General features: G+C 44.3%; 1 protein-coding gene across 1 annotated transcript; it reads right to left on the bottom strand.

The window, feature by feature from the left end:
- Positions 1 to 27,915: 27,915 nt before the first annotated feature.
- On the bottom strand, positions 27,916 to 57,066 carry SMOX (spermine oxidase). Its single transcript, XM_044295333.1, has 7 exons — positions 56,958 to 57,066; positions 47,544 to 47,778; positions 46,920 to 47,146; positions 37,242 to 37,415; positions 33,725 to 34,421; positions 28,893 to 29,053; positions 27,916 to 28,405 (listed from the first exon to the last, which is right to left on the bottom strand). Exons 2-7 carry the CDS (start codon positions 47,749 to 47,751, stop codon positions 28,268 to 28,270), a joined length of 1,605 nt encoding a protein of 534 aa, XP_044151268.1. The 5' UTR covers positions 47,752 to 47,778; positions 56,958 to 57,066; the 3' UTR covers positions 27,916 to 28,267.
- Between the last annotated feature and the right edge of the window lie 15,023 nt (positions 57,067 to 72,089).

Here is a 72,089-nt window from a genome sequence, read left to right on the forward strand (position 1 = left end):
ATGGGCACTGCCCATCAATCCAAAGAAAACCAACATCATGGTGTTCCAGAAAAGAAATCGAAAAGCAGCCGGGCGTCCTCCCTTCCTGCTAAACAACTGTCCAATTTCAGAAACAGACAGCTACACCTACCTGGGCCTAGAAATCAGCCAATCAGGGAGTTTTAAGAAAGCCATGGAAATACTGAAAGACAAGGCGAGCAAAACCTTCTATGCCATCAGAAGGCGTCTGTATCACCTTAAAGCACCAGTGACCGTCTGGCTTAAAATCCTTGACACCATCATCGCCCCAATCCTCCTGTATGGCAGCGAAGTCTGGGGCCCAGACACATACCCAGACCGGGCAAAGTGGGACTCTGGGCCAACAGAACTATTCCACCTAGAACTCTGCAAACACTTTCTCCAGGTCCACAGGAGCACCTCAAACAGCGCCTGTCGAGCAGAACTGGGCAGATTCCCACTCTACTTTGCTGTACAGAAGAGGGCGCTATCATTCAGAGCCCATCTGCATAGCAGCAGTCCCAGCTCCTACCATCACAAAGCCTTGCTACACCAAGAAGCCCCAGAAAAACAAAGCACCCCGCAACAAGTCACCCAAACCCAGCCTGCCCAATCCACCAACCAATATAGCCTGACAAAGGGCGGAATCCAGAGGACGATACACAAGTACAAAGAGGAGTATATTAGCGTCTGGAAAAACGACATAAGAACATCCCAGAAGCTGACAGTATACCAGAGCCTGCAGAGGGAGTACAAACTGGCTCCATATCTGGAGAAACTCCCCAATCCAAAAGACAGACAGATCCTGAGCCGGTACAGACTGAGCGCCCACAGCCTGCTCATTGAATCTGGGCGTCATCGACAGAGGTACATGCCCAGGGAGAGCAGACTGTGCCAGCAGTGCGACCAGGAGACCGTGGAGGATGAGGCTCATTTCCTGCTGCGGTGCCCCAAATACTCAGCAGTGAGAGAGACTCACTTCAGGAGACTGTCTGATCTCTGCCCTGACTTCACCTCCATGGAGGAGGAAGAGAGACTCTCCATACTGCTGGGGGAAGAGGAGAACACAACGGCCATAGCAGCACAATATATTACTGCCTGCCATGGACTGAGAGGAGCCTGATATACTATGGACTCCTATACCCCCACCCTGGACCTGTCCCCACCCCCCAACCCTACCCAATTATTTACCACTTGCTTTGGCAATGCTAAAATGTATTTAGTCCTGCCAATAAAGCTGATTTGATTTGATTTAATTTGATTTAGATAGATAGATAGATAGATAGATAGATAGATAGATGGATATTGGATAGATAGATAGATAGATAGATAGGAGATAGATAGATAGATAGATAGATAGATAGGAGATAGATAGATAGATATGAGATAGATAGATAGATAGATAGATAGGAGATAGATAGATATGAGATGGATAGATAGATAGATAGATAGATAGGAGATAGATAGATAGATAGATAGATAGATAGATAGATAGATAGATAGATAGGAGATAGATAGATAGATAGATAGATAGATATTGGATAGATAGATAGATAGATAATAGATAGATATGAGATAGATAGATAGATAGATAATAGATAGATATGAGATAGATATGAGACAGATAGATAATAGTGTTTCCGTGGGCTTCCTTTCGTGCCTCCGCACCGCTCTGTAGCTTGCCGATTGCAGACTTATTCAAGTGAATGGGTCTGAATCCGCAAATGGCAGCCACATGACGGACCCTGTGCATTGCGGACCCTGTGCTTGCGGTCTGAGCACAGGCACGGGGCGCACATGTTCGTGTACATGAGCCCTACGCCTGAGTTCACTGTTATTTGATCAGTTATTGTGAGCCAAAACCAGCAGTGAAGCCTCCTCAGAGATCAGGTGTGATAAAGATCTGCTCCTGTTCTGTGTTTTTGACCCAAACCTGGTCATAAGTGATGGAAATAAGTGTGAACTCAGCCGTAAAATGCAGTTTTTATATGATGATTTTCAGATTTTTTTTTTTAAAGTTTACGTTACACCTGCAGCTAATGGTGAAGATCATCTCTAACAAGCATTTGTATATACTGGCAGTGTAATACTGCCGCCGATTACCCGATAAACAAGCAAACGCTTGTTAATCAGCCAATTGTGATTTCTAAGCATGCATGAAAATCATCGCTTGCCAGCGGCAGATTGTGCTGTGTAATCCCAATCTGCTGCCGGCAGACAACGAGTCAGTATGGGGAAGAGCGATGGCATTAGTGATCGCTCCACTTTATACTCTGGAGGAGATCGCTGCATGTAATAGCAGCATTACTGATGACCTATCTTGGGGTAGGTCCGACACCCAGGACCCCCGCCGATCGGCTGTTTGAGAAGGCACCGGCGTACATTGCGTACATGCGCCGTACATTGTATAGTGCCTTTGCTTGGTATTGCAGTTCAGCCACATTCACTTCTTGGTTTCTGCACCTAGGCCATGTGACCAATGAAGGTGACATCCCTCTTCTTACCGTCTTCTATCTACACTGGTATGTAACTAATCATTCCTATCCTCCTACTCTCCACAGTCCTTCTTCCGCCCACTACACAACCTTCACAGAGGACACAAAATATCTTATCTCCACTAGGCTTAGGAGGACAGTACTCTCTTATTTCTTCAGTGTCATGGTTGAATTCTGTGCCAGTCACCGTCCCACTAACCGGGACAGGCACGGGCATCACGTCACTCACCTACCTTCGGCCCAGCAGTCAGACTTTTGTGTCCCACACTGCAGGCCGCAGAGAGCCCCTGTGGAGCCAGAGCAGAGGATAGGAGTGGTAGTGGCTCTGATGTAGCATGTTTGCAGTAGTCACGGTGTCCTACCTCAAGCCGTCGCTCCCAGAGGTTCGATGCAGTGAAAAAAGGTGATGATGAAAGAAACCAGACAGGTTGAACAAATAACGTCTTCCTTTACTGAGTGCAAAACCAGATCCCAGCATGTTCTTCAGCAGCTCGTACAAAGTTCATTTTCTCTCCTTCCAATGATGGCGTATGGTGGCTGGCAATGGGGCAAAGATGACACTCAGAAACTTGCAAGCTCACAATGTCTCTCTCTCTATCTCTGTATTCCGTTCCCTACGGCTTTACTGTGGCACCTGCGACTGTAGGTGTCCACTATCTGATGCAGGCTTCCAGCCATGTCTGTCCTGAACTCTCGTGATGGTGTTTTAACATGTTTCCCACCACTTGCAGTGGAGTCTTGAGAGCTTGTGCAGTACGCAGCCCTGAAGGGTGAGCGATGGTGAGGTCACAGGGGTAGTTACTAACTGAGGGTGTTTCTGGTACTCACAGTTTTTCATATACCCTGGGCAGGCGTACAGCAGTGATGGAGAGGCTGGCACATGGATCCTCTGGGGCACTCTCTGTGTATAGGGACCAGGCCGGGTGGTAGGTGAGGTGCCCTGGATGTTGCAGGTTTTTAATGTGCCGGTGGCAAGATCCCTTTAAGTTCGTGACGCCAGTGCCGGTAACTGGTGGCACACCGATTTATTGTAGTAATAATTGAGGAACACAAGTTGCAGTAAACCAGAACTTTCTTTTACTGAAACAGTTCAACTATTTACAGGCTGTAGTTGGTTCCATATGTCAAAAGGTGGAATACAGGCAGGCTTGATACAAAACGGCAGGCAAAGTCTTTGCAAGATACTCAGAGGGCGTAAACACTTACAGATCAGGCTGCACTTTTCCTCAGGTCCTGTCTGGGTTACTCCAAGGCCCGTATGCCCTATTGCTGACTTTATCCTTGGGTTGGGAAAACCTTCCTATGGTATATGTCTCCTTGCTATAGAATATCCTTCTGCCCTTCAGCTCTCTGTTTGGCTGGAATTAAACTTGGCTCTGCACTGTACTTTTCATAGGAACTTGGTTTCTCAAGAGGCAAACTCTTCCCCTGGATGGCAGCTTCTGAGCTTCTTTGCTCAGCAAACTCAGGCAGGCTAGACTGCACTAACTAGCCTCCTGGACTATACTGCACTCACTCTTTCCTGTCTGGGCCTAACTATATATACTAGGGGTTCCCTAGCTCCCTCTACTGTCTAGGAGGAGGAACTGCCCCTAAGAGGCCTGATACAGGAGATAACAGGAAAAACACATAAAAACATCATATAAAATACAATGACCATGTTCCACAGGAGGTGGAGAATAACGTGGCCATATTGACCCTTGTGTAGTGCCCACAATTACCTAGTGGGACACTACACTTGGTCGCTATGATATATCACTGTGTTTACTCTAATATGTCATAGCTTACAATTCTTCCTTGGCCTAGGATCATGCAGTCTCCCTGGGGCAACTATGTCCTTCTAGTTGAGACACCTCTGTTCTCTGTTGTCCACCTGGCCTGGAGGAGCTAGAGATGGATCGCATTCTCCCTAACTCCTCACTTTCTTCTTTCCAACTCTAAACTGAGTCTCCCTAGCTCAGTCCCACCCTTGGCAGGAAGTCAGAACAGCCCACTCCTACCAAGGAGTTCCATTCATGTTACCAAACACTGCCAACCAAACCACATCTGGTGGCTAGTGAACAAGATGTATTGCATGAAAGATGACATATTACAAAGCATACTACAAGAAAATTTAGACTAGCACATTCATATACATAGTCAAAGGTGCATATCCATCAATCAAACATGGTTGATAATAAAATGGCTGCACAACATTACACATACAAACAATAGAGCTGAGAAATGGGGATCATTCTAAATTAAAGTGGTATTATACCTACTATAAATGGAAAAATTGAAGCTCTTAGTGCACATTTTTGATCAAACGTGTGTTGGGCCCATCTACCAGGCGTCAAGGTGGCTTCCGCAGATGGGTACCTAACACTAATCACAGTACTGATCCTGTGCCACCTGCCCTTTCCTTTGGATTGTTTCACGGATTTACACAAACTCTGCCAGCCCTGACCTCTGCCTGTTTCCTGACTTAAGTGTTTTACCCGATGCCTCAGTGTCATGTACTGATGTCTGTGACAGCCGTGGGTCAGTAGCCAACCACACCAAGACTTTTACAAGAGGAAGCAGCTTGGTGGCTCCCCTGCAGTGAAGGCCAGATCCCTATATAGGGGTTAAAGATTGAGAACCAGGAGACCACTAGGATAACTCCCTATGGACTAGCCAGAGGTTGGCACATTGGGTCCACACTCACTGCCCGTAATTTTCAGCTACAACATAGCCAAATATAAACTACTTTGCTCTCAATTCCTTGAGAATAGGTCATCAGTATTAAACACTCAGACTTTATTAATACGGAAATCTCCAGAATTAGCTGTATTTTTTATTTGTACTATGTTGTACATATGACCTTCTGATCACTTTTTATTCCACCCTCATGAGGTGTTCGGGCCAAAAATAGCAATTCTGGCAATGATTTTTAAGATTGTTTTAACATTTAGCATATAATTAAAATTTTCATTTTACAGTGTGGGTTGTTATGGTTGCAACAATGTCAAATATGTGTATTTTTTATTATTTTATATTTTGGATGTAATAAAGAGGACCTTTCATGGGTCCAGACATTATAAAATAACTAGCAGGTTATGTAGGGCACTGTGCACAGATGTAATATTGCTTACTAGTTTGTCTGGGAGCCGTTCCGTTCGCCCACTGTGCCCCCCTGCAGTTTTCCCGGCTGGTATGCTAAGGAATAGCATCGGTACAGGGAGGAGGAGACTGCCCTGCTTCTCAATGGGCATCTCCTTCTCCCTGGCTGTAGCGCGGTCTAATCGCGGAGCGTCACAGCAAGGGAGAATCATTTTTGAACAGAATAAAATCTTGTTTTTGTGTTGTCATTTTCTGAGAGCCCTATTTTTTTTTTTTGGGGGGGGGGGGCAATTGTCTTAGGTAGGGGGTCATTTTTGGCGGGATGAGATGAAGGTTTGAATGGTACCATTTTGGGATACATAAGACTTTTTGATCACTTGGTATTACACTTTTTGTGAGGCAAGGTGACCAGAAAATAGTTTTTTGACACTTTTTATGGCGTTCACCTTTCGGGGTGAATCATGTGATATTTTTATAGAGCCAGTCGATACGAACGCAGCGATACCTAATATGTCTACTTTTCTTTTTTTCACAATTTTTTTAACTTTATTTTTATTTTTACTCGAAACTTTTTTTTGTAAAACTTTATTTTTTTCACTTCTTTCTATACTTTATTTTTTGTCCCACTTTGGGACTTCAACTTTTGGGGGTCTGATCCCCTTTACAATGGACGACAATACTTCTGTATTGTGATGCATTGGCTGTAAGTGTATTACCAGTGTAATACAGGGCGCTGGATCTCACAGGCTCACACGAAAGGCAGCCACGATGCCTAAGGAAGGCATAGGGCTGCCTTCCCTGCCATGGGGTCCCCTCCAGAGCACCGGGGAGACCCAATGGACACCCCGCACCCGGTAGGATACCACACGTGCTGCTGTTGGCGCTGACCGCAGCAGTGCAAGGGTTAATGCGCCAGCATCAGTGTTTTCACCGATGCCGGCGCATACAGCAGTGGTCCGGCTAACTGTGACTGCCGGAACACTGCAGCTGATCGGGCGCCTGATCAGAGCGCCGTAGCTGTACGGCGCTGGGATTTCTGTCCCAGTTTCCAGCGCCGTACATGTACGGCGCTGGTATCCTATGGGTTAAAAGCTACGCCTAGTTTGCTCTTTTCTGAAATAAAGATTAATATAAATAAAAGGATTATGTGGACCAAAAATGGAAAAAGTTATGAGCACTGGAATGGAAAGAGGAAAAAATAAAAAAAATTGTTCTGTTCTCCACTCTGACCAAAATTAACCAGTTCTCTGGTTCCCAAGTCCAAAATTGGCCAGATTATTAGGGGTTAAATTGAATGGTGCAATGGGTTCTCCACCACAGAAACTTTGATGCAAAACTTTGAAGGACATTTCCTAAAAAATTGAAGCTATTATATGACTTTGGTTTTGGGCAGAGGACGATGATTATTCTACGCTTCGCTCGTGACGATTGTGTCTTCAGTTTCTTCTGGTGGACAATGCATGAAAGGAGATTTTAATAGCATCGTCTGGTGTCAGCGCGCACAGTCTGTTCTGCTTTCTGTCTGAATCAAAGGATCTCTTTCAAGTCTTTCCATTTGATGCTGCGAGTTGCTGGTGGAGAATTTAATGGTTGCTCGCAACATTAATGGTTTGGAAATCTTTCGTCTAAAGCGTCCAGTGTTATTGGATGGACACAGATCGGGGGAAATGAGTTTTAATATCATCAAGTTTAAAAAAAACGTAGAGATCTTGGAGAATCTGGTCTTTACAGAGACCTAGAGGCTGGAGGCAATACTCACCATGATGTTCTTTAGGGCCCATTCAGGGATATCTGCTAACTAGTATGAACTTGCCCGATCCTTTTGATCTTAAAGAAGATAAGTAACTACCAGTAACCACCAGAGAAGTTTGGCCCCTCTCCTTGTTCAGGACACATACACGCTGGGCCGAGTATACCTTGTTGGGAGGCCCAGCAGTGGGTCAAATGGACAATAGCTGTCTAATGTATATGGCCAGTCTAAGTCTTCCCTAAACCATGTGAGTCTACATATTGTCTAGTTTTATTGGTAAAGATGAATGGCACTTTTAGATACTTGACATGTCCAAGGGCCAGGACCCCTAGGATCACTAAAATTAATGATCGCATGCAGGGGCGCACTGGCCCTGGAAAAAAAATCTAAAAGTGGCCCCATTTTGTAGGCAGGTCTAAATTAACAGAAGACTGAGCAACACAAGTAGGTGGGGTCAACAATACCATGGTGCAAAATACTATCCCAGCAGAACCCACAGCGTAGCAAAATATACTGCCCAAAAAGCTGTCCCTCTGTGGTGGCCATCAATAGCTACCATCTTCTGTCCTTCTCCTCCAGTTGTCTATGGAGCAGGGGGCTTAGGGGGTGAGGTGCGGGCCAGAGCAGTTGAATTCAGGAGGGCATGTGTGGTCGCTGGCTGGGTGATTCTCACAGCGTTAATTACTGTTGAGAGCTCATTATATACCCGGTCAGCGGCAGATAGGAGGACCTGGGTGTCCCCCCTGGGGCATCGGCCCACAAGGAAATTTTCCTGTAGGATCTATGGCCAATCCGCCCTTGATCCCATGGCTCTCTACTGGGTTCTCTAGCTCTTTAGGTCTTGATCTCAAGCTCTCTTTTGCAGGTCTTCCATCAAAATCAATAGGACTGAAGTGCCCATTGTAGAGATGAGCGAAACTCTGTGGCAAAATCCAGACATGAATTTTGAAACACAAAATAATGGAAGAGATTTACTAACCAAAAAACTGATGCCCCACATTTATGGACATTTTTTGAGACTGGCTCGATAAGGAGGAGAAGCTTAGTAAGAGGGAGTCATTACTTAAAATGTCCCAACTTGAGCCAAAATTACACCACATTTTTTGTATTAAATGTTATTGCATAGTAAGCCAACCAATAAATGGTACAGAAAAGGGACTGAAGATGCACCACATTTCTCATCCAGCGAGTTGTATTTCTGAATCTGTATAGAGTAAATGGCACGGCCCATCCCCATGTCCTGATGCTGAGCTGTAAAGGCAGACATTTCCAAATGGTTGTAGTTTTGGCATCAGTTGTAAAGACGATGTAACACAGAGTACAATGTGCCCGTCTGTACAAGATGTAAATCACCAGGGAGGATGTTCTGTGCCTCGTACTTTGTATTACCACACTGAACTGATCCTATTTTCCTTCTATTGAAAATGTCAATAGAAAAGATTTTCATAATTGGCAAAAAGGATAATGAAAGAAGTTACAATGTGACAATTAAAAAGGCAAACACATCTTTTAACAAAATGTCCTAATTTACATATTCATATCATCTACATAGAAAGTTAAGTTACTTTGTACATACCTTGCTTACCTAAATTGTACTGATCCTGAGTTACATCCTGTATTATACTCCAGAGCTGCACTCACTATTCAGCTGGTGCAGTCACTGTGTACATACATTACATTACTTATCCTGTACTGATCCTGAGTTACATCCTGTATTATACTCCAGAGCTGCACTCACTATTCAGCTGGTGGTGTCACTGTGTACATACATTACTTATCCTGTACTGATCCTGAGTTACATCCTGTATTATACTCCAGAGCTGCACTCACTGTTCTGCTGGTGCAGTCACTGTGTACATACATTACATTACTTATCCGGTACTGATCCTGAGTTACATCCTGTATTATACTCCAGAGCTGCACTCACTATTCTGCTGGTGCAGTCACTGTGTACATACATTACTTATCCTGTACTGTTCCTGAGTTACATCCTGTATTATACTCCAGAGCTGTACTCACTATTCTGCTGGTGCAGTCACTGTGTACATACATTACATTACTTATCCTGTACTGATCCTGAGTTACATCCTGTATTATACTCCAGAGCTGCACTCACTGTTCTGCTGGTGCAGTCACTGTGTACATACATTACATTACTTATCCTGTACTGATCCTGAGTTACATCCTGTATTATACTCCAGAGCTGCACTCACTATTCTGCTGGTGCAGTCACTGTGTACATATATTACTTATCCTGTACTGACCCTGATTACATCCTGTATTATACTTCAGAGCTGCACTCACTATTCTGCTGGTGCAGTCACTGTGTACATACATTACATTACTTATCCTGTACTGATCCTGAGTTACATCCTGTATTATACTCCAGAGCTGCACTCACTATTCTGCTGGTGCAGTCACTGTGTACATACATTACATTACTTATCCTGTACTGATCCTGAGTTACATCCTGTATTATACTCCAGAGCTGCACTCACTGTTCTGCTGGTGCAGTCACTGTGTATATACATTACATTACTTATCCTGTACTGATCCTGAGTTACATCCTGTATTATACTCCAGAGCTGCACTCACTATTCTGCTGGTGGAGTCACTGTGTACATACATTACATTACTTATCCGGTACTGATCCTGAGTTACATCCTGTATTATACTCCAGAGCTGTACTCACTATTCTACTGGTGCCAGTGGCGTAGGGATCGCCATAGCAACCATAGCAGTGGCTATGGGGCCCTACGCCACTGGGGGCCCGTCCGGGCCGCCTTCTGTTGATTTTTTATTTTTTTATTTACACACAGACACTACACACAGGCAGCCAGGCCCGAGCCGCGGACCGCCCGCCCACTACACTAGACTAGTGGCTCAGGCCTGGCTGGGGAGAAGGAGTCAGGACTGGAGCAGGGCGCACGCAGGGCCGGGCCGACACAGAGGCTGGGGAGGCTCCAGCCTCTGGGCAGCAGGCAGGCCACTGAGTAACTCAGAAGATCCGATGGTATATTCTAACCCCCAGGCATCCCCATGGTGACAGGGACGCTTGCCTGGGGGTTAGAATATACAGGGCCCCGCCGCTCACAGGAGTACATTTATAAACTAATCAGTAACTTTAACTTTAATCATTGACATTGTTGATCTCTTTACTTGGATACCTTACTCTGTCTCAGCTCCGGTAACAGCAGGCAGTGCAGGCGGGCGGCGCTCACTCACTGACGTCACGCGCCTGCTCCTCCCACTAGGCGGCGCAGGCGCGTGACGTCAGTGAGTGAGCGCCGCCTGCCCGCACTGCCTGCTGTTACCGGAGCTAAGACAGAGTAAGGTATCCAGTAAAGAGATCAGCAATGATTAAAGTTACTGATTAGTTTATAATTGTACTCCTGTGAGCGTCGGGGAGGGGGATCTGTGAAAAGCACTATTTAGGGGAGGGAGATCTGTGGATGGCACTATTTAGGAGAGGGGGATCTGTGGATGGCACTATTTAGGGGAGGGGGATCTGTGGTTGGCACTGTTTAGGGGAGGGGGATCTGTGGATGGCACTGTTTAGGGGAGGCGGATCTGTGGATGGCACTATTTAGGGGAGGGTGATCTGTGGATGGCACTGTTTAGGGGAGGGTGATCTGTGGATGGCACTATTTAGGGGAGGGTGATCTGTGGATGGCACTGTTTAGGGGAGGGTGATCTGTGGATGGCACATAGGAAGGGGTGAGATTTAGAGAGAAAGGGGTTGGCCTTGACAGGAAGGGGTGGGTCAAGTTTATATTAGGGGGGTGCCTCGCCCAGGGCAGCACAAACCAAGATACACCACTGCACTGACCACGTCGCTGCTGCTGCCGCGCCTGCCGGGCTGCTGGCCGCGCTGGAGGATGGAGAGAGTAGTGAGCACTTGGTACTGACTTACGTGCTCCCTCTCCGCTCCGCCTCCTGGCTCGGCCGCTCCGCTGCTCTGGTCTCTGCTCAGTCGCTTGCCTGACTGGGTGGGAGCTCCGGAAGGGGTGGTGGGAGGCACGATAGATATGTGGTGGGGGGCCCATAATTTTTTTTTGCTATGGGGCCCATACATTTCTAGCTATGCCCCTGGCTGGTACAGTCACTGTGTACATACATTACTTATCCTGCACTGCAGCCGAGTTATATCCTGTATTATACTCCAGAGCTGCACTCACTATTATGCTGGTGGAGTCACTGTGTGGATACATTGCATTACTTATCCTGTACTGATCCTGAGTTACATCCTGTATTATACTCCAGAGCTGCACTCACTATTCTGCTGGTGCAGTCCCTGTGTACACACATTACATTACTTATCCTGTACTGATCCTGGGTTACATCCTGTATTATACTCCAGAGCTGCACTCACTATTCTGCTGGTGGGGTCACTGTGTACATACATTACATCACTTATCCTGTACTGATCCTGAGTTACTTCCTGTATTATACTCCAGAGCTGTACTCACTATTCTGCTGGTACAGTCACTGTGTACATACATTACATTACTTATCCTGTACTGATCCTGAGTTACCTCCTGTATTATACTCCAGAGCTGCACTCGCTATTCTGCTGGTGGAGTCACAGTGTACATACATTACTTATCCTGTACTGCAGCCGAGTTATATCCTGTATTATACTCCAGAGCTGCACTCACTATTCTGATGGTGGAGTCACTGTGTACATACATTATATTACTTATCCTGTACTGATCCTGAGTTACATCCTGTATTATACTCCAGAGCTGTACTCAATATTCTGCTGGTGGAGTCACTGTGTGCATACATTACATTACTTATCCTGTACTGATCCTGGGTTACATCCTGTATTAGACTCCAGAGCTGCACTCACTATTCTGCTGGTGGAGTCACTGTGTGCATACATTACATTACTTATCCTGTACTGATCCTGGGTTACATCCTGTATTATACTCCAGAGCTGTACTCACTATTCTGCTGGTGGGGTCACTGTGTATATACATTATATTACTTATCCTGTACTGATCCTGGGTTACATCCTGTATTATACTCCAGAGCTGTACTCACTATTCTGCTGGTGGGGTCACTGTGTATATACATTATATTACTTATCCTGTACTGATCCTGAGTTACATCCTGTATTATACTCCAGAGCTGTACTCAATATTCTGCTGGTGGGGTCACTGTGTACATACATTACTTATCCTGTACTGCAGCCGAGTTATATCCTGTATTATACTCCAGAGCTGCACTCACTATTCTGCTGGAGGAGTCACTGTGTGCATACATTACATTACTTATCCTGTACTGATCCTGGGTTACATCCTGTATTAGACTCCAGAGCTGCACTCACTATTCTGCTGGTGGAGTCACTGTGTGCATACATTACATTACTTATCCTGTACTGATCCTGGGTTACATCCTGTATTATACTCCAGAGCTGTACTCACTATTCTGCTGGTGGGGTCACTGTGTATATACATTATATTACTTATCCTGTACTGATCCTGGGTTACATCCTGTATTATACTCCAGAGCTGTACTCACTATTCTGCTGGTGGGGTCACTGTGTATATACATTATATTACTTATCCTGTACTGATCCTGAGTTACTTCCTGTATTATACTCCAGAGCTGTACTCACTATTCTGCTGGTGGGGTCACTGTGTACATACATTACATCACTTATCCTGAGTTACATCCTGTATTATACTCCAGAGCTGCACTCACTATTCTACTGGTGCAGTCACTGTGTACATACATTACATTACTTAACCTGTACTGATCCTGAGTTACATCCTGTATTATACTCCAGAGCTGCACTCACTATTCTCCTGGTGGAGTCACTGTGTACATACATTACATTACTTAACCTGTACTGATCCTGAGTTACTTCCTATATTATACTCCAGAGCTGCAATCACTATTCTGCTGGTGCAGTCACTGTGTACATACATTACATTACTTATCCTGTACTGATCCTGAGTTACATCCTGTATTATACTCCAGAGCTGCACTCACTATTCTGCTGGTGGGGTCACTGTGTACATACATTACATTACTTATCCTGTACTGATCCTGAGTTACATCCTGTATTATACTCCAGAGCTGCACTCACTATTCTGCTGGTGCAGTCACTGTGTACATACATTACATTACTTATCCTATACTGACCCTGAGTTACATCCTGTATTATACTCCAGAGCTGCACTCACTATTCTGCTGGTGGAGTCACTGTGTACATACATTACATTACTTATCCTGTACTGATCCTGAGTTACATCCTGTATTATACTCCAGAGCTGCACTCACTATTCTGCTGGTGGGGTCAGTGTGCACATGCACATACGATTTTGCCCCTTTTCTAACCACTTCTTTTCCCCCCCTGGATTATTCTCTTTGTTTACTTGCTTCATAGAAATGTGTGAAATGAGACACAATTAATTATCTTGACGTCAGAGGAACTCAATGTTCTGGAATTTTTGATTGATGGTTGATTGGTTGGCACTGCTAACTTGCTGGGTGTGAATCCATCCCGAGGCATTGTCTGCAGGGAGGTTGCTTGTTCTCTTTATGCTTGCACTGAAGGCACTTGTTATAGTCGTCGGCTGTTTGTGATATGGTTATGGTATGTGTGATATAAATGTAACCTTCCGACCCAGTGCCGTGCCGTTCATTCCCTGCTACAAGGAGTCTTCCAGCAGGTTGGGTCGGGATGCCAGGAGGTAGATGAGCAGGGTGTCCAGCTTTCTGAGCAGTCATAATCAGGGGCGCACTATTTAACCCTTTAGATTATTAAAGCGCAAGCTATATCACTATGCCGATCTGGGCAAGAGTAAAACGGGGCCTCCTTCTGATACTGGTTAAAGGGAACAAGTCGTCAGAAAATTACCTACGGTTTATATCAACATTTTATGTTAAATATGTAATTCTCGGTAATTTTTTAAAATTTTCCATGTTACTACCTATAGTTTAATTTAAAAAAATCTTAAAATCGTGCAGTGGCCACTAAGCCTAAAAATGTCTCATCAGTCATAACATTATCATCACAGACAAGATTACACTGACAGGTAACACCTATTCATAGATAATGCAGGATCCTCCACTCACAAAAGGCATAGATCATCTTATATACTCTCCCTCCCTGCACAATGACCTCGCATAGGTCACAGAGCATGCCCACAACACTCTCCTCAATGAACCCCCACCAGCCGATTGCGCCTATGGCTGCTGTATACAATATATAAAATGCTATAAAAAAAAAACGGCTCAGACAAGATGTCATCCTCCATAATGATGAACACATCACAGAACTGAAATATCTAAAATCTAGAGAAAAAACTGATTAAAGAGGAAGAATATCTGATTTAATTAGAATATAAAACATAGAGGTGATACATTCGCTGAAACATCAGAATGCTTCCCGGACATTGTCACAGAAAGCATTGTGACTGGCATGGGGCATTTCAGATGGCATGGAGGGTATTGTGGATATCATGCGGCATTATGGCCATCCCAGAGTCCTGGTAACTGCCATGAGAGCTTTGTGTATGATATGGAGGGCATTAAAGGGGTTGCTCAGGATTAGGAATCGCCACTTTATTCCAGAAAGGCAGATGTGAACCCGACCTAAGACGCCACCGCATTTACCGGGCCGGTATAGGCCGGTATTATTCATATTTTGAGGTATGCTAAACATACTAAAGAGGTAACCTACCGTATATATTTTGAGGGGAAGATGTTACCGATTATCCCATTCTCATGTTAGCAGCATCAGCTCCTATTTGCCCCTTTCATGCCACAATGTGCCCCGGGTGCTATTCAGTCCCTCATGGTTTTGAATTATTAGGCCCTGATTTATCATGTCTTCACTGCAGAATTTTGACTTCAAAAAGTCTCAAAATTAGAGCTTTTGTACGTTTTTGGATTTGCACAAAAATTTTGCTACTTTTTGCGTTTTTACACCCCCACTTGAGTTTTGAAATATGGGTGGGAAAGCAGCTGTGGTTAGCTACGTTTATGAGTTTCACTCAAGATTTACCACTGAGACTTTATTTTTTTTCACTCCAGTAGGGGGGAGGAGTAGGAAAACTGAAATAGCTTTTCTAGACAAAAGTGTTAGGTTTGAAGGGGTTGTCCCACGAAAAATATTCTACAGTTTCCAAACCAGCACCTGGACCTGAATACTTTTGTAATTGCATGTGATTACAAATTTTGTATAGCCAATGAGTTATTCAATAAAATGTATCTGTATAGCGCCACCTGCTGTTTGCGCTTGTTCTTATTTCTTTGTCCGGCTCACTGAGATGGTCGCACATGCTCAGTTTCATCCTTCAACTGCCTCCTGAGCTGTGATAGGGAGAGAGCTGCAACAGAAAGGACCTCCCTCCTGAGCTGTGATAGTGACAGAGCGGCAGCAGAATGGACACGCCTCCTGAGCTGTGATAGGGAGAGAGCTGCAACAGAAAGGACCTCCCTCCTGAGCTGCAGCAGAAAAGACACTCCAATTGACAAGGGTGCACCTAGCCTTTCTGCTGCCTGAGGCAAAAATCTAAATGACACCCCCTCCCCTTTCCATGGGGCCACTTCTCGATCTAACTCCTCTCCCTAGACCTACTGTTTAACCCCTTAGGGACACAGCCTTATTTCACCTTAAGGACCAGGCCATTTTTTGCAAATCTGACCAGTGTCACTTTAAATGCTGATAACTTTAAAACGCTTTGACTTACCCAGGCCGTTCTGAGATTGTTTTTTTTGTCACATATTGTACTTCATGACACTGCTAAAATTGGGTCAAAAAATTTAATCTTTTTGCATAAAAAAATACCTAATTTACCAAAAATTTGGAAAAATGTGAAGATTTCAAAGTTTCAGTTTCTTTACTTCTGTAATACATAGTAATACCCCCAAAAATTGTGATGACTTTACATTCCCTATATGTCTACTTCATGTTTGTATCATTTTGGGAATGATATTGTATTTTTTGAGGCTTAGAAGTTTAGAAGCAAATCTTGAAATTTTTCAGAAATGTTCAAAAACCCAATTTTTAGGGACCAGTTCAGGTCTGAAGTCACTTTGCGAGGCTTACATAATATAAACCACCCAAAAATGACCCCATTCTATAAACTACACCCCTCAAGGTATTCAAAACTGATTTTACAAACTTTGTTAACCCTTTAGGTGTTGCACAAGAGTTATTGGCAAATAGGGATGAAATTTGAGATTTTCATTTTTTTGCCAAATTTTACATTTTAACCAATTTATTTCACTAACAAAGCAAGGGTTAACAGCCAAACAAGACTGTATCTTTATTGCCCTGACTCTGTCGTTTACAGAAACACCCCATATGTGGCCGCAAACTGCTGTACGGCCACACAGCGGGGCGTAGAGTGAAAGGTGCGCCATTTGGTTTTTAAAAGGCAGATTTTGCTGGACTGGTTTATTTACACCATGTCCCATTTGAAGCCCCCCTGATGCACCCCTACAGTAGAAGCTCCCTAAATTGACCCCATCTAAGAAACTACACCCCTCAAGGTATTCAAAACTGATTTTACATACATCGTTAGCTCTTTAGGTGTTGCACAAGAGTTATTGGCAAATGGGGATGAAATTTGAGAATTTAATTTTTTTGCAAAATTTTCCCTTTTAACCCATTTTTTCCACTAACAAAGCAAGAGTTAACAGCCAAACAAGACTGTATCTTTATTGCCCCGACTCTGCCGTTTACAGAAACACCCCATATGTGGTCGTACACTACTGTACGGCCACACGGCGGGGCGTAGAGGGAACAGAGCGCCGTGTGGTTTTTGGAGGGCTGATTTTTATGGACCGGTTTATTTACACCGTGTCATGTTTCAATCCCCCTGATGCACCCCTAGAGTAGAAACTCCCTAAAAGTGACCCCATTTTGGAAACTACAGGATAAGGCCTCTTTCACACTTGCGTTGTCCGGATCCGGCGTGTACTCCACTTGCCGGAATTACACGCCGGATCCGGATAAACGCAAGTGAACTGAAAGCATTTGAAGACGGATCCGTCTTCAAAATGCGTTCAGTGTTACTATGGCACCCAGGACGCTATTAAAGTCCTGGTTGCCATAGTAGGAGCGGGGAGCGGGGGAGCAGCATACTTACCGTCCGCGCGGCTCCCGGGGCGCTCCAGAGTGACGTCAGAGCGCCCCATGCGCATGGATGACGTGCCATGTGATCACGTGATCCATGCGCCTGGGGCGCCCTGACGTCACTCTGGAGCGCCCCGGGAGCCGCACGGACGGTAAGTATGCTGCTCCCCCGCTCCCCGCTACACTTTACCATGGCTGCCTGGACTTTAGCATCCCGGCAGCCATGGCAACCATTCAGAAAAGGCTAAACTTCGGATCCGGCAATGCGCCGAAACGACGTTTAGCTTAAGGCCGGATCCGGATCAATGTCTTTCAATGGGCATTAATTCCGGATCCGGCCTTGCGGCAAGTGTTCAGGATTTTTGGCCGGAGCAAAAAGCGCAGCATGCTGCGGTATTTTCTCCGGCAAAAAAACGTTCCGTTCCGGAACTGAAGACATCCTGATGCATCCTGAACGGATTTCTCTCCATTCAGAATGCATTAGGATAAAACTGATCAGGATTCTTCCGGCATAGAGCCCCGACGACGGAACTCTATGCTGCATTATCGGGGACATGCTGCATTATCGGAATAATGCAGAGATTTCCGGATGGCCTCAAACCGGGAGCGTGTCATAGCCGTACTGTAAAGTGGGGTCTGGAATAGGATGTCCCCACTCCAGTACAGCCTGATACTGGGTTTCTTGACTAGGCCCATATGCAGCACGAGGCCCCAAAATGTCCTCATTTCAGCTGCACTCATCGACGTCCAGCCACCGGGCCTGGCCAAAAATGAGCCCGGGTGTTGAGCAACAAACTGTTGGGCGTACAGGTTCGTCTGCTCCACCATCAGATTTACCAGTGGGTCACTGAAAAAATTACAAAAAAAGTCATATTCAGTGTAGCCCACTGTGGAAATCTGGATTCCTGATTGGCCTACAAAATCAGGAATCATGGGCTCGTATCGCTCTGGGCTACACCAGACTAGTTCACCAGCAGGGTGCTCCGGTGGATTTAACTGGTGGGCCGGAAAACTAGTACGAGCCCCAGAGCTGCTGGTACTAGGCTGGGCCACAGGGTCCCTAACATGGCGATCCCCTTGCCCCGCCTGGCGGCGTCATGATCATCGCTAGATGATGAGGAGGACGAGGATGACAAACAGGAAAGTGGGGTCATCCTCGTCCTCACTGGGACTCTCGGAGTCGGAGGCAAGCTGGGTGTATGCCTCCTCGGCCGAGAACGTCCGGCGGGCCATAGCGGAGTGTGTGTCTGCGTGTGTATGTGCGTGTGTGTAAATCTTTATTTGGTGTGCGTGTGTGTGGGGGCACGGGTGTTCACGATAGCACCCTAAAACTAACAAAAATAAAAATAAATAACAAAAAAAAGGGCAATTTTTTTTTTTCTAAACCGCTGATCAACCATTGATCAGCAGCGGTGTGTGCAAATCGCTAACAGTGGCCGGAAGCTAAGAGTGCCGGCCACAGTCAGCGTACACAAAAATAAATAAAAATCCTGCACCCCAAAAATGTTGGGGGGGGGGGGCAAGCGGCAGCACCCCTGGGGGGGTCTCGGGTCAGTCACACAGCTGTGAGGGTGATGCAATCAAAGTTTGTCAAACTAACTTTCCCTTTATTTTCCCTGCCTAACCCAAACTTTCCCTATACTTTCCCTATGTAGCTGCTGTATAGATGGGGGTTGCTGGGGCACAGATTGGGTCCTGGGGGGCACAGATCGGGCGATGCTGGCACAGACTGACGACGTGCAGGCAGCTCCTCTCTCCTCCGGCTCCGGAACACAAAAGGAGGAGGAGAGGAGCGCTTACAACTTTTGAATCTGCCGCTGTCCCGCCCACCAATCAATCAGAGGCGATCCTGAGAGGTGATGTCACCATCACCTCTCAGGATCGCAGTATGGTGATTGGTGGGGTAAAATCACACCACCGATCACCATCCTGTTCCGGGTTATCGGGTCTTCAGAGACCCGAATAACCCGGAAACGCAGAAAACCGCAGGTCTAAATTGACCTGCGGTTTTCTGCGATCGCCGACATGGGGGGGTTTGAGCAGGCACCGGGTTCCGATCACCGCCCGCCGGGCGGCGGTGATCGGAACCATAAATGACGTACCGGTACGTCATGTGTCCTTAAGTACCAGGACATCATGACGTAACGGTACGTCATGTTTCCTGAAGAGGTTAAGACATTTATGGACATTACATACAGCACTACAAAAATACAGGAGAATACAGCGCTACATACCTTTTACATCCAGTGAGGTTCTCTTTCCTCATCTTCTCCACTCAGACCAGACCGCCATGATGATTTCTTTCAGCCGCGTCTCATCTTTACACAGAGTTTTTCACACAGACATCTTAGTTTAATCATTTTTCTATCATCCTCCCTAACCTGGTTCCCCAACCATGTCATCCTGTTCCTACCCCCACCACTGTGCCCCCCATTGCCCCTTAATATTACAGTGCAGAAATAACAGTGCTCTCAATAGCAATAGTGCCTACATTAACCCCCAATAGCGATAATACTCCCCAAGCAATGCCCTCCATAATAAGTGTGTATATACTCATGTGTTATGCAGTATATAACAGTGTATAGTAGTATACAGCAGTATATAACATTGTATAGTAGTATACAGCAGTATATAACAGTGTATATGTCACGGCCTATGTTGTACGCTGTGACACTGTTGCCACACTTGTGGTTGCCCGTGGCAATGTGTTGCTGTGAGAGCATGCGGTGGCAGAGTCTCGGCCTTCTGGGTGATTGCCCTGACATGGTTGCCACGCATGCTGTTGCCGAAGGTTACGTGTTTGGTATGCTTGTGTGTGCACTTCCCCTTTAAATTGTAGCCTCCCTCTGTCTGGTGCTGTAAGGGTTAACTCCCTGACTGGGTGTGGTCACTTGGCTTATATCGTCTGTGGTTTCCTGGCTGGAGTCAGTTGTACTTCAGCTGTGGTTGGTGCTGGAGCTTTGCTCCAGTCCAGGGTGTTCCAGCTGTCCAGTGAGGGCCACCCTTGTGGTCATCAATGTTATCCTGGTGTCTCCTTCCCTTCCTGTCCCTATTTGTATGGAGTGGGTTATGTTCAGGGTGTTTGTATGTCTAGTTTGGTGTTACATGTCTGGTGGTGTTTCGTGTCATGTTTACTAGACATTCCCGTCTCATATTATAGCAGCTATGGGTGTCCTGGGTTCCTGTGTGGTTTGTGGTGTGTGCGGTGTCCTTTAATGTTGGTGTGGACAGCAGCACTAGTGTACAGGTTCCAGTCAGTGTATCTGTGGAAGGTAAGTGTCTTATTGGTGTCGCTTACCTGCCATCTCCATATGCTGTATGTGTTCCCCTCTCCTTGCAGCCTTGCCTCAGAGATTCCTGTTCCTCCATGACTGGGATGAACAGGTCGTCTCTTCCCTGCTCCTTGGTGAGGGATTAGGGTCTCTAGGAATCCTGAGCATGAGTCATCCTACCATCGGGGTCCGCTCATGCGGTGAGGAGTCAGGGAGAGGATTAGGAATGTTGTAGGAGGTGACCTGCTCCCTTATTGCTCCTTTTGGCCAGGCTGATCCCCTTTTACCCTTTGACACCGCACTGTGGGGGTTTACCCCACTCCCCGCCGTGACAGTATAGTAGTATACAGCAGTATATAACAGTGTATAGCAGTATACAAACTGCATAGTGCTCATTGAGTGTAATGCCACCTATCTGAGGAGAAGGCAGAAGTGCTAATAAACCGCTTCTGCTGTCTCCTCGGCTCCCTGCTGTCACTGACAGGAGTGCAGGAGCTGTAAAAAAACTAAGCCGCGCGGCGCTCCGGGCAGAAACGCAGCTGATCGCAGGATCATTTCTGCCCAGAAGAACGGGGGGCGCAAACCTTGGCTGTGAGGGCTGAATGCAGCCCGCGGGCTGAGATCACAGATAGATAGAGCCGCCTGAGGTGGCAGCCTCACCTCACCTCATTAAAGGTGAGCCTCCAGCTTGATATAAATCCAGCAGAGCAATAAATGGTGAGATCTCTGGATCCATGTGAGGTACAGGGCTGGTTCTAACTTTGTTAGAAAGAGATTGTCATGTACTATATGATGTATGGTCGTCATTTCTTACATTAATCATGGCCGAACCCCTTTAAGGATAAGACAATTTTATCAAACAAAATTTGATAAATATGGCATAAAGTAGGCCAACACAGACTGCAAAAAAAACTAAAACTCACTTCAGATATTCCCCTGATGATAGATCCCCCCTTAGAGTTTATAGCACTCCCGGTATTCAGTATAAAAGGTTCAGACCGCCGGGACAGTTTAATGCAGGGATGCTCAACCTGCGGCCCTCCAGCTGTTGCAAAACTACAACTCCCATTATTCCCGGACAGCCTACAGAAGGGCATGGTGGGAGTTGTAGTTTTACAACAGCTGGAGGGCCGCAGGTTGAGCATGCCTGGTTTAATGCATGCTCTCAGCCAATCTATTTTAAGCATCTACAAATCACCACGATTATAAAAGGCAGCAAATAACGTAATAGCTCTATAATCTGCTGCTTGCCGAAACACAAAATAAACTTAAAACCGGGCCAGGACTGGATCTAAAACTAAAACTGAAAGCTTTTAATGAACATGAATAGCTGTCAGACTCCGGGGTGCAGGAATAAGACACTCGCCATTAAGGCTCGCAGCGTAAGCACAGCACTTTGTGGGGTCATTAATTTAAATTGCACCATTTAAGTGAAAAACAAACTCAATGTGTCATCGTCAGCGCACTACGCCGTCTCTCTAATGGAAGTCTCAGAGCATCAGAAATTGTCAAATTGTAGGTTATCTGCTAGGAAATACAGTGTTTGTGCCAAGTGCAAATCAAGCTGCAAGAGGTTCTTAAAGAGACAATAATAGACTATTTTTAATATATATATATTTATTTTACTAATTGGAAACACAATAAAAAAAAAAGATCAGAAACTTTTTATTTCATCCTTAGGTTTACGAAGGTGTCTTTAACCACTTCAGCCCTGCTAGCTGAAACCCCCTTAATGACCAGGCCACTTTTTACACTTCGGCACTACACTCCTTTCACCGTTTATCGCTCGGTCATGCAACTTACCACCCAAATGAATTTTACCTCCTTTTCTTCTCACTAATAGAGCTTTCATTTGGTGGTATTTCATTGCTGCTGACATTTTTACTTTTTTTGTTATTAATCAAAATTTAACTATTTTTTTGCAAAAAAATGACATTTTTCACTTTCAGTTGTAAAATTTTGCAAAAAAAACGACATCCATATATAAATTTTTCGCTAAATTTATTGTTCTACATGTCTTTGATAAAAAAAAAAATGGTTTGGGTAAAAGTTATAGCGTTTACAAACTATGGTACAAAAATGTGAATTTCCTCTTTTTGAAGCAGCTCTGACCGTCTGAGCACCTGTCATGTTTCCTGAGGTTCTACAATGCCCAGGCAGTAGAAAAACCCCACAAATGACCCCATTTCGGAAAGTAGACATCCTAAGGTATTCACTGATGGGCATAGTGAGTTCATAGAACTTTTTATTTTTTGTCACAAGTTAGCGGAAAATTATGATTTATTTTTTTTCTTACAAAGTCTCATATTCCACTAACTTGCGACAAAAAATAAAAACTTCCATGAACTCACTATGCCCATCACAAAATACCTTGGGGTGTCTTCTTTCCAAAATGGGGTCACTTGTGGGGTAGTTATACTGCCCTGGCATTCTAGGGGCCCAGATGTGTGAGAAGAAGTTTGCAATCAAAATCTGGGTATATGTAAAATGACACCCCAAAACACATTCCCCAACTTCTCCTGAGTACGACTATACCAGATGTGTGAGACTTTTTTGCAGCCTAGATGCGCAAAGCAGCCCAAATTCCTTTTAGGAGGGCATTTTTAGACATTTGGATCCCAGACTTCTTCTCACGCCTTCGGGCCCCTAAAATGCCAGGGCAGTATAAATACCCCACATGTGACCCCATTTTGGAAAGAAGACACCCCAAGGTATTCCGTGAGGGGCATGGCGAGTTCCTAGAATATTTTTTTTTTTGGCACAAGTTAGCGGAAATTGATTTTTTTTGTATTTTCTCACAAAGTCTCCCTTTCCGCTAACTTGGGACAAAAATTTCAATCTTTCATGGACTCAATATGCCCCTCACGGAATACCTTGGGGTGTCTTCTTTCCGAAATGGGGTCACATGTGGGGTATTTATACTGCCCTGGCATTTTAGGGGCCCTAGGCGTGAGAAGTCTGGAATATAAATGTCTAAAAATTTTTACGCATTTGGATTCCGTGAGGGGTATGGTGAGTTCATGTGAGATTTTCTTTTTTGACACAAGTTAGTGGAATATGAGACTTAGTAAGAAAAAACAAAAAAAATAACAATTTCCGCTAACTTGGGCCCAAAAAAATGTCTGAATGGAGCTTTACAGGGGGTGATCACCCCCCTGTCATTGATCATCCCCCTGTAAGGCTCCATTCAGACGTCCATATGCGTTTTGCGGATCCGATCCATGTATCCGTAAAAATCATACGGACGTCTGAATGGAGCCTTACAGGGGGGTGATCAATGACAGGGGGGTGATCAGGAAGTGTATATGAAGTGATCAGGGGTTCATAAGTGACGGGGGGGGTGTAGTGTAGTGATGTTTGGTGCTACTTTACACAGCTACCCGTGTCCTCTGGTGGTCAATCCAAACAAAAGGGACCACCAGAGAACCAGGTATATTAGACGCTGTTATCAAAACAGCGTCTAATATACCTGTTAGGGGTTTAAAAAAAAAATAATCACATCTCCAGCTTGCCAGCGAGCGATCGCCGCTGGCAGGCTGGAGATCCACTCGCTTACCTTCCGTTCCTGTGAACGCGTGCGCCCGCGTTCACAGGAAGTCTCACGAGATGACGCGTATATGCGTCGTTGAGCGCACAGCTGCCACCTCCGGACCGCAGATCTGCGTTAGGCGGTCCGGAAGTGGTTAAAGGGTAATCAATTTCAGCATGTTACTGCTGCAGCAGCATTATGCACAAAGCGATGTTTAGTTTCTTCACTGTTTTCCTTGAGTTTTCCCCCTTAGTTACGGTTGTTTTGAATCCTACAATATGAGGATCTTCTCAAGATGGCTCCTCTGCCAGTTCTGTGAGGTCAAAACTGCTTTCCCTCAGACCACATACACACTTGCTGTAGCCAGCTGCTTCCTGCCAGCCAATCAGATTGGATTACTGAGAGACACGCCTCCTCACTCTGAAGCCTAATGCAGGCATGCAGTGTGAAGGACCGCCCCTCTGTCTTCCTAAGCGGAGACAGATGAGCCCTAGCAATGGTCAGGAGACATTAATGAAAGCTGTGATTATAAGGTAATTACAGATCTTTTGACAATAATTGATAGACTAACTCAGGTATACAACTCAGGTAATTACAATATTAGAGCCTACAATAACCCAAAACCAGTACCTCACTCCCCAACCTACTGCAACTTGTACAAAAAAAAAAAAAGAGCAAGGATTTTTTCAAGGTAAAAAAATCTCATTTTATTCAATATAAATCACATGATCATTACAGGTATTGCTCAAATGGGACAGGACATGGAGACTGAGCCACAAGGGGCTATACAATGTGGAGAATCACAATGGGGGATAATGTGACCATACCCAGCAGAGAACAACAATATACCAGAGGCCGTGAGCAAAAGTGTAGTTGCGGGTGCGAATGCTGATCCCCTAGTATAAAACAACTACTGACTATTGCTCACAACCTCTGTCCGGGGATGCTGTGAGGTGTCAATGGACGGTGCAGTACTACTAATAAAGATGGCATATAACAATGAACTGCAAACCTCTCGTCCCACCCTGATCCAGCTACCAAGTTACCTACCCATGTTGCTGCTGTAGAATGGTAACACGACTCCCCCACTGCTTCAACCGCGACACGTGTTTCGCCACGTAGGCTTCGTCAGGAGGTATATGCCATCTTTATTAGTAGTACTGCACCGTCCATTGACACCTCACAGCATCCCCGGACAGAGGTTGTGAGCAATAGTCAGTAGTTGTTTTATACTAGGGGATCAGCATTCGCACCCGCAACTACACTTTTGCTCACGGCCTCTGGTATATTGTTGTTCTCTGCTGGGTATGGTCACATTATCCCCCATTGTGATTCTCCACATTGTATAGCCCCTTGTGGCTCAGTCTCCATGTCCTGTCCCATTTGAGCAATACCTGTAATGATCATGTGATTTATATTGAATAAAATGAGATTTTTTTTTACCTTGAAAAAATCCTTGCTTTTTTTTGTACTAGCTCTAATAAACTAGCAAATAAAAAATATATGACAGTTATCCTTTAAAATAAAAAAATTACAGGGCCAGCCATCTTGCCATCTCAGTGGCTGCAGAGATTTGCTTTACAGGAGACACCGAGCCTGAAAGGGGTTGTTCACTTTGGAGTTTCTTTTCAGGAGGGCCTAGTACGCTGATCATGTGTAGTCAATACCAAGCACAGCCACTATATGATGTGCAGCGCTGTGATTTGTAAGTGCCCAGGAGGGTGCACCTTCCCAAAACAGCTGATCGGTGGGAGCGCCGAGACTCAGACCCCTCGCCGAGGTGATATTGACGACCCATCCTGTGGAAAGGTCATCAATATTAGTTCCCGGATAAGGCCACGTGCAGACATTGCATAATACACATGTTTTTTCCCCAGGCGGAAAAAACTGTGTATTACAGGACTAGCAAAGTGGATGAGATTACGCTAATATCACCTACACTTTGCCAATTTTTTTTTGACCGCGTTGCGGATTTCCAATCCCCAGCATATCAATTACGTTTGCGTTTTTAGCTGTGGATTTCATCCTTTTCAATGGAAGGGCGATGTCTGCAGCAAAACCGCATCTAACTTGGGTGCAGAAACGCACGGAAACTCGCACACCTGTGCAGGCGACCTAACCCCTTTAGGATTGCTGCTGTGGATTTAGCCTTGTACAAAGAAGATAACCCCATGGTTGTCAATAGAGATGAGCGAATTTCATATTTTGAAATTCGTTCACACTTCGTTTCTTGGTTAAAGGTGAATTGCGTTATCACGGACCATAACGCAATTCTATGACAGAATGCTTTTAGAGGCATTCCGTCATAATACAAGTCTATGGCCTGCATAACTGATCCGTCCCGTTTCCATTATGCAGGAGAGGACTATCTTGGTACTATCTTTTTGCGGAACGGCCGGATCGTGGACCCAATAAAGTGAATGGGTCCGCGATCCACTGTGTTCGTGCATTTTGCAGGGTGCAAAGGGGGCCTAATACTGTATGAACATCATACAGATTATTATTATTATTATTATTGTTAATAAGAATTTGAAATTTTTCATTTAAAAAATGTTAGGTTCTGAAGCAGAAGGTACAACCCCAACAAGCTGCTATAGGTGCCTTATTTCTGGTCTGTACAACTGAGGACTCGCTCACACGAACATGTGCTGCCCATTTCCGTATTGTGGATCCGCAATACACTGGCACCGTTCCATGGCCATTCCGCATCACGGATGCGGACTCATTCATTTCAATGGGTCCGCAAATCCAGATATGTGGAACGGTGCAGAACAGAACGGAACACTACGGAGTGCTATCTGGGGTTCCGTTCCATGCTTCTGCACCACAAAAAGATAGAACTTGCTCTATCTTTTGGCGTAACGGAAGGATCGCGGACTCATTCAAGTAAATAGGTCTGCAATCCCCATTCGCCTGCCCCACAGTCGGTGCCCATGCATTGCGGACCGCAATTTGCGGTCCACAGCACGGGCTTCACGCGTTCACGTGAACGAGCCCTAAGGGAGGGCGAAATTCCTTACCTCACATATGAAAGCAAAATAAACATCTACTTTTCCCAATCTGGCATGTATCATTAGTGAATAACAAGATTTCTGGCAGTCAAAGCCCTTGTGACGAGGTTTCCCATTAAAATCAATTGCACAAGATTAAGGGCTCACGCACACGACCGTATTTATCTGCAGTCTGCAAAACATGGACCCGCAAATTTTTTTTATAAAATACATTTTAAAACAAGGGTGACGTCCGTGTTATATCTTTATTTTTGACAACCATATATTTGTGTCCGCATAGTACATGTCCTATTCTTGTCTGGGAATAGGCATTTCTATCATAGGGCTGGACGTTCCGTAAAAAACAGAACGCACACACCAGTTATCCGTGGATTGCGGACCGGAAAACAGATCCGTTCATCTGAATGAGCCCTTATTGTGAGCCAAAATCAGTAGTGAAGCTACTCCGAGATGAGGTGTAATGTTCAACCTGCGGCTCTCCAGCTGTTGTAAAACGACAACTCCCACCATTCCCTGCTGTAGGCAGACTGGGAATACTGGGAGTTGTAGTTTTGCAACAGCTGGAGAGCCGCAGGTTGGCCATCCCTGTACTACACGAAGTCCAATTTTCACATCATGGGATAAAACCTTTAAGGGCTTATGCACATGGAGGTTTTCTTTTTGCTCGGTCCGAAAAAAATAAATAAAAAAAACACACGCATTTTTTTTAAAAAGGCAGAAGAACCTTCCACCCTGATGTTCTTTTATTGATTTTTCTAGAATTTATTAATAGAAGGCACTTACAATACAGAAAAAGAAATCCAAAAAAGGCACCAGGTGTGCAAGATTCAAATCACAAAAAATAAAAATAAAATGCGCTCTTCCCAGTTACCCATACAGTACATGATTTTGCTACAGACTTTTTTTGTTTTTCATTTAAATATTTCGAATTTTCTTAAAAAGGATAAAAATGTTTATATTTTCAATGTTAAAAAAAGATGGACACACACTGGTAGTCACTGGCTGAGAGTCCACGATTACGGGGTGGAGACTCTCAGTTGTTGCATTGTAAGAAGTCTTGGTACATATCGGCTAGGTGGATCGCTTCCCTCTGGCCGGACAGCAAAGCACCATGGGTTGTGGAATAATACTTTCTGTGGGTGGCCTCACCGGAGAACATCACCTGCATGGGCTACAAGGAAAGAGACTGGTAAAAATAAGATAGAGAGCAAAGTACCACCACTCCAGGTCCTCCATTCCTGCCAGTCGGTCAGTGCATTATCAGAGGGCCATGAAGAGGCTCAAAGTCATGCTTCACATCAACCTCCAATGGCATTAGCTTGTGGGCACTGATGTAGACCATGAGTTTGATTCACATGGTGGTCTTCAAACCATTATAGAGGCCCTAATGAAAAGCCTTAAAACAGTTTGATAGACGATCAGGAGTTCTGGGGTGGTGAAACCTTAAAGGATCTTTACCTTACACCTCAGCGAGAAGGTAAAGATGTTCTTGGCCAAATAACCGTACAAATAGACATAACCTGTACCCTCATTGCGCATTCCTCCTTGATGGGTAATGTCCATTTGGTTCCACCATCTCAGGACAGCACCCTAAGCCATTCACAGCATTATCTACAAACATGTACCAAAAAAGCCCAAAAAGTTCCAATCCTACGTACCAAAGTTTTTAAGCTCTCGGTATAAGGCAGTGGTTTCATGAGAGTCTCAACATCTACTCCACTGGAGCCAACTTGAGTATAGGAATAAGATCCGAGGACATAAGAGTTACTGCCCCAGGAGGACCTCAGGATACGCCGGGGTTTTGGAATGTTCGGATTCCCTAGTGGGGAGAAAAGCAAATGCAAAAAGGTAAGTTGAGCTCCATATCTCTGCTATCTGCAAATGAAGGATTCAGTTAAGGTCCATATCTCAGCAAAGTAGTCTACAGGGCACTTCCTTATTAAGACCACCATACTTATGGCTTTAAATACTCAGCGCCATATCATGAAAACTGTTCCCCATCACAGGTGTCCTTTCGCCTTAGCAACATCACATGATCACCTCCATTCCTGAAATGCTCTGCACTGCTCAAAACCCAGTCTATATTCTACAACCATATCTAGTAATGGTGTGAGGAATTCGAATAATAAAAAAAAAAAATCAATGCATCAAATATAGAATATTAATCCTGCATTATTAAATAAATAATTTGTATTCTGCAGTAATTAACCCCTTAATATCTGTCACTTAGATCGGCGTCTTCCTAGCCTCCAGTTGGGCACAGGCTGGAAACTTAAGACGAGTTAAACACTGCTAGCACAGACATATTGTATTACATGAGGAAACTTTGTCAGACAGGAGACACCATGCCAAGTCCTAGATGTCCTCTAATCTTGTGCTTAAGTAGAAACAAATACATTAACTTTATGATCACTGTTAGAGAGGCACAGGTTCACCCATCAGCAGAAGACTGCTGAACTATTTCAGAAAAATGTTCCTCTATGTAGAAATTGCGAATACTTTGAACATCCCACCACCCTCACCTGATTCAGTACTGGACATCACTGCATGGGCTGGGGGGGGACACTTCCAGAAATCAGTGTGTGAACACAGTTTGCCGTACAATCTACAAATGCAGGTTAAAGCAAGAAGAAGCCATATGTCAGCATAATCCAGAAACACATCAGTCTTCTCTGGGCCAAAGCTCAGAAACAATGGACACCATGTCCTACAGACTCAAGAGGAGAGGGACCATCCAGCTCGTTATCAGCGCACAGTTCAAAAGCCTGCATCTCTGTTGGTATCCAAACCTTGTGCCATAGAAAACATTTGGCACATTAGGAAATGACAAATGCAGCAAAAAAAGACCTAGGAATATTAAACAGCTAATATCCTACAAGAATGGGAGAACATTCCTCTCCCAAAACCCCAGAAACTGGTCTCCTCACTTCCCAAATGTTTACAGCCTGTTATTAAAAGAAGGGTGCTACACCATGGTAGAGAGAATAAAGTGTGGCCCTCACCATAAAATCAAATGTCCCTCATTTCATAAAATACAGGCGGGAAGGATGTAAAGAAGCAGGCGACTGCCGTTTCGCGTACGGCGCGCTTCCTCAAGAGCTGACTACACTGAGGTTTCCACACCTTTCTAATTATGGAAAGCATATACACCATGCTGCCTCCATTGTAACAAAAACCACAGCCGATATAGCTACCACTGCCGCATCCAATCGATAAATGGACTTAAATCAGTGCGGCCCCAAAGCACCACATTTCTAAAGCCAGTTTGCTTCACATTTTAATAATTCACAGGGAGAGAAAACAGCATAAACCAAAAATGGTTATGAAATCACCAACACCCAAAACAATGGTAGACATGGTCCTGCGAGCCCCATTGGGGACAGTTGGATGCTAATGTCTAAAGCTCTGCAGAATATAAGTGCATCAAATAAATAAACTCTGAGATGTCTTGCTGCCAGAGTTATAGAAATTTTTTTTCCCCCATGAAATGTCTCACCTTTAACATATGATATGTACTATGAATAAACTATGGGGGCCATTTATGAACAGTTATACATGACTTGTGTGGCTTATATATGGCGCAGATTGTCGGGTTGTGGCCGAATCTGTGACTTCTTCCCCACTCACACCAGGTCTTAAAAAAAATAAAAAATAAAATAAAAATAAAACACACACGTGACGTGGACGATTCCGTCTCATTCATTATTTTCTACTTCTGTTTTAGGTGTAGAAAATGTTCTAAATGTAAGACAGCAAGGAAGCCGCCTTACATTTAGAATCGGCGGTGGATGCACTGAAGTTATGTAAAGGCCTGTGGCTGTACATAACTTCAGCGGATACATCGCCAGCGCAGGGGCTAAAACACCGGTCCCCATACATGACCCACTATAGGTGTATGAGATTTACAAATCATTGCATTCTGTTCTTATGCACATTTTACACAGTGTCCCAATTTTCTTGGAATTCGGGATGTATGTATGTATGTATGTATGTATGTATGTATGTATGTATGTATGTATGTATGTATGTATGTAGACAGGATGTAGTAAGGAGTCTTGGAATGTCAGGCCTGGGAGTCTTGAGAACACCTTCGAGTGACACGACAGCCGCCCTAAACCATGTGATTACATTCTGCTCTGGATCCTGTACAGAACCACAAACATGAGAAATCCGGTAGCAAAAAACAAAAAAACACTTTATAGTGTTTAACACGCTCTGCACATTTTCGAAGAGATGGCGTGGTGTTGGCAGGAGTGGACATGCGCTGCCATAGCTCGGCCAATTTACTACAATTGTTCAAATATGCACCAGCCTAGGGCTGAAACGATTATTCGAATAACTCTATTAAATAGAGTCAAAAAATTCATCGATGCAGTTTCCCTGCATCGAGGAATCGTTTACATCACATGATCACGGAGCGGGAGTGAAATTAAGCGTCTCACTCACCGCTTCCGTGTCCTCCGAGGCCAGAGAGGCAGGACTGAGCCGGCCGGCACAGCGGAGGAGGAGGAGGGAGTCTCTCCCTCCCCACTGTGCGCGGCTGCCGCTGAACACCAATGAGGACAGAGTAGGAGGAGGAGGGGAGGGACTGTGGCCACTGCGCCACCAATGAATGTGCCGGCCATATCCCACAGGGTCCCCCTCCTCCCCCCCCATCATTGGTGGCAGTGTCAGTTCCGATCGGAGCCCCAGCAGTGTAATGCTGGGGCTCCGATCGGTAACCATGGCAGCCAGGAGTCACGCTACTGAAGTCCTGGCTGCCATGGTATGTTAGTGAGCAGAGAGCAGCGCATTATACTAACGTGCGCTGTGGCCGCTCCTTCTTCTGTCTGTGCGGCGGATTGCTAATGCTGTAAGCATTAGCAATCCGCCGCACAGACAGAAGGAGCGACCGGCGGCCACAGCGCACGTGAGTATAATGCGCTGCTCTCTGCTCCCTAACATACCATGGCAGCCAGGACTTCAGCAGCGTGACTCCTGGCTGCCATGGTTACCGATCGGAGCCCCAGCATTACACTGCTGGGGCTCCGATCGGAACTGACACTGCCACCAATGATGGGGGGGAGGAGGGGGACCCTGTGGCCACTGCCACCAATGATTAATACTGGGGAGGGGGGCAGATCAGAGGCTGGGGGGGGGGGGGGAGGCAGATCGAGAGAGAGAGAGTGGTTAATGGAGGCTGCAAGCACCACCTTGGCATGTATAAAGTTATTGGTTTAGAGAGGGGTTAATGAAGGCACCTCCAAGGTGCTTTCATTAACCTCTTCAAACCAATAACTTTATACATGCCTAATGCCAAGGTGCTTCCATTAACCCCTCCAAACCCAATGGGCATGTATAAAGTTATTGGTTTGAAGAGGTTAATGAAAGCACCTTGGCATTAGGCATGTATAAAGTTATTGGTTTGAAGAGGTTAATGAAAGCACCTTGGAGGTGCCTTCATTAACCCCTCTCTAAACCAATAACTTTATACATACCTAATTACGTACGTTATTTTAAGTAGCTTTTTCTTATTAGATTACTCGATGAAGCGAGAAATATAATCGATAGAATACTCGATTACAAAAATATTCGTTTACTGCAGCCCTACACCAGCCCATAACAGGCGTAGGTTTTACTTTAGGATCAGAGATGATCCCGATTTAGGAGTCATGCACATGAGCGCATTTTCTATCAGTGTCGGGTTTTTTTTTGCGGACCGTACATGGAACCATTCATTTCAGTTTACCGAGTATGCATTCCGTTTCTGTAGCGCAAAAATACAGAACATTTCCTATTAATGTCCGCATAACGGACAAGGATAGGACTGTTCTATTACGGGCCACCTGTCCTATTCCGCAAAATACCGAATACACACGAACGTCATTGGTATTTTTTGCGGACTGCAAAATACATACGTCGTGTGTATGAGGCCTTAAGAGGCCCTCCTGCATCTCAATATATTTAGGTGCCTCTCACTCCAGCGCAAGCTACATCAAGACTGGCGTATGAAATGCCAGCCTTGATATATACCCTCAAGTGTGCCTTTGGGTGTATTCTAATGATCAGAGTGCAATGGTGGAGTATCCTTTAAGGAGCAATGCTTTGATTTCTTCTCTAGAAAAAAAAATAAAAAATTTATCTTCCACCATATTTTCTTTGTTGATTCTTAAAGGGGTTTTCCAGGATGTTGATGACCTATCCTCAGGAGTGGACACCCAGAACCCCCACCTTTCAGCTGTTTTCGGAAGCTGAAGGCACCCCCACGGTGTAATGCCACCAGCATACTGCAGCTCAGCCACAATTCACTTGAGTGGGAGCCATGCTGCAGTACTTCATCTGCAAGGCTACCCGATAGCGATGACCTAACCTGAGGAGAAGTCACCAGTATCTACAGACTCAAAAACCCCTTTAAGTTGTAACTTGAGGAGGTGGTGAATAGGTCATTTCTAAAAAACTGAAAATAATTTTGTATCCCCACAATGCAAAACTCCAAGAGTAGAACACCAACCTGTAAATTTACGCAGCAGCTCTGTGCAGGTTTCGGCGACCGTCTCGTCATCGTATTTTTCCATGATCAAGGCCTCCTCGCCACAGATCCACCCACTCAGTACATAACCGTACCTCTCTGAAGGATAGAGCACATCAAAGCTGCAGATCTTCTTGTACCACATCTCCTCGGGATAGGTTAAACTTCCACATTCAGCATCATCTTCCCACACAAACTGGATGCTGTTGCATTCAGGAGTCCAGAAAGGTTCTTCAAATTCCAAGAAGATCTTGTCAGTGGTGCTGATCCCTAGTTTTTCAATAGCTAGAACTTTGTCTTCGGGAAGAAGAGGATGAAACATAGTCTCATGATGTTTCTTAAGGACGCCCAAGGAAACTGTCACAATCACATGATCCGCAGGGATGAACTCGTAATCTTCGCACTCTACAAACACAGGATAACCTTTGTCTTCCATCTGGTCATTGTTGTGGTCAGCCATTCCTTCGATCTGCTTATGGATGGACCTGTTCCAGTGGATGCACTTGACTGGCTTGCACAGTTGAATGATGGACTGTGGGATGGAGGCGGACAGCAGCTCTACGATCTTAATGAAGCCGCAAGGAATTACGTGATGGGCGCCAGGTATTTCGGTCCATTCCCCAAACTCGCTAAGAGAAACTTCATCCATACTGTGTGAACTACTCTCGCAACTTTCCACCTGGTAGAAGACCAAAAAAAAAAAAGAAATCATATCTAAAAGTCCTATTTTCCAACAAGCAGTAGACCATGAGATTGCCCGACGATTCAGCAGGACTGGCCAAACATCTATTGAGTATTGGGTGTCCTGACCTTGAACATATAGGCAGTTGGATTTGAACATGTCTGATCCTGTTGTGCTCAGGGTAGATAAGCCCCTGCCACAAGTGTCTGGCAGCAACCTATTCCCCTCTCCATGTTGGAAAGACATGTGGATGGGGCGTCTGGCGGCATAGCTATCCACTAAACTAACGTTCTGCCAACAGTGATCTAAAATGAGAAAAGAGAATCAAAATGGATTTTTATCAACTGTGTCCTTTCTGCTTTGTCCTAGTGGCTTATTGCCCTAAACCAACTGCAATAAACACATTCACAACTGGCTGAGCATGCATGTTTACGGTGGAGTCGCGTTCGATGGCCTTCTCAGGTATCTGCACAGCTCAAATGGAATGAGTTTCGTATCATTTTATTTTTTTGCCATTTTAAAACCAGATGGTGACATCCTTTTTTTAAATAATTTGTTCATTTTCTGATTGTAGACTTTATTTATTCCATTTCCTGAAAACTATTATGGGGGTCGGCCATCTTGCCCGAGCTGTTGACAGCATTTAGACTGGAGGGGACCTCAGTGATCTCTAAGAAAGTTTTCTAGGCATGTTCTGCGACTTTTGCAAAGATCAGGAGAGAGTAGAGAAGCTGTGATATCATCCATTGTGAATGGTGGACCCCATGTCATCTATATAGAGCAGTTACCTTTCATTCTAATCCTGCCTGTGATGATAATGGAGTCATTGCTGAAAAGTGATCTGTACAGACCAAGTGGCGCCTATTAATAGACTAATGGCCAGTGCGAGAACTGCAGTATTTTAGGAATATTATATTATACACACACACACACACAGCAACTTGATTTAAAGTGCATCTGTCAGCAGTTTTGTACCCATGACACTGGCTGACCTGTTACATGTGCACTTGGCAGCTGAAGGCACCTGTGTTGCATGTTCATATGTGTACACATTGCTGAGAAAAATGATGTTTTAATATATACAAATGAGCCTCTAGGAGCAACGGGGGCGTTGTCGTTACATCTACAGTCTGCTTTCTCTGCAACTGCTGCGACCTTTGATTGATACAACCAGGCAGTGAAAAGGCCATCACACCTGGTCATGTCAAAGTGCAGAGGGCACTGCAGTTGCAGAGATAGCAGAGACTCTAGGTGTAATGGCAACACCCCCGTTGCTCCTAGAGGCTCTCTTGCATACATTTTTCTCAGCAAAGCGGGCACATATGAACATGGGACCAACACAGACGCCTTCAGCTGCCAAGTGCCCATGTAACAGGTCAGCCAGTGTCCTAGGTACAAAACTGCTGATAGATGCCCTTTAAACAATAGGCTATTTTCTGATGACACACTCTCTTTAAGAGTTGGCACTTAAAAGGTTGTTCCATCTCGCCGCTTCCACAGTGAAATGGGAGCAAGTACTGGCTCTAGATAGCCGGGCTTATGAAATCAGCCGAGCAGGCCAGCACTCTCCCGTTTCCGTAACTTACGCATACAGCGAAGCTTCTTCTACGCCATTTCCATAGGTCCCTTTACTACAATGAGAGTTACAGAAACAGCATATCTCCGGCCTGCTCTTTTTTTTTTTTTACCATCTACCCAGCTCCCTGAAAACAGCTATAACTTGCTTGCTTCCCGCTGTCCTGGGCTTCCAGGTCCCACAAGTAAACTTCCTGCTCCATCACTGCTGTGGTCAGTCACTGCCAACAGCAGCACACGTGACCCAGGCCATGCAAGAAGTGTACAAGTGGGAACCAAAAACCCGGTGAAGACAGCCTGAGAACCAGAGAGCCCGAATGGAGCCTACAAGTATAGATCTCTTCATGGTTCGAGGGGGTAAGTGTCCGGCATGTTGGATTTCAACAAGATTAATCTTTGTCCTTAAAAAGGGGTTCTCCAGGAATTGAGAAAATGAAAATACCCAAATATTACTTTTATGAGTATATTCCCAAATACCTTTTTTTATTAGTTATAATGGTTTGTTTTGTCTAGGAAGCAATTAGGAGAAATAAAATGTCTGCCGCCCTATTAGTACACACAAAACCTGTCCTAATCGCAAAGGAGGGAAAGTTACTTCAGAGCACTGAGGTAAAGAGCTGCCTCATTCTCCGCTCTGCTCTACTTGTCAGGGATTATGATCCTGAATACAAGTCTCTGTAGGAATGGAGTTCATGAGAAGACATGAAGTACAGATGGGAATGACAGGACAGACTGTGGTAATGGAGACTGCATACAAGAGCTGCTGCTGATCAGCCACACCTCACCCTCCTCTCTGTACTTCATGTCTCCTCATGAACTCCATTATTACAGAGATTCAGCTGAAGATCTTATCAGCTGTATTTAGGATCATAATCCCTGACAAATAGAGCAGAGAGGAGAATGAGGCAGCTCTTTACCTCAGTGCTCTGAAGTAACTTGTCCACCTTTGCGATTAGGACAGGTTTTGTGTGTACTAATAGGACGGAAGCCATTTTATTTCCCACAATGATTGCTCCCCAGACAAAATAAGCCATTATAACTAATGAAAGTTATTTTGGAATACATTTATGTAATAGTTAAGTATTTTCAATCATTTTAAATGCCCTAATTCCTGGATACCCCCTTTAAGAAGAAGATTAACCAGCACCGGAGACTATAACTACTGGTGAAACAAATGTGAACAACAGATCAGAATCGCCAACATGGTTTAGGTGCTTTCCAAAGACAGTTCTAAACGGTTACCTTTAAGTATTGCTGTATCATAGCCAGTTTCAGCTTCTTCGTGGTCTCCGAATCGTCAGGATCATCTTTGACGCGTTTCCGTACCACATCTCGAGTAAAGACTCCAACGCTGTTTTGACTTTCAGCATTAACTGGTTTTCCATTCTGAAAGAACTCCTGTGTCAGGTTATAGACCTGGAGGAGAAAAGACAACATGGAAAGTCCTTAATACCCCTTTCACACGAGCGAGTTTTCTGCAGGGGTGCGATGCATGACGTGAACGCATAGCACCTGCACTGAATCCTGACCCATTCATGTCAATGGGTCTGTGTACATGAGCTTTTTTTTGACACATCAGTTCTGCGTTGTGTGATAAACACGGCATGTTCTATATTCTGCGTTCTTCACGCAGCCCTGGCCCCATAGAAGTGATTGGGGCTTCAGTGAAAACGCATTGCGTGCGGAAGCAAGTGCGGGTGCAGTGCGTTTTTTCACTGATGTTACTAAGAGATGTTGTTTGTAAACAGTTTATCACGCACGTGAAACACATTGCACTCACGTGGAAAAAACTAGACGCAATCGCAGACAAAACTGCCTGAACTTGCTTGCAAAATGGTGCGAGTGTCACTGAACGCACCCTGAACACATCCGGAGCCAATCTGTCACGCTCGTGTGAAAGAGGCCTAAGGCTTAGGCTACATTCGCATGAAAGTGAAGAAAGTGATGCATTTTTATTTATTTTTTAACAGCCATCACACAACCGGTTTAAGAACAATGATAGTCAATGCGGTTGTTCATATTGCCGTTTTTCTTTCGACGGACCATGAATAACGTCAAAAAAATAAAATGTGTTCTATTTTGGCTGTTTTCACAGACCAAACACCCTCGAAACAACTGAAAGGAACTGTTAACAGTAATATCAGACATATAATACCTTCAACAGAAGGGGCCGCCATGTTACTGAATAGGTGTGAAAATCTGCTGCCTGACTGGCACTGGACAACCCCCAAAAAGAATCCGAACCTCCTGGTGCACCGTTTCATTTCCAGCAGCTTGTGCCTTGCATACCAATGGACGGCATGTGCCCATAGCATGTGCGCATACTAATTAAGAATCATGTCATCCGCAGTCCGCCTGTTTGTGTTCTTCCATTAATCACAGGAATTTCATTAATAAAAATTAGGCCGTCCGCTAATTTTCACTTCTAATTATGTTTTCCTATTCCCTACAGGCCCAACAAAGACGAAGCTGCCAGAGATCAGTAGAGGAGTAACAGTAATGGAGCTTGAAAATACCATGTACACAACCGGGCAGGACACCTGGTAGAACCCAAGATAAGACATATGGTACATGCTTCTATTTAGCATAAGCTCTAAGTTTCAGATATGAAAGATACAGATACTCCAATGTAGGGCTAAAACAAATTCGTGATAAAATCGAGTAATTAGACATAAAAAAAAAATAAAATAAAAAAATAATGTTTTTGCATCGAGGATTCGTTTGTCTCATGTGACCACGGAGCGGTCAAGCGCTTACCATTAGTCACCCGTCGGCCCGTACCGTGCTGCACTGGATCCTGACACATTGTCAGGTCATAGTGTGCGCTTACGTGCACTATTACCCGAAGCTGTGTGACGTCAGGATCTGATGGCACTGGGGGACATGGAAATGGATGGCATGGAGGGGCTGATGGCACTGGGGCAGTGCAGCTGAAGGCACTGGGGAGCCAATGGCACTGGGGGAACTGATGAGTTTTTAGAAAGGAAAACAGTCTATCAATTCATTTTTTCCTATTAGAATACTCGATTACTAAAATAATTGTTTACTGCGGCCCTACTTCAATGACACCAATAGCCAACGGCATATCTGCCATCCATCCCATTGATGGGCTACCTGACCTGTTGGGGGTATCCCTTCTAATCAACTAAATGAAGAATATGCCATAAACTGTCTTGTAGATCAGTGTTCCCCCAACTCCAGTCCTCAGGGCCCACCTACGTGTCATGATTTGAGAATACCCCACAGAATTAATACCTGTGGTACATCCTGACGCACTGACACCAATTATACCACCTGCTCAATACTAAGGAAATCCGGAAAACATGGCCCAACAGCTGGGCCATGAGCACCGGAGTTGGGGGACCCTGTTGTAGAGGAGCGAGACCCACATCTATCAAACAGGGGGCATAATCCCTCCAGGTGGGGAATGAATGAAATATTGGGTGTGCACATCCATGGCTTTCCCAGGCCACCTGTATGGGGAAAAGGGAGAACAACTGTAGGTCTAAGGAATTCTTGTGTGGTCCTCTCCCAACTCCACTGCACGCTCGGCTTGGCTGAGCATGCATGTTTGTTTTAATAGAAAGAAAAGAAAAGGCCCCCCATTTCCATGTGAAATCCACCATGCTCAATGGCTGGTTCAGCCACGTTTTGTTCATATGGGTTAAAGATGGCCTCTTGTACAGTAGCTCTGCTCTTATGGACCATTCATAGAGGAGACTTTTCCATTTTAGCCAAGAAGCATGCGGCGTAATGGCACCACGCAGTGAGGAACATTTACATTCTAGTCACAACCTCGTGTGTAGCCAGGAAATTGATTCTGCATAGACGATTAGGTCAGATTGGAAACACGACATGTCCCAGCGGGAAAGCCTCAAACACTCCGTGCTCACTGACTCTTACACAAAAGACAGGATCAGGTATCTTCATTGCTTCGGTGTATCGGGTTACCTTCATTTAACCGGTTCCTGAAGTAGCGAGGTAGCCTTTGAAGGAACCTTAGTAGAGTATTACTTCCATATGAAGAACCATCGCCAACCCGCATCCAATACAGATTCGTTAAATAGGTTGTGCCACGAAAAATATTCTACGTTTTTTAAAAAGCACCTGGATCCGAATACTTATGCAATTTTATGCAACTAAAGATTTTGTATAGCCACTGAGCTAATCAATAAAAAAAAAAAAAAAAAAATATGTATCTGTATAGCACCACCTGCTGTTTGTTCTTTCCTTAATTGTCCGTCCACCTCACCGAGGTGGTCGCACATGCTCAGTTTAAATCTTCAACTGCCATCAGCCATATCCTCAGTTAGAAGCTGTGGAGAAAGGATATGTCCCCCGAGATGTCAGACAAATAAATCTAGCAGTACAACTGAAGCAATGAATGGGGAGAGCTCTGAAACCATGTGAGGTACAGGGCTGGTTCTAGAGTTGTTAGAGATTGTCATGTCCTACTGTATATATGTATACTCAGGATAGGTCATCAAGATCAGATCGGTGGTGGTGGTGGGTTGGCTGACAGACACCACCATAGACTGCCTTTAGGCAACCAGCGGCACTGGAAACTATACAATGGATGGAAAGCTCAGCTTCCATTCACTTAATGAGAATGCAGCCGCAGTACCCAGACATGGCCACTACACAGTGGATGGAGCCTTCTGTATGGGTTCTAGTGCCAGCAGCTGCTGATAGGTGGGAGTGCAAGGTGTCGGATCCCAACAGATCTGATATCGAGGAGGACAGGCTATGAATATCCAAGTACTGAATTACCCCTTTAAAGGGGTTTGGTTCATCTCAGATATGGATACCATATCACTAGGATAGGCCATCAATGTCAGATAGGAGTGGGTTCTACAGGAGGGACCCACACCTATCCCCAGAATGGAACCCCTAAATTGAAGGTGTGCTCTCCATTATCTGTTATGGGACTTCCATAGTGGTGAATGGAGAGGTGGCACGGTGCACTTTCCTTCACTTCAGGTGGCCATTCTGGAGACAGGAGTGGATCCCAGAGGTGATCAATGTTTAAGATGTGAATACCAGCATCTGGATCATGTGGCCTATGTTCACATGATCCAGATGTTGTCAGGATTAAAAGGCCTCTCTGGGCTTTTAATACTGATGACCTAGCCTCAGGATAGGACATCGATTTCAGATTGGCGGATATCTGACACCCAGCCCCCCCCCCAACGATCCACTGTATGAGAAGATAGCATGTGCACACTGTGCGCTATTTACCATCTGTCTTCCTGCGAGCTGCTGCTTTGCCATAGACATAGCAGAAGGGAAAAGTCTCCAATTTTTAGGAACTGTCCTTAAATTTTCAGAGACAATCCTGGGTACTTCAGGCTGTCCTGGGCCAAAAATGGGTGGTGCTTGTGTATGCCCCACCCAGAAGTGGTAACTAGCTGATGACCCGGCGTTGCTCAGGTATTTAATTTATTTTAATCTTATATATAATAAAAAAAAAAATGACTTCCACAGCACCCGTCCATTTCAGGCTACTTTCACACTAGCGTTCATGGGTCCGTTCGTGAGCTCCGTTTGAAGGGGCTCACGAGCGGACCCAAACGCCTCCGTCCAGCCCTGATGCAGTCTGAATGGAGCGGATCCGCTCAGACTGCATCAGTCTGGCGGCGTTCAGCCTCCGCTCCGCTAGCCTCCGCACGGACAGGCGGACAGCTGAACGCTGCTTGCAGCGTTCAGCTGTCCGCCTGGCCGTGCGGAGGCGAGCGGATCCGTTCAGACTTACAATGTAAGTCAATGGGAACGGATCCGCTTGAAGATGTCACCATATGGCTCAATCTTCAAGCGGATCCGTCCCCCATTGACTTTACATTGAAAGTCTGAACGGATCCGCTCAGGCTACTTGCGCACTTGCGAAATTTTTCTAAGTTATTAATGCAGACGGATCCGTACTGAACGGAGCCTCCGTCTGCATTAATATGATCGGATCCGTTCAGAACGGATCCGATCAAGCGCAAGTGTGAAAGTAGCCTCATAGTGGCCCCTGCCCCCCCAAGCACGTAGCAGTGTAGTTGTGCTGTCATAGTTCATATGACTGAATATTTCAGGACCTGCAAACTGCTAAAACCTGTGATCAGTTATGGCAACCTGGAGGAGGACCTGCGGGCTTCTATTGGCTGATAAGGGACATGTGACCGTGTGTATGGCACACACATATACACAAAAGCACAGGGCAGCAGGGAGAGTGTGAAGTCCTATTCACCCTGATAGAGCTCTATTGGGGTGAATAGGACAAGGGATGAAAGATCCCAGGTTCTAGCCCCTAAGGGGGGAAATAGTTATTAAATAAAAAGTAAAAAAAATAAAAAATTATTAAGTTTAGATCACCCCCTTGCCAAATTTTACATATAAAAAATAAATTACATAATGCCACGCCTGAAAAAGTGCGAACTATTAAAATATTTAAAAATCTCCTATGCGGTGAACACACACACACACACACACCCCAACATGCAATTTGCCAATTTTTTGTCACCTTGTCCCGACAAATTAGGTTAGGACTGTTCTATTATGGTCCAGACATTCCATAAAATCTGGAATGCATGTGGCTTTTTTGGAGTTAATTTTTTTCACATGGTATCAAGTATCGCAATACTTTATGGTATAGAGTCAAAATTTTGGTATCGTGGCAACCCTAGGTAAGACTTGCTTATTTTTTTTCTATTATACCGTAATTATATGTATTTTAAATTTGGCAACAAAATTTTTTAGGTTAGGAGCCAATGGCTCCTTGATATTTTTTTTAGTCTGGAGCCCTGATTATATATATATATATATATATATATATATATATATATATATATATATATATATATATATATATATATATATATATATATATATCTCTATTATTTTTGGAACGCTTTTATTTATCCATGCCATTCTGAGACGGTTTCCTCGTGACAAGTTATACTTCATGACTGTGGAAAATTGAGTCTATATATTTCCCCTTTATTTATTAACTAATAATCCAAAAGTCACCAAAAATTTTGAAATATTAGCAATTTTCTAAATTTCACAGCTTTTAAAAACAGAGAGGGATACCTCAAAAATATTTATTAACATTCCCCATATGTCTACTTTATGTTGGCATCATTTCGTAAATGTCATTTTATTTTTTTAGGACGTTAGAAGGCTTAGAATTGTAGAAGCAATTCTTAAATTTTAAAGAAAATTTCCAAAACCCACCGTTTTAAGGACCAGTTCAGGTCTGAAGTCACTTTGTGGGGCTTACATAGTGGAAACCCCCCATAAATGACCCTATTGTAGAAACTACATCCCTTAAGTTACTCAAAACTGATTTTACAAACTTTGTTAACCATTTAGGTGTTCCACAAGAATTAAAGGAAAATGGAGATGACCTTTCTAAATTTCACTTTTTTGGCAGATTTTCCATATTAATCTATTTTTTTTCTTCAACACAGCGAGGGTTAAAGGAGGTTGCCTGGGATCAAACTTTAAAAAAAAAAAAAAAAAAAAAAAAAAGCAGAGTCTATGTTCCCAAGATGGTTTTAGGTAGCTCCTACAGTCCCCAACAGATGGTTTACATATCTATTTATCTGTGAGATCACTTCCTGCTGCACTGCGGGTCCCAGCATAGGGAGGCATCTCCTGGTTTCTAGTGTCCAACATCGCGTCCCTGCACCGGCCCCTCATACCTATTCATCCTCCTGCCTACATTCATTATAAAGCTCCATGCCCGGTGACGTCACCAGATTGTAGGGGCTGTTTTGCTAGTGTTTTAATTTTTTACAACATTCATCTGACAGGGTAGATCATGTGCTATTTTTTGTAGAGCAGGTTGTTACGGACGCAAGGATATCAAATATGTCTACTCTGTTTCAGTTTTACATAATTACATTTTTTATTTTTTTTTCTAAAATGCTTTGTTTTTGTGTCTCTGCCGATGATCTTGTGCAGGGGCTTGTTTTTTTTTTTACAGGAAGAGTTGACTTTTTTTATTGGTACCATTTTTTGGGTACATATGATTTTTTGATCAGTCATTATTACACTTTACGGGGCAAGGTGACCAAAAAATAAATAAAAAATTGGTTGTTTTAGCACAGTTTTTATTTATTTTCACAGCGTTCACCTGAGGGGTTAGGTCATGTGACACTTTTATAGAGCAGACAGTTACGAAACAAACAAAAAATTTAATAAAATATGTTTTAGTGTCTCCATAGTCTGAGAGCGATAGCTTTTTTTTTTTTTGACTGTCTTAGATAGGGTCTCATTTTTTACGGGATGGAGGTGACAGTTTTATTGGTACCATTTTGTGGGACATACGCCTTTTTTTATCACTTGGAATTGCAGTTTTTGTGATGAAAGGTGACAAAAATGATTTTTTTATGGTGTTTATCAGACAATATATTTATAGAGTTGGTTGTTACGGACGCAGCAATACCCAAAAATGTTTTTTATTTTTTTTCCCCCACACACGTCGAGTCCCCCATAAGGTCATACAAGACCTCTGGGTTACATTTACCTTCACTTTTTTCCCCCCACTCTTGATTTCTCCTGTAACTAGGGGTTGACATAGTAGCCCCAGTTACAGTTGAAATACAGCCCCTAGAGAGGCTGTACATACTCAGCGCAGGGCTCCTGCACTGTCCCGGCCATGGTGGTCCCATAGCGCTCCCTGATCTGGTATACACAGCGCTCGCTTAGCGCGGTGTATACAGTGATCTAGAAGGCAAGGACACCTGGGAACTGTCCCCGATTTCCCTGCTGTCCTGCCCCCCCTCCCTCTTCCAGAACGTCCATTCAGAGATTAACATCCACCCATAGGACGTTTATATCCTATGGGCAGATGTGAGGTGGATAAGTAAGAAGATGGGCACATACAATTTGTGGTTCTTCAGCGTGGACAATGCCATGTCACATTGCTGGCACCCATCTGGTACACTGGTTGAATGGTGGATATCATTGCCTGAACGTACTACTTACTCAATACCCAAAAATACAAAAGTAAGAGAAATTAAAGGGGTTGTCTCGTTTAGAAAAAACATTTTTATACACCCAATTAGCGACTTCTGGGTTAATTGAGGAAATACTCTGTTCAGGATCTTCATCTCTTGGTAGAGTTCCCTCAGCGAGCCTCATTATAAAAAAAAAAAAAAAAACATCTAAAAAAGGAAAACTCTTATTCTTACCCATAGATTTCATATGCTTACACCGTTCGGGTAAATATAAAAGCTGACACGTGACTGGTTGCTGAGGGCAACAACATGAGTTTTTCTTTTAGACCGTTTTGATAAATGAGAACCTATGAACCCTGATGGATTTGGCCACAGCTTAGTCATGTTTGTCCCATTTCGTGCAATGCTAGAAGAAAATCTCGTATTACACGTAAAGGTCAAACAGAAAGATATTGAGGGACTGAATGGCCCGACGTGGAGATGTTTAGGCTCATTAACATGACAATTACATGTGGGTGCATCAGGGATGACAAACATGATGTGACACGTCTTAATAGAAGAATGAGGCGCTGCCCTACTGAAGCTGAAGCCATTGTGGCAGTGACGGGATGGAAGAGATTTCTAAGGCCTCTTTCACACGGGCGTCATTTTTTTGGCCCGGCTAAGAGCCGGGTGCGTTGCGGGAAAATGCGCGATTTTTTCTGCGCAAGTGCAAAACATTGTCATGCGTTGCACTCGCGTGAGAAAAATCGCGCATGTTTGGTACCCAAACCCGAACTTCTTCATAGAAGTTCGGGCTTGGGATTGATGTTCTGAAGATTGTATCATTTTCCCTTATAACATGGTTATAAGGGAAAATAATAGCATTCTGAATACAGAATGCATAGTAAACCAGCGCTAGAGGGGTTAAAATAAAATAAAAAAATAATTTAACTCACCTTAGTCCACTTGTTCGCGAAGCCGGCATCTCCTTGTGTCTCCGCTGCTGATGAACAGGACCTGGGATGAGCTGCTCCATTAAATACCGGTTAAGGACCTTCGATGACGTCACTCCGGTCATCACATGGTACGTCACATGATCTTTTACCATGGTGATTCACCATGGTAAAAGATCATGTGATGACCGGAGTGACGTCATCGAAGGTCCTTAAGCTCTATTTAATGGAGCAGCTCATCCCAGGTCCTGTTCATCAGCAGCGGAGACACAAGGAGATGCCGGCTTCGCGAACAAGTGGACTAAGGTGAGTTAAATTATTTTTTATTTTATTTTAACCCCTCTAGCGCTGGTTTACTATGCATTCTGTATTCAGAATGCTATTATTTTCCCTTATAACCATGTTATAAGGGAAAATAATAATGATCGGGTCTCCATCCCGATGGTCTCCTAGCAACCATGCGTGCAAATCGCATGGCATCCGTACTTGCTTGCGGATGCCATCCGATTTTCACACACCCCATTCACTTCTATGGGGCCTGCGTCACGTCAAAATCGGACATTATAGAGCATGCTGCGATTTGCACTGAACGTACAAGTGATGCGTTAAAAACAACGCTCATGTGCACAGCCCCATAGAAATGAATGGGTCAGGATTCAGTGCGGGTGCCATACGTTCGCCGCACGGATCGCACCCGCACGGAAAAGTCGCCCGTGTGAAAGGGGCCTAAGAAAGAAAATTCTGGAGGTGACGTGGAGTCAAAGACATGTCCATTCTGTAGATAATGAACTGAAACCCATTAAGTACCTTCAAGTCATGTCCATGCATGAAATTGTTTATAGTATTGGTTTACTGACACCTGCTTTATGGTATATACAAAATTTCCAGGGCCTAATGTGCCAAAATACAGAGTCCATGTGGACTAAAACAAGACTTAGTAGCCTATAGGAGGCTGATCTATGAGGTCCAAGAAGATGAAAGGTTCATGAAAGCATGACCATGGCCATGGACCTGGCCTGAGCTATAATAGAGAATCTCACCTCGTTGTAAACATCACTGAATTCTTCAACCACATCTTTTGGGATCCTCTGTCCGCTGCTGGTGAGGTAGTGGGCAACTCCGTTCTTGGAGTAAAGACTGATGCGACCAACACTTCTCTCTCCATCTGTGGTTTCTTCCAGTAGGCCATTGTCTTCTGCTAGATGATATATAGGATTGCCAATTGATCCATGGATCCAGGTAGCTCCCAGTTCAAAAGTAGCGTGTTCTGATAAGAATCAAGAAGAGTCACCATGAAGTCATGAGGGAAGTGGAGCAACCTAAAAGCAGGCTTGAAAAACACTTTGTCTAACTGTTGATACCAATGCTCTATCCTAAGGATAGTTAATCAATATCCAAATCGGTGGGCGTCTAACACCCGGAACCGCTATTGATCAGCGACCCCTGAAGCATCTAGAACTAACACTGAGAATTGAGTCAGAAGCACATTGCCTTCACTAGCCCCTTAAATGGAGGTGGGGCAAATATGTTCCATTCAAACTCCTCCTCACTGCGAAAGAAATTGGCGCACTCATTGTTTTGATCAAAGACTTCAGCGATCACACCAACAGGCAATAATTATCAGTGATGCCACGGTACAAGTCAATAGCTAAAAGGACACTCACCAAGTTTTACACTTTGAACTCGGCCTCCAATTTGATCAGATGCCTCGAGGATCGTAACATCCGAGAATCCTTTCTCGAGGAGATATTTTGCAGCAGAGAGGCCTGCAAGACCCGCTCCAATAATCACTATTCGCGGCTGTCGGTTTCTCCGTGGGCCACTACTAAGAGGATCATCAGTGCTGTCTGAAGATATGTCACAACTTTGCATGCCGTCCAAGCTCTCTTTTTAGTTGTCCTAGCAGAGGGGAAAAAAAATAAAAAAAATATATATATGTGGTCTGCAAAAAATATTAAAATAAATGGCATCCATCCTGTGACCTCCATGAAAGGGGTATTCCAGGAGGTTAACAGATTATCCGAGATGCACCACAATCCAGTGTGGCCATCACAGAAACCAGGCGCATGGCACAAAGGACAGCTGATTGGTGGGGGTGTCAGACGTCTGCCGACCAGATACTGATGGCATATCCTGAGATAGGCCACCAATATTAAAACCACTTAGACGTCGCGGTAAGCATTAAGTGGGCTTCCCCAGGCCAGCCATGTGCAGGCAGTGCCTAACTGGCATTGGGGAGAGTTATCAGAACTGGTGTAGAGTAAAAATAGCTTAGTAGCCCATGGCCAACAATCTGATTCCACCTTACATTTTTCAAATCTCCTTTGAAAAATAATAGGATCAATCTGATTGATCCTACGGGAAACTACGCCACTTTCTTTCCACCGGTTTTGATAAATCTCCCCAATTACCCCAAAATGGCATACAAAAAAAAATAAAAAAAATACAAAAATAAGTTATGTCAAAAATAGGTCATGTCCTTATAGGGGTTTCCAGATTTATTTATTCATTTTAATGGCCTCCAGCAGGACCTATGAAGAGATCTGCATTTACTTACCATTCCGTCCAGGCCCTCTTCACATGTAAACTTCATGGATAGACGGGGTCACGTGCACCACTCCAACCAATGACTGGCTAGAGCTGTGACTGGCTAGAGCATTAAAGCACTGCTTGGAGACGGGTCACTGCTGAGGGTGGTCATTGGCTGCAGTGGCGCACTTGATACAGTCCATGCAGGGAGTTTACAAGTGGGGACAGGAAGTCCAGCAAAGACAGGACGGGACCCACGGAGCAAGCTTAGAAAAAATAGACAACCCCTTTAAGGGATTACCTAAAACTTTACACAATGTTCTTTTTTTTTTCTTTTTATATAAAAAGATTCCTGCTTGCCAAAGAACATCAGCTTCCGTGACAAGAGGAAGAAAACATTGCGCACCAAGTGTTTCAGAAAAGGGAAACAAATTAATTTTGTTGTGAAGGATCCATCCGGCCTGTTCTCCAAGACACAGAGGAGAGGTCCAGACCTCCATTCATCCGTCCAGCCCGCGCTCCCTCCCCAAACAACTGCTCTTAGAAACCAACGCAACTATGCACAATCCTGGCACAATTCCCTCTAAGGAGGAAGGAATCGGAGACTCTACTGAAATCCTTGGATACAGACACCTCAAGGCATCGTGTTCTTGGGGCAGGAGAGCAGAACGAGGAGACAAGGGAGGGAATTGCAGCTTTTATCATGTCTGAGAACAGTCTGTGCTACCAGAAACCGACGCCAGCAGGTTTTACTAAATTGTCATCCATTACCCTGACAGAAACAGAATGAATGTATTTTCAGCCCCGTCACATGACACTTAAAGGAGAACCTCTGAAAATCTTCAATTTTAAAGGATTTTCTGAGAAACCCGACAACACTTCATGTTGGTGAGCTTATGCAAGTTCAGGGTTGTCAGAGGGACAATGTAAAAGACAGCAAAACACGAAATCCATCTTGTATTTCTCCACCACTGAAAAGTTGATGGGTTGCTATGACAACAACGAGCTACCAAGGAACAGGAAGTATTGACCCGCACAACCGGCACATTGACGTGGATGGCTTGATGCTAGTGCGCAATGCGTACACCGCCACACATTGCTGGATGACCATTACATCTAGTAGACCCAAACTGTGGTCCTCTTTACATACAAAAAATAAATAAAAAATAAAGGGTTGCCCATAGCAACTAATTCCAAAACTATTAGGGGTTGTACAGGATCGCTTAATTCCAGAAACAGCACCACACCTGTTTCCACATGACATGGAGCTGCAATACCAGACACAACCTGCAGACAGACTGGGCATACATACACACTTTTCTAAATCTGCTCAATCCCTTTAAAAGCTTTATTTTTTATTTTTTGCATAATGGCTGTGCTTCTTTGTAGAAACTTAACTGTTAAGGAACAGGTCTTTTTAGGGCTTTCCTAACATCTTTAAACTGCACAGGTAGATGCATTTCTCTCACAAGTAGGTAGCATCTCCCTTCTGTGTAATCTGCCAGCACTGTACTGTGACGTCCTTTCCCTTACTTCCCACTAGGTTTATTTTCAGGTCTGGAACTCGCAGAGCAGATAAGGAGGGAGAAATCACACTTACAGAAACATAAAAATCTCCTGCGATCTTCAGAAGCAGTTCTTCTATCAGGGTCAGGATCTCAGCTAGCTATGATACGCCCCCACTTCCTGCGAGACAGATCTTGCCTAACACCAGGCAATGGGCTCTAAATTAGGTGGAAGAGAGACCCCTAGTGGCTATTCAGGTGGATGCAGGCACATTTTTTTTAAATGAAGGGATTTAGAAATCAGAATCAATTTGCCAAATAAGTTTTTACTTAAAAGGAATTTGACTTGGCAGTTGCTTGACAGACACAAACAAAACAGTACAAGGACAGACAGTAAGGACAGTATGTACGTTTTAGTGGCAATAAACAGGGAGAAGTGTGTTTTCAGTTCTATGCTGTAAATGCTCCCAAGTCATAGCAGCTTTGGCGTGGTTCTGCATTAAGGTCCATTCACACGTCCGTGTGCGTTTTGCAGATCCACAAGACATCGGCGATGTGTGTTCCGCAATTTGTGGACCGCACATCGCTGGCACTATAATAGAAAATTGCGGAGAAGAATAGGACATGTTCTATTCTTTTTGCAGGAACGCGGTTGCGGACCTGGGCAGGACATAGTCTGTCCTCATTGAAATGAATAGGTCCACAATTCCGTTCCGCAAAATGCGGAACAGAATTGCGGACGTGTGAATGGACCCTTATGTAAGGCAACTGCCTGAGAGGAAAAAGCTGTTCCTGTGCCTGGAAGGTTTAGTAGCCACTGAAACGGTATCTCACTCAAGATGGAGTGAGCGGGGTGAGAGGGGTCTGAGGCCATCTTAGCAGCTCTCTTTCTGCACCTGCTAGCGTGAAGATCCTGCAGGGAAGGTAAGCTACAGCCAATTATTCGCTGCAGTCTCACCTTTTCTAATACTGAGCAGGAACCAAACCATACAGTCATAGATGAGGTCATGATGGATTCCATGATCGCGGTGTAGAACTGCACCATTCATTTTTGTAGTAGGCCAAGCTTTTTCAGCTGCTGTAGGTGGTACATACTCTGTTGCGTTCTCTCGATGATAGAGACCGTATTGTTGTTCCATTTATGGTTGTTGGAAATTGTGGTCCAAAAGAAACTTGATTGACTCTACTCTGGTTACTGTAGATCCATTTATGATTAGAGGGACATCTCCTAAAGTCTATTATCGTATCCATGGTCTTCAGAGCATTAAGTTCTGAGTGGTTGTTGCTGCACCAGGAGGAAAGCTGTCCCACTTCATGCAGACTCATCCCCAACTACTGTTGTGTCATCTGAAAACTTCAGAACCTTAACAGATGGGTCTGTGGAGAGGCAGCCATTGGAGTACAGCGAGAAGAGCCGTGGGGGAAGCACACAGCCCTGGGGAGCTCCAGTACCGACTGTCAGTACTGGTTCCTCCATTCTCTATTAAATGAAAATTGCGTGAAAGTTCAGTGACTCAGTCTACAAACAGTTAACGGCATAAACCTCAAACAGGAAATTTTATGACATCACAACTCCGAGAGATTATCTCCATGCCAAACCACGTGGGAGGACTCGCTCTGAGTAATACATACCTTTCCTTCATATGCCAGAGCAGCAAGCAAAGATTACTGCCCCATTGAGAAATCAGGCTCCACCATATCCCGCTTCTCCTCTCCTGACCTGCCTGTGTAAATACATACTGCCACTTTACTGCATCCTGTCTGTGAACCAGGTAGATCAGGATGAACACACCGATCCCAGTAAAAAACACACTGAGGGACGGATAGCAATGTAGTTCCATTGCAAACGCTGGTTTATGGGGCTTGTGACAGAAGTGTCAGGTGATCGTGACACCAAGGTCACAGGTATAACTGGGCACACCTTACTTTTCTATACAGGATATATTAAAATCTAGCTCCTTAAAGTGGTGATAGATATAGATTATATATATATATATATATATATATATATATATATATATATATATATATATATATATATAAAAATGGCATAATACAACAAAAGTAATAACAGCCTTACCACTCTCCCGATGCTCCCATTCCCTTTCGACACAGCCAATCAACATCCATAGCTAGTCACTGCTGCGGCCAGAGATTGGCAAAGGTGGTCACATGACCATGTCAAGAGGAACCAGGAAGTAAAAAGACTAGCGAGGAACCCAGGAAGTGCTGGAACAGGAGCAGCAGGATGGTGGGAGGGGGAAATAGAGAATCGGTAAGACGAGTAATACTACTTATACTTTACACCATTCTGAGTGTTTTTTTAAAGAAAAAAAATGCAAGAGAATAGAAAGCCCCTTTAAATGCTGTGGCTCTTTTAGGGCATAAGAACATCATAGACTGGACCGGAGTGAAGGACCCACCCTCTAAGAACCAGAGAAGAAAGCCATCTGCAGACTGGACCAATTCACGAGCCGATATCTAAATAAGCTAGGGGTTGACCGTGAATACAGACGGGCCCCAAAAATCCAACATGGCTCACTTTATGACTCCTGAGGAACAGGCTGAGACTTGTTCAAAAGAAGTCTCAGAGATATAAGCAAGTGTGTCAATGCTTCTCTTCAACATTACTGAGGGGGCTGAGGTCTGCCAGATGGAGCAGACTGTGGGCGAGGGGAGTTGGGGGGCACACTAATGGGTGCAATTGTTAGAAGAATAAGAAATATAATATAATATAATATAATATAATATAATATAATATAATATAATATAATATAATATATATAATATAATTTAATATAAATAATATAATAAGTATATAATATAATTATAATATAATATAATATAATATAATATAATATAATATAATATAATATAATATAATATAATATAATATAATATAATATAATATAATATAATATAATATAATATAATATAATATAATATAAATATAATATAATTATAATATAATATAATAGATATAATATAATATAATATAATATAATATAATATAATATAATATAATATAATATAATATACTATAATATAATATAATATAATATAATATAATATAATATAATATAATATAATATAATATAATATAAATAATATAATATAATATTAATATACATAATAATAATATAATAATAATATAATATAAATAATATAAATAATATATATAATATAATATAATATAATATAATAAATATAATATAATAATATAATATAATATAATATAATATAATATTATATATATCTATATATATATATATATATATATATATATATATATATAGTTACTGGTCATCTGCCAACCACTATGGGCACCACACAAATGTAAATATTTAAGGGAGAGCTCATAGCCATGTACTAGACCTGCAAGAGTTCAGCCGCTCCCAGGAACTTTACAAGAACATTATGTAAGACTTTGTGTTCAAGGTATGTGTCAGAATTCCAAGAATCATGACAAAGATGTCAAACCCTCTATATAATCCTATACTTAGCAAAGTGAATACAAAAGCGTCACCAGAGACAATGACCAGAAAACTTATGCAATTACCAAGCCTCAGAACCTTCCTTAGTACCCTCACCGACCATCAGAAGGTAAAGCTACGGGGGTGGGGAGTTTCAGAAGGGACAATTCAATAAGCACCCTCAAAACAGAATTGTTTTAGGAGTTATAGAAACTATTTGGTTCAGTCCATATAATAGAAGTATTGTCTTCCAGAATGGCTGGGATGGAAATCCTGCTGCCAGAAGAACGTCTCAGCACATTGTGGTTTGTACTGGAAAAAAAAAAAAAGGGCTACAAGAAAAATTTGAAAAAAAAAAAATTTGGACCTTGATGTCATTAGGTAGACTTATTTCACAGCACCCATGTGGACTAGGATGTCAAAGTGGCAAAAAGGTATTCCCACAAATGATATCACCCACGTAAGAATGCACCCATGTGGTGCTCAACAGCTAAAGCAGGGACTTATGGATGCAAGAAGCATCTGGACCTATGGGTCAGTTCCAGGTTTCACCAATTTAGAGGGATATTCCTGTAAGAAACTAGGAGCTAGATAGACCCACAGAGGACAACTGTAGATCCTCATATACATGCAGAACAGAAACATTCTGCAACAGGTGTCCTCAGATTCTGGGTGAAGAAGTGGGAAGAAACCATCTCACAAAACTGGTGGATTCTGAGGATCGTGCAGGTAGAACACTCCACCATGGCCTACCTGGATGGATTGAACTTCCAAATACCCTGTGTCTCATGCATCAAAGGACATATTTCAGTTTCCAAAGCAATTTAGAAAAATAAAAACCGAATTCTGAAATGCAGACAGACAATCTCCTCCAAGTTCTTAAACTGAAGGAAATTGCTTACTAAGCAGTAGGTTCTCCTGTTCCCACCGAAGCTCCATCCTGACAGATTAATGTGCTTCCTATAAACTTGTCCCCATTACATTTGTAAAATCTGGAGAGGAACCAAGAAAGCGCTGTGCAATGATAATAAACCGTAATCTCACATGTGGCTAGTAAGAACTCTTGGCATTGTGTAGCGTCAGCCATACAATATAATGTGCACTATCTTCCAATAACCCTTCCTCCCTCTCATGCCCTTTCCTTCCACATTTCTAGGAAGAGTCATACAAGGACAAACTGCCACGTCCTGTACTTTAACTGGAAAACCGGATAGTATGACTGAGTCAGCACTGGTATCGTCACACCCCAACCTTATTGCATACCACAGCCGACTGAAGGGAGAATCATGAAATAACAGGTTACATGGTAGAGGCGGCCAATTCAACACATCTGGCCTTAAAAATTGTTCTCAAAGTGGAGGAAACAACGATGGTGGTCCCTTCTTTCTAAACCTAAATCAACCCTCCAAATAAAAAAAAGTTGTTGTGCCGTCCTAGCTTTGAGGTCATCACAGGTGGGACCAGCCCAGAAGTTTTCTGAGAAAAACAGGAGTTGTATTTTATACTGGCACTTCTAGAGACCAGATTCTACACTCTCACTGTTCAAGCAGAAACCAGATCAATGATCAATACTGATGTTGGGTATCAAAAGTGGCCAAACTTGGGTAGAAGACAGTGTCCACTGGGTTTGGTCGTGTAGGCAAATATGTTCTACACTAGGGCAGAAAGAGGACCCACTATGTCGCCTACAGATTCTACCTGCCCATATAGTCAGCATATGGAGACTGAAGGACTATCAAATGGTCATCTATAGCCACCCATGCCAAAAATGAGAAGATCTGGACCCAAACCAACTAGCACTTGATTTTTTTTCCATTCTCTCTTTGGCATGCTCAACTTAAATCAGGGGTGCTGGTAGACACTTAAGATACTGGTGGCCCTTTGTGGGGACTGAGGCAGAAGGAAGATTTAACTGAATTTGGTAGTCCCTTTTACCGAGAGGTCTAAGGCACGTGCGCCCCCAATCCTGCCAAGGTCACAGATGTTTCATCTCGGTTTCAGATTCATCTTTAAGCTATTCAGTAGAACATTAGGATGATTTGTTGACTCCATTCACCCCACGTTGGAGGGGTGATCTCAATTCTTGGAGAACCTTTTTGCATGTTCTTCCCCCAAGTAATCATAGTCTTAAAAGGGGGTATTTTAGCCAAAGTCATTTATCGCCTATTCACTGGATAGGCGATAAATACTGGGTGACTTGCTGAATCCCAGTAAACAGTCACCACAATGAGGGCATTACAATATGCATGCTCTATTCCTCCCCACCACTCCAGTAAAACCCCCCTAGCTACAGTCTTGTGATGGTGGGGAACCATGGACTGAGGTGTCTCCTTCCAGTGATCGGGACAGGTCGCAGCTAGGGATAAGCGAAGTAATAACTTCAGCTCATCGGAGCCAATACATTCCAATACTGTACGAAGCTCCTTCTCCGTACAATATCGGAACTACATTTTATGCAAATTGACTTTAGATGTTTCATCCGAAGTCGATTTTCTCATCCCTAGTCCAAGCAGTCAGACTCCAGCCGATTTAGAAGTTATCACCTATTCCAGTTGTTTCTGGTTGGAATACCCTTCAAGGTCTAGTTCACACCTCAGTGTTTGGTCAATGAGAGTGTGAGCCAAAGAACACAGAACAGGTGCAGATCTTTCCATTATACCTTCTCTCCATGTAGGCTCCACTCCTGGTTCTGGCACGAAATTACTGAAGTGTGAATTAGGCCATAAATGTTAGAGAGCCAATAAAGCGTCTTCTCACACAAAAAAAAATAAAAGAGAATAGGTCACCAAAATGTGGGACCACTGACCCATTGAAGTCAATAGGCCTGGGGGGGGGGGGGGGTGGGGGGGATGCAGATGGCGTATAGACTGCATCTGTATTCTGCAGATCTTCAGTCTGAGGAACACAAGTCAAAGATGGTCATGTGCAGGAGGCCTTACTCTTCCAGATACTGATCTACTGTATCCAGGACCCCCTTGTCGTATGGGTATGCAGGCGGCAGGGAAGAGAGGTTTAACCCTGCGGTACTATCCAATCCCCCTCTCACTACGTGATACACACAGGATTTTAGGAGATTTAATGGCAGCCTCGAAACAATCCGGTCCTGGTCTTGTGCATTTAGTAGACGGGAAGCTTAGCGGAGCAGGGACAGGACAGAGATTTATAGACGGGTAATCAAATGGTGCACAAAAATATTAAAATTATTATTATTTTTTGTCCAAAAAATAAATTACAAAAAATAAATTACAGGGAGAAATATAATAAAGACATAAATGAGGGCTGCCTGGTCCAGAAGACAGCAGCTCCCCAGTCACACCACTGAGCGTACAGAAAAGCAGGTCACAGGCATCAGTAGGAGGAGGACACAATGGAGAGCCGGGGTTATTACAGAGCCCCCATTACTCCGGTCTCCCCCTCCGCACCTGACGGCTCCGTTTACTGTTTACAACTGGCACGAGAACCGGCCCCCAACAGGGACCCCAGTGTCAGAACATGGGGGGATGGGGCGGTGTGAGCTGCAGGGTCAGGGCGCCCCCAGTCCCCGGCTCCTGCAGTAATGGCAGCCGCCTACCTTCCTCCTCTGCTCCGGGATCTCCTGCTCTGCAGTCTCTTTGTCCTGCTCGGCGCTCAGCACTCCAGACTGTCAGTGCACGGAGCAGCGCGGGCTGTGTTTATCAGAGTGCAAGCCCCGCCCCCTGCCTCAGGAAATGCCCTCCTCCTGCAGGGACAGTACTGACTCCTCATCTATAATACCTGTATCCTCCTCCTCCTGCAGGGACAGTACTCCTCATATCTAATACCTGTATCCTCCTCCTCCTGCAGGGACAGTACTCCTCATATCTAATACATGTATCCTCCTCCTCCTGTACAGTACTCCTCATATATAATACATGTATCCTCCTCCATGCACAGTACCCCTCATATATAATACATGTATCCTCCTCCTCCTGCACAGTACCCCTCATATATAATACATGTATCCTCCTCCTCCTCCTCCTGCACAGTACCCCTCATATATAATACATGTATCCTCCTCCTGCACAGTACCCCTCATATATAATACATGTATCCTCCTCCTCCTGTACAGTACTCCTCATATATAATACATGTATCCTCCTCCATGCACAGTACCCCTCATATATAATACATGTATCCTCCTCCTCCTGCACAGTACCCCTCATATCTAATACATGTATCCTCCTCCTCCTCCTGCACAGTACCCCTCATATATAATACATGTATCCTCCTCCTGCACAGTACCCCTCATATATAATACATGTATCCTCCTCCTGCACAGTACCCCTCATATATAATACATGTATCCTCCTCCTGCACAGTACCCCTCATATATAATACATGTATCCTCCTCCTCCTGTACAGTACTCCTCATATATAATACATGTATCCTCCTCCATGCACAGTACCCCTCATATATAATACATGTATCCTCCTCCTCCTGCACAGTACCCCTCATATCTAATACATGTATCCTCCTCCATGTACAGTGCCCCTCATATCTAATACATGTATCCTCCTCCTGCACAGTACCCCTCATATATAATACCTGTATCCTCCTCCTCCTCCTGCACAGTACCCCTCATATCTAATACATGTATCCTCCTCCTGCACAGTACTCCTCATATCTAATACATGTATCCTCCTCCTCCTGTACAGTACCCCTCATATCAAATACATGTATCCTCCTCCTCCTCCTCCTCCTCCTGCACAGTACCCCTCATATCTAATACATGTATCCTCCTCCTCCTCCTGCACAGTACCCCTCATATCTAATACATGTATCCTCCTCCTCCTGCACAGTACCCCTCATATCCTCCTCCTTCTGCACAGTATCCCTCATATATAATACATGTATCCTCCTCCATGCACAGTACCCCTCATATATAATACATGTATCCTCCTCCTGCACAGTACCCCTCATATATAATACATGTATCCTCCTCCTGCACAGTACCCCTCATATATAATACATGTATCCTGCTCCTCCTGCACAGTACCCCTCATATCTAATACATGTATCCTCCTCCTCCTCCTGCATAGTACCCCTCATATATAATACATGTATCCTCCTCCTCCTGCATAGTACCCCTCATATATAATACATGTATCCTCCTCCTCCTCCTGCACAGTACCCCTCATATCCTCCTCCTCCATGTACAGTACCCCTCATATATAATACATGTATCCTCCTCCTCCTGCACAGTACGCCTCATATATAATACATGTATTCTCCTCCTCCTGCACAGTACCCCTCATATATAATACATGTATCCTCCTCCTCCTGCACAGTACCCCTCATATATAATACATGTATCCTCCTCCTCCTGCACAGTACCCCTCATATATAATACATGTATCCTCCTCCTCCTGCACAGTACCCCTCATATCCTCCTCCTGCACAGTACCCCTCATATATAATACATGTATCCTCCTCCTCCTGCACAGTACCCCTCATATATAATACATGTATCCTCCTCCTCCTGCACAGTACCCATCATATATAATACATGTATCCTCCTCCTCCTGCACAGTACCCCTCATATATAATACATGTATCCTCCTCCATGTACAGTACCCCTCATATATAATACATGTATCCTCCTCCTCCTCCTCCTCCTGCATGCACAGTACCCCCCATATATAATACATGTATACTCCTCCTCTTCTATGCACAGTACCCCTCATATATAATACATGTATCCTCCTCCTCCTCCTCCAGGCACAGTACTCCTCATATATAATACATGTATCCTCCTCCTCCTGCACAGTACCCCTCATATATAATACATGTATACTCCTCCTCCTCCATGTACAGTACCCCTCATATATAATACATGTATCCTCCTCCATGCACAGTACCCCTCATATATAACACATGTATCCTCCTCCAGGCACAGTACCCCTCATATATAATACATGTATCCTCCTCCTCCTGTACAGTACCCCTCATATATAATACATGTATCCTCCTCCTCCTCCATGCACAGTACCCCTCATATATAATACATGTATCCTCCTCCTCCTGCACAGTACTCCTCATATCTAATACATGTATCCTCCTCCTCCTCCATGCACAGTACCTGTCCCCTCATATATAATACATGTATCCTCCTCCTCCTCCATGCACAGTACCTATCCCCTCATATATAATACATGTATCCTCCTCCTGCAGACACATGAATCCTCATGCTACCTGGAGAGCACCCTTATCCTATTATATAATAAATTATTATATAATAGTATTATTATATGGAGGAGGAGGATACATGTATTATATATGAGGGGAGGGGTACTGTGCATGGAGGAGGAGGAGGATACATGTTTTGTACGTTAGGGATGCATGCAGGTAGAGGATGGATGAATCATATATATGGTGCATGCAGGAGGAGGACGTCCACAGTTAGTACCTCCTCTATAAACATAAACAAGGGGCCCCATATGTATGCACAGGAACAGTATGTGGCCCTTATCTGTCCACGATTGGATTTGTAGAGAACAAGGTGCTCATTATATCTGAGTATGGCTAGCTGGGACCCGCACCTATATTGAGAACGGAGCCCTGAAAGTGGTGGAGGCGCACTGCGCATGCTCAATCGCCTTCCATTCGTTTTTATGGGGCTGCCGAAAATAGCCGAGCTGGCTCAGCTATTTCCTTCGGGCCCTTTGAAGTGAATGGGTGGCCGGTCATGCGCGGTGTGCTCCTATTCACTTCTATGGGGAGAGCGCTTGGTGGTGGCCGGACTGGAGTCCTCCAGCCACCACTTTGCGGGCTCCGTTCTTGATATAAGTGCGGGTCCCAGCACCTATCAGACAATGGGGGCATATCCTAACGATATGCGCCCCACCATTGTCCCAGATGAGACAACCCCTTTAACAGCTCCAGACCCCCCCCCCCCCATGGGGCACTGCATAAAGTAAATGAGCCCCTATATTTATTACATCATATGGAAACATTACCACAAGATGGCGCACGGTGCAGTTGTATCCGGCCTGTGTCCTTCTTTGCTGCACCAACCAATCAGATTCAAGCTTCAATTTCTCCTGTGTAATAAAAAAAAATTCCTAGTTCTGATTGGTCGCTACGGTTGGCAAGACCCTTACAAGGAGGATTTATGAACTAGTCTTAAACACAAATTTTGTTGACCATAGCAACCAATCACAGTGCAGCTTTCATTTCTTACAGCGCCTTTGAAAAATGAAAGCTACGCTGTGATTGGTTGCTATGGGTAACACCTTATCTGCTGAAACTACAGGAGAAAGCTCCTAATACTGACAGAGGGCCTATAATCAGTCATGGGTGACGAGAAGGCACTGGAGCTCGCAGTAGCGCCGTGGCCTTTTCACAGCTTTTCCTAGGCCATGTGACGTCACGTTCATTGGTCACATGACCTAGGCACTGCTCAACCCCATAGAAATGAATGGGGATGAGCTGCAATACCAAGTACAGCCACTATACAATGTACGGCGCTGTGCTTGGTAAGCTGAGGCCATGGCACTCACAGGAGCCGCTGACGCCTTCTCAAAACAGCTGATCAGAGGGGGTCCCGGGTGTCGGACCCTAACTGATCAGATACTGATGACCTTTCCAGAGGATAGGTCATTAGTATTAAAATCTCGAAAAACCCTTATAAGACATTGGCTGGGCGCGCTTGGACTCATGTGCTGACGCACCGTCAGGCCATACCCGAAGGCTAGATTAACTCGTTGTTGCAAAATTGTGGTGAAAATAAAAAATTAAAATGGATCCGTAAAAGATACATCCATTTTTTACCATAATTTGGTTGGCTCTGTGAGAGGAGGTGGTTGACACTGTTATGGGGCATGTGGATGGCCATTTTATGGGGGAAGGTGGTTGACACTGTTAGGCCTCGTTCACACATCAGTGTTTGGTCAGTGATTTCCATCAGTGATTTGTGAGCCAAAACCAGGTTCAGGTCAAAACCACAGAACAAGTGCAGATCTTTCTATTTTACCTTATCTCTGTGTAGGCTTCACTTCAGTGCAATGGAGCTGCTGTGACTGGTACTGTTATGGGGATGCTATGACTGGTACTGTGGAATCACTGTGGTTGTTAATGTTATGGGGCTTCTGTGACTGGCACTATTATGGACCTGCTGTGGCTGGCACTATTATGGGGCTACTGTGGCTGGCACTGTTATGGGGCTACTGTGGCTGGCACTGTTATGGGGCTACTGTGGCTGGCACTATTATGGGGCTACTGTGGCTGGCACTGTTATGGGGCTACTGTGGCTGGCACTACTATGGGGCTACTGTGGCTGGCACTGTTATGGGGCTACTGTGGCTGGCACTGTTATGGAGATACTGTGGCTGGCACTATTATGGGGATGCTATGGCTGGCACTATGGAATCACTGTGGTTGTTACTGTTATGGGGCTACTGTGGCTGGCACTGTTATGGGGCTACTGTGGCTGGCACTGTTATGGGGCTACTATGACTGGCACTGTTATGGGGCTACTGTGGCTGGCACTATTATGGACCTGCTGTGGCTGGCACTATTATGGGGCTACTGTGGCTGGCACTGTTATGGGGCTACTGTGGCTGGCACTGTTATGGGGCTACTGTGGCTGGCACTATTATGGGGCTACTGTGGCTGGCACTATTATGGAGCTGCTGTGGCTGGCACTACTATGGGGCTACTGTGGCTGGCACTGTTATGGGGCTACTGTGGCTGGCACTATTATGGGGCTACTGTGGCTGGCACTGTTATGGAGCTGCTGTGGCTGGCACTACTATGGGGCTACTGTGGCTGGCACTGTTATGGGGCTACTGTGGCTGGCACTGTTATGGAGATACTGTGGCTGGCACTATTATGGGGATGCTATGGCTGGCACTATGGAATCACTGTGGTTGTTACTGTTATGGGGCTACTGTGGCTGGCACTGTTATGGGGCTACTATGACTGGCACTGTTATGGGAGCACCTTAGCAGGCATTTTCTGTATATTCTATCATCACCAGTCAGATGACACGATTTGAGGGCATTATGTTTGGGGTGTGGGTGCACTTATGTCTGCAGCGTTACGACATCTCCATTCACACGTTACAGTGTGTTGTTTTTGCACACTCTCCTGGAATTTGTTTCCTTCTTTTTTGCCTAAGCCGCCTGAGGTTATACAATGTGCCGCCATGTACAGGGATCTAGATCAGATGGGCAGCTCACAAACGTGTGGCGGGGTATCATTTAGGCCGAGGGGCCATAGCAGTTGCTTACATTTGCCCCCCTTGCAAAACCATTGACTTTAGCGTGGGAATTGACAATTGCATACAGGAGCTCTGTTTGATTTCCCTCATTTTTGGGCACACATGATGCATTTTTTCTATGTGTTTGCCTTCGTTATGGGGGAACTGTGGTTGTCATGGTGATAGAGGATACGGGAGCACAGTAGTTTTATCTGTTATGAGGCTACCGTGACTATGTTTTATGGCCACTATTGTGCTGTATTGGGGCCACTGTTATCTCCACTGAGTGACTTCCTCTGTTATGGGGGCACTATGGTTTCCTCTATTATGGGGGTCCATGTCTGTCAGTGTTTGTGTCTAAGTTATAGCTGTTATGTGGTGTCGTGGCTGACACTGTCATGGCGTCACTGCTGTGTCCCACTACGTGTCATTGCACTGTAATAGCTGCTAATTCCTCACAACAGGGTGGCAACCGCACTTACACACTTTCACCACTAGGTCTAGCTGTTACATCATATACAGTGCCTTGCAAAAGTATTCACCCCCCCTTGACTTTTTCCATATTTTGGTGCCTCACAACCTGGAATTAACATGGATTGTTTGAGGATTTGCCTCATGTAATTTACAGAACATGCCCAAAACTGTGAAGATGTTTTTGTTTTTTTTATTGTGAAGCAAACAACAAATAGGACAAAATACCAGAAAAAGTCAATGTGCATAACTATTCACCCCCCTAAAGTCAATACTTTGTAGAGCCACCTTTTGCAGCAATCACAGCTCCAAGTCGCTTTGGATAAGTCTCTATGAGCAGTCGCCACATCTTACCACTGGGAGTTTTGCCCATTCCTCCTTGCAGAACTGCTCCAGCTCCTTCAGGTTGGATGGTTTGTGAACAGCAATCTTTAAGTCTGACCACAGATGTTCTATTGGATTGAGATCTGGGCTGTGACTCGGCCATTCCAACACGTTTACATGTTTCCCCTAAACCACTCAAGTGTTGCTTTAGCCGTGTGTTTGGGGTCATTGTCCTGCTGGAAGGTGACCCTCCGTCCTAGCCTCAGATCACCCACAGAGTGGGACAGGTTCTGCTCAAGAATATCCCTGTATTTAGCACCATCCATCTCTCCCTCCACTCTGACCAGTTTCCCAGTCCCATCCCCACAGCATGATGCTGCCACCACCATGTCTCACTGTGGCGATGGTGTTCTTTGGGTGATGTGATGTGTTGGGTTTGCGCCAGACATAGCGTTTTCTTTGATGGCCGAAAAGTTCAATTTTGGTCTCATCAGACCAGAGCACCTTCCTCTGTACATTTTCGGAGTCTCCCACATGCCTTTTTGCATACTCACAACGTGCCTTTTTGTTTTTAGCTGAAAGTAATGGCTTTCTTCTGGCCACTCTGCCATAAAGCCCAACTCTATGGAGCGTATGGCTTATTGTCGTTCTATGTACAGATACTCCAGTCTCTGCTGTGGAACTCTGCAGCTCCTCCAGGGTTACCTTAGGTCTCTGTGCTGCCTCTCTGATTAATGCCCTTGTTGCCCATCCCGTGAGTTTTGGTGGGTGGCCGTCTCTTGTCAGGTTTGCTGTTGTGCCATGTTCTTTCCATTTGGTTATGATAAATTTGATGGTGCTCTTGGGGATCATCAAAGATTTGGATATTTTTTTATAATCTTACCCTGACTTGTACTTCTCAACAACATTCTCCCTTTCTTGTTTGGAGAGTTCCTTGGTCTTCATGGCAGTGTTTGGTTAGTGATGCCTCTTGCTTAGTTGTTGCAGCCTGTGGGGCCTTTCAAAAAAGGTGTGTATATGTAATGACAGATCATGTGACACTTAGATTGCACACAGGTGGACATCATTTCACAAATTATGTGACTTCTGAAGGTAATTGGTTGCACCAGAGCTTTTTATGGGCTTCCTAACAAAGGGGGTGAATACATAAGCACATGCCAATTTTCTGTTTTCTATTTCTAAACAATAGTTGTATTTATATATTTTTCAATATTCAGATTACCAAAACATTTGCAAGGCACTTTATATAGCAGAAGTCAGGAAACAGAAAGGGAGTTGGGAGGAGGTTAGGAGAGGAGAACATGTAACTTGTGTTGTGTGCCCCTGGGTACCCCCCAGATAGGGCAAAGCATATAGGACACCAAGCTAAAAGGACTACTGGATCCATTCTTGAGGTGCCACTGTCCTGGAGTCAGAGAGTGGACTTATATTATGGAAGCAGCCTACTCAAATACCGGAGCAGAAGATTAATGCTAGGGAGACTGCCCTGTTGGTTGCCAAGTTCTAGTATTCAGAAGATCCAAAGGACCTAAAGGCTGGGTTGTCAGAGTAAGCTGAGCAAGTTAAGTAAAGTATTACCCTCTCTCTCAGATTGGGTTGGAACCTGCACTTCACTGATCTATCATGCTTGTTGTCTGGAATTGCAGCTCACCTCCATTTTATGTACCAAGGCATTGTTTATATGGAAGCTATCTGTAGCTGGCCAGCCAAGACCTGTCCTAGGTTGCTAGTATAGCCTTATATGTGTATACAGCTAGACCTGCCAATAACCTTAATACAGTTCCTATGTTTATGTGTTAAAGACAAAAACAGAGTTATTTACTGTGACCTCATGTTTTGGATGTCGTATAACTGTTATATATTTTGTGTTTACAGAAGCAGAAAAAGATAATATGCCTTTAAGATTCATTTTGTAATGTAAGGTAAGCTCAGTGACACAGCAGAAACAACAGAAAGCATAGTGTTAATCTGTTGTTGCTGGGTAGAAGACTAGACCAATCACAGCCAGCTTCTCACACAGCAGGAGTTTACACCAATCACAGCCGGCCTCACACACAACCTGTCTGGGAATTCCCCCAGCTCCTGCTGCTAGAATCATTATTCACCGGAGACAGGAGCTGAAGAGACATTCACTTCACTGAGAGCTGAGTTTTATGGGAACACGAGGCCAATATAGGCATTTAAAACAGTTATATAATGTTCATATTGTCAGTATTGTGTTTAGAACTGTATACTGAACTAGATATATATGTGTTTACTTACAGTTCCACCAATTGCAACCATACAATTGCAAATATAAATTACAAGCATACAAACCAGATTCCATACAAATTACCTCTCAGAGAGATCATAAAGTGCTTAAATAACTTAACTTAAATAATCGGTGAAGGTCGAAAATTGTCTGCAAGCTTCTTTCACCCAACAACAATTTGCATCATCTCACCATCTACAGAATGAACGTGGGCACAAAGGTGTATGCCGGAGTCCCACCATGGTGTCATTGAGCATATTGGGAGTAGTAGTTCTGTCACTTTGTCGCTCCCTTTTCTCCCCTTTTTGTGCTTGTTTTCTGCCATTTATTTTTCAGCTAATCTGAGGTGATTTAAGGAAGAGCTGTGATTGGTTCATCGTTGCCTACCTGTTACTGGGGTACCTGTTTTCTGCCTCTTTCTGATTGGCTGCTCTAACACCTGAAGCGGGTCTGGAGCCTTGTCCGTCGCCAAACCTGGAAGAAAGAAGACATTGCCCGCCCTCCCCCATTTACAAGTCGCGGTCCGGAATTAGAGGGTGTTAGTCACCCAGCTTTGCTGGGGGGACAATTGTGGACATTACTGATGGTTTATAGGTTATTTATTAATTTATTAAATGATTATTTATTGATGATTTCATAATTAATATTTTATGTAACCCTTAATAAAGGACAGCGGCCATTTTGCACCATATTTCAGTGGTTGTCGTTATTTCTTTATATGTTATATTGTTTTATTGCTCATATGGCACCATGATTCAACATGTTTTATCATCACAAAATGGCTGTAAAGATGGGGCGGAGGCTGACTGCACAGTGTGATGGACGCTTGTTAGAGAGCTCCTTCAACACAGGCCTGTGTTGCTGCCATATAAACTGCTCATCTCACCTAAAGATGGTAAAAATAGGCAAGGACAAAGCCAGAGACGAAAGAGAACCTGCAAGACTGGACCTCAGCGGGACCGACATGGAGAGATATCTCAACAAAGCAGCCGCCTTTCCCGAAGCTTGCGTGTGCAAGATGGCGCCGGAGGGGAAGAGAGAAAACTTGGCTGACTCAGATGCAGACAGTTTGCCGGACTCGACAGTGGCCAGCGTGACAAGAGAACCCACGCAAGTCTCTCAGCTTTGTCGCAAGCCATAATGCTGGTTATGAGAGAACGGGCAGAGATAAAAAGTGACCTCAAACAGCTTGGTCACAGAGTAGAAGCCCTGGAGACGAACCTGGCAGCCATAATATCTTTTAAAGCTGCCTTGGGAAAGTGCTGTTCCACACAAATGGACTACCTCAACTCAGCATTTGCCCTAATTGAAGACCAGGAAAATCGTAGCCGCCAAAAGAACATTCCGATTCGTGGGGTGTCTGAAACCACAGCTCACGACCAACTACCGGATGCTGCGGCAGCCATTTTTACTGACCTGCTGGGAGAAGAGAGAGCTGCATCAATCGTAGTAGAGCGCATCCATAGATTGCTAAAGCCAGTACCAAAGCAGAATGAGCCTCCAAGAGACATAGTGCGGCCTACCTCGTTACCTAGACACCACTGCACTACTGAAGGATGCTAGAGAGAAGTAGGATCTGCAATTCGAAGGTGAGACCATTCTTCTCTTTCAAGGCATAGCTACCTCGACTTTATACAAGAGACAGCTGCTGCGTCTTCTATCAGACCACTTGAAAGCCAGCCATATAGCTTTCAGGTGGCTTTTTCTCTTTGGCCTTACCTGGTGCACCATTAGAATGCCAGCAGCTCCCAGCAGCGTGGTCTCTATTACAAATACCTCCGCTAGACATTCCATCCTGGCGATCTGTAGCCACACAACAAGAGTCGTTGCCAGCCTTACCAGACCCTGGTGCCTGGTCAGTGGGGGGAAAAAGAAGTCACCCAGCCACAGGAAATCCACCACTTGAACTGTCGGATTTACTCTGGTTTATTCAGACTGACTCACATAGTGGTAATGTATACCGCCATTACAGTGCTTGACTTTTAGATGCATAAAAGGACGTCTACCGACATGTTTTCGGCCACTTCACCCCCATACATGATGGACAGATGCCAAAGCCTGTCTGTGGTCCTTTCCCTTCCAGGATACTACCAAGTGCCTTTTACCAGAATTACTTGTTCTGATAGTTGTTGATTCGTAGTTTATAATGTTAACCATCTCATACTACCTGTTATTTCACAGCTGAGCAGCCTGCACAATTTAGCTTACTTCTAGTGACACAGGCCCTGTGTGCTCTTATGTCAGGACCTACATGTTTGTTCGAATCCCTCCCGTTCGATGGGTACCTTTGCCTATAGGTGGTGAGGTGTGCCTTATGGTACTTCTCATGCAAATGGAAATTGTATGGGAGGTATAATATACCACCACACCTTCTTGTATCTATTATATGTAGATCTTCATTTTGTTCTTAGTTCTATTCTCTTCTTTCCTGCCCCACCTTCCCTCATCCTCTCCACCCTCCCTCCTTCATGCGGACTGTCTCCAGTTCATATGCAATAAGATGTTCAATCATGAATGTTTTCTATGGCCCAGGTTAAATGTGCTACTTACAACATAAGAGGCATGAACAGGCCACACCGCTAAAAAGGTCTCAATTATGTAGTCTATTACGTAAATCCAAGACAGACATATGTTTTTTTCTCAGGAAGCGGGGCGCATTCCGTCTCTCCCACAAGTGTACATAAAGATGTGGTTCCATAGCGCTTATGTTGGTGCCTCTAGATGGGTGAGTGTTGCTATCTCTAAAAATTTACCCTTTACCCATATCCTCACACAACCTGACCCTAAGGGACGCTACATTTTTATTAAGGGTAAAATAGGAGTGGATGTTGTTACGCTTGCAAATCTATATGCACCCAATAGAGGTCAACAACAATGGCTCAAACTCACTTTGGCCAAGTTACATCAGTTCGCTGAAGGTACCCATATAGAAGGAGGTGACATCAACATCGCCCTATCACCTTCTCTTGATACCGCCACAGGTACTTCCACACACTCTCAGGTATCTTGAGATAGAGCCGATTGCTGTATCCGATCATGCCCCAGTGAATGTATCCCTATGCTTTAGAAACTTACCAGTTAGAACATGGTCTTGGCGACTTAATGAGACATTGCTGGATAGGAATGTAGACTTGCGGGCAATGCAGCAGAAGCTAGCTTTTTTATTTCAGAAGCACTTCCACCATAACAGTATGGGAGACCCATAAGGCTGTAATGAGAGGGGAGCTGATTTCCCTAGGTAACAAACTGAAAAAAGAAAAGCAAAGGCTGCGCAACTCCCTGCTTTCACAAATAACCACAATTGAGGTACTCCATAAGAGGACTAAAGTTTTGCAGACACACCAGGAGCTGGTCCACTTAAGACAACAATTGAGAGACTTGCTCAATATACAATCAGCTAAGTCCTATCAATATTCTAAATGTCGCTTTTATGCACATGGGGACAAGGGCATGCCTCCTGAACCACCGTAAGGATGCCACCTTCATACAGTCAATTAAGCAAGCCCAGGGCTATAAAGTAACGAAAACTGCTGATATTGCAGCTGCCTTTCAGAAATTTTACGCCCAGCTTTATGGTTTGAGGGAGGAGAGAAACCCAATGGAACAGGATTCCTGCAGGATCACTGATAGCTTTTTAGATCCCCTAAACCTTATGGAGATCACCTCTGAAGACCACTCACGTCTGCTTCAGCCGGCATCAAAAGATGAGGTATCCAAAGTCATAAAGTCAATGCCGTTAGGCAAAAGCCCGGGCCCAGATATCTCCCCAGTGGGCTGCTATAGGAAACTCCTGCCCACCCTTCTCCCTCAAATCACAAATTGGTGTGGGTCTCTAATGTCAGGTGCCACCCTGCACACTCAGGCTTTAGAAGCAGCTGTTACCATAGTACCTAAAGAGGGGAAAAACCCAGAGCAATGTGGGAGTTACAGACCCATATCACTTCTAAATGTAGACTTCAAAATATGGGCAAAACTTCTTGCTTCTAGGCTAAACTCACTTCTCCCCAAGCTGGTTAATCCCGAACAAGCAGGGTTTGTTACGGGAAGGGAGGGGAATCACAACTCTTGTAGGATCCTTAATGCCATCTCCTACGCAAAGGCGTCTAAACAGTCATTGGTCCTTCTTAGTGTCGACGCAGAAAAAGCCTTTGACATCGTCAGCTGGGCTTTTATGCAAAAAACTCTTTTGAGATTTGGCATCCCTGCTGCCTTTGTCAATGTCATAATGTCATAATATAGGTCCCCTAGTGCAAGAGTCAGAGTAAATGGTACCATCTCTTCTGCTTTTCCCATTAAAAAATGGGACAAGACAGGGATGTCCCCTGTCCCCCACCCTCTTTGTTCTGGTAATGGAGACGTTATTACAAGCCATTAGAGAACACCCCCAAATACAAGGACTCCATCTAGCAGCTTTTGAAGATGATCTACTCATCTTCATAGCTAATCCCTCATGTGCCTTCCCTTTCCTGTTAGACCTTTTTAAAAAATTTTGAACCCTCTCTAACTTCAAAATAAATCACACAAAATCAGAGGTGCTCAATATAACAGCACCAGCCTCAGTAGTGTCTAACCTTCACTCAGCTACTCCCTTTAGGTGGCAAACCTCACACCTCTCGGACCTTACGAGGGTCTTCCATATCAATTTTCCACCTCTGATATGGGAGATACAGGCCTACTTGATATCTCTCCAAATCTCATATATTTCCTGGATGGGTCGTAAGAACTTGCTGAAGACCTTCATAATGCCCAAATTGCTTTATGTCCTACAGATGCTGACGATACATGTCCCCGTGCACTTCTTTTGACAGATTAAGTTTGCATCTGCAACCTTCCTATGGAGCAAAAAGAAAGCACGCTTAGCATATAGCACACTTGTGTTGAGGAAAGAATATGGCACCCAATATTCAAAAAAGAGTGAGAGGTCAGATCTGATGTATGTCTGCGCTCTGGATTACCTAGAGTCAAGACGTAAATCAGAAAGGATAATCCTAAAACATAACATTTAATTAGAAATGCAGGTAAAAATAGTTAAATCCTAAATGCAGTGTGCAAAAGACGAACATTGGGATAAAGGGTAAATAACCACTATTCAATTATGCCAATGATTATCCCAAATGAAACAAAATACAAAAATTAAAGTGCACGGCGGCACTTGGTAACCAGCAGGTCCTACCGGTACGAAAGGACGGATGGCAGCTTTGGTCTCCAAGATCCACTGACCTATTATAGAGCAGTCCATCTAAAACACTGGCTCCAATTAAATGCCATTAATAATCAAGTTTTAGGTACTGAACTAGAGATGGAATCTATAACACCAGAACAGCTTGCGGGCCTGTGGGGACTGGGAGTCTCAGTCTCTACATGTAACCCTCTTCTTAAAGGGACTATGTCAGTAATAAGAACCACTATTAGAAATCAAGACACTCTTGGTTTTCCATCTTCTCTTCTACCAGCTCAACTGGTCCCATTCCTCACATGTCTGTCAATAAGGTACCCTTCCCCAATCTGGAATAGGTTCAAAGGTCAGACATTAGAATCCTTTCTAGATGATTTGGTGGAACTTGAGGGTGTGCCCCAGCCCAGAGCATTAACTTCCCACACCACCAACTTCCTAGATACAGCACAAATCTTATCCTCATGTAAGGTGTTGGCACAGAGGAAGGTAGGTGTGGCACATCACACCTGGTTTGAAAAGTTACTCACCCAAGATTGCCTCCCCCGCAAGCTGATCTCCATACTGTATAACTCTCTCTTAACCAACCAAAGTAGAGGGACTCCGGCATATGTCTTAAAATGGTCAGAGGAACTTAATAAGTCCTTCTCCAAGACAGAAATATTACGCATTCACCTTTGTTCTCGTGGCTTTTCCAGATGTGTGAGAATCCAGGAACACTCATATAAAGTGATGACACACTGGTATAATACCCCTAAACAAATGTATCTACTGGGATTGCAGTCATCGGATCTGTGCTGGAGATGCGAGGACAGGGAGGGTACACTGAGTCACATCTTCTGGTTCTGCGCCAAAATTTCAAGTTATTGGGAAGAGGTAACAAGAGAGGGGTAATTTGATTACCTCAGCTAATATCAAGCCTCCGGAGTCAATCCTATTGTGGCTCTCAAATGATACTTGGCGTCCCGCTAAGAATGACCTAGCCACCCAACTATTACAAGCGGCAAGGCTATAGATTCCTCTCAAATGGCTTAGGAAAGAACCCCCCACTTTAGAGCAATGGGTCGATAAAGTGGATCACATACTGTCTGTCGCCTTAAAGAATTGGCGGGGTGGGAAAACAGGAATCATCAGAGATATATGAAACTTTGAGGACCCTGGAAACAATACCGTGCATCAGGACCTAACAAGGTGTCATAGACACCACACCCTTTTATCAGGGCAGCCCTATCTTGTAAGCTTATAGATCCCACTTTGTCACTTATG

Source organism: Bufo gargarizans, chromosome 1 (assembly GCF_014858855.1).
Source record: "Bufo gargarizans isolate SCDJY-AF-19 chromosome 1, ASM1485885v1, whole genome shotgun sequence".
Taxonomy (NCBI): Eukaryota; Metazoa; Chordata; class Amphibia; order Anura; family Bufonidae; genus Bufo; species Bufo gargarizans.

Excerpts from the sequence above, each read along its gene's own strand:
- SMOX (XM_044295333.1), bottom strand. The coding sequence starts at position 47,751 with ATGCAAAGTTGTGACATATCTTCAGACAGCACTGATGATCCTCTTAGT. Across the intron at positions 47,147-47,543 it reads AGTTCAAAGTGTAAAACTTG|AACACGCTACTTTTGAACTG; the intron begins GTGAGTGTCCTT and ends GATTCTTATCAG. Across the intron at positions 28,406-28,892 it reads CCGAGAGCTTAAAAACTTTG|CCCATGCAGGTGATGTTCTC; the intron begins GTACGTAGGATT and ends CTTTCCTTGTAG.